We start from the raw sequence: 72,089 nt of genomic DNA on the forward strand, positions 1-72,089 counted from the left end.
GGATGTCTTTTCGGCTCTTAATGTTTAGAGTATTTTTATGTTATCATTTGATCTTCTTTTAGAACTTCTGATAATGTTGAACAAGGTAGTGGGACATAATTTGAGGTGGCAATAGAACAGGTTGTGAATTATAGCCTTGTGTACAGAATAGCATGGGAGCTGATTTAATTGATGTATTGTTCTGACCCATTCAGGGCATTCTGGGAACAAAACCTACCCTTTACCAGTGGCCCCACGAGATTCCACAAAGGAGGTGAAATCAGTATTGAAGTGGCCTTATGAAGATGGGAGCAGGACTACCCTAACTGACTGCTGACTTCTCACCCAAGGGGGATAACCATGTCCTAAGGTGATCTCAGCGGGTAAGCTGAAAGGGTTAAAGCAATGGTCTTCATACATTTTTACTGACATACCACCCAAAATAATTTTTAGGTTCACATGTAAAATTTTTTTGTCCTTAGTTGCAAAAGATGTAATTTCTGGTATAATCTAAATATGAATATTTTAAAGTATAAAAGGGTTATATCACTTAAAAATGCATTTAGTGAAATTAAATCCCATAGAAATTGAATACTCACCATCATCCATATTTACAGAAATTTTACATTACTCTTTATTTCTCTTTGAATTTGTGTTTTTATTCTACTTCCCCACAGAAGTCTTAAAAATATATTTTATGCTCAAATGTATTTTATTGCTTACCCTATCATTCTTTTTGGCAGTCAAAAAATTGTTTATAATTTAAAAAAATTTCTACCACCAAAAGGTTCTAAATGCCAAAAATTTCTTTTGGATTGAGTTATTATTACAATTATTAGTAGTAATACATAATTAATCTTAAGTACATTATAAATTTTTCCAAATAATTGCTAAAGAGAACTAAAATTTTACTGGAAATATGTCTCTTAATGAAATGGATGAAGGTCCTCCTCTCCAGTTAGTTCATGAATGTAATTTTCTGCTAGGACACAATAAGAAAACATGTTGGGGGACTATTAGGTGCAGGGCTTACAAAAGATGAATAAATGATGTTCAATGCATTATTTACAATAGAAAATTATATATCTAAATCTAAGTTTATTACATAAAAGATAGGAATGAATAATGAGGTGAGAAATGGTTAACAAATAATAATAAGCAGAAGTGTTTGGGTAAGAAAACGAATATAGACTTACTATATTCAATAATCTTCAGGTAAAAACTAGTGAAAATATTTTCTCCCATGAGTCTGAATAATTGTTCAAAAAGCACTACAAAACATTAACGTATCTCTGATATATGTTCCTTTTACATGTAACATTGATCTGTTGGAAGGAAATTTGGAATTTTTTTAACATCCTTTTCCTTGAAATCATCTGAAATATGCAGCTGAGACACAGGAGGATGGCACCAAGTTCTCTCTCATTACTGAGCAGATGTGCCTTGTAACTGGTATTTCCCAGAATGTTTTCTACATATCTTCCATTTTTGAATTCTGAGAGAGATATCTGGAGCATGAAACTTTGCTGTGGGTTTGTTACCCACATGAAATAGGGCTCAACCTCCTTCAGTATTTCTTTTTGCTATCTCAACAGTATTGTTTGACACCATCAGGAAATGGAAGAGGAAATGGCGTTAGACAAAAATGATTGTAACTCTTGCCACTTTGCCCTACAATTATCTGAACTCAGAACACCCCCACACAGACCAAAATACCTAATTTCTAGTACCATGCTTTTCTCTTAATAGAAATATATTTAAGATAGGAAAGCCAGGAAATCCTCCTGCTACTTATAATACATTGATTAAATTAAATATTGCCGTCAATATTTAGAATTGTTCCTTTGTATGGTGCCTTAGAGGCTTTTTGCACATGGGAGCAAATTGTCATAGTAATATCTGGGATGGGTGAGAGGATGCCTGTCTCAGAAAAGACTGATTTTAAAATAGAATTGGAAAAATTGAATTGTTGTGAAATCTCAACCTCAGTCATATTTTAGACAGCTCAATTTTAGGAAAGAGCAGGTGAAAGTTGAATAAATGGAATTGATTTCCTTAAAATTATCTGTGCTTGTATTCCTCTTGGAAAGTAGAATCCCAGGGTAGGTTTATTCCAGTTTGGAGATTACTAGGTTAAGAGAATAAAATTATGTGGGGAATGTGGTGTAAGTTGCAGGGGGTTTTATTAACATTCCTGGTGTCTTGGGCCAGCCTTTCCTCTTCCCCATTGAGTAAGATACTACATAGTGAGAAGCTGCGTGAGAAAGCTCAGCCCTTTGGCCAGTCTTGGGGCCCTTGGGGCCAGGCTGCCATCTGGAATCATGAATCCTAGTCTGTTCCTTTATGCTGCAAAATTTACAGGGACAAGTCTTTGGAGTAGGTGGAGGGGAGAGTTTCTATCATCCCATTCTGCCAGTCAGCAACCCAGTGGTAAGTCTGCCTTGTCCTAGGGTTCAGTGTTGGGAGGCCCACTGGCGCCATCTCGCCTCCAGCGTCAGCTTTATCAGGAAGAGCGACAGTTCTCAGCTGTCTACTTTTTTTTCCTGTTTTTCAGTTGGCTCACAACTTGGTAGGAAGAGGGATGTGGTTTACTGAGTCCCCTAAACGTTCTCAGTCCTTAACAGTGCTGTGCATATTAACACAACAAATACTACTGTGAATTTTGCTATGTTTTTTTAGCCATGAAATTACATTCAATCCTACCTGGTTTTTTTCTAATAATATTTTGTGTATATTTCATAGATTTGTACATAGTAATGAGTGTAATTTGTTTTCAAAATGTTATTTTCTAAAGGACTGTTACTGGGCAATATATGAAACATCAGAAGAGTTAAGTTCAGGAGAAAGAGAATTGCTCTATAGCCTTAAACAGCTAGTTCTTCAAGACACATTGTTGCCAGAGTTTCATAGAAGGTGAATGAATACATTAAGGGGTTGATTCTAAGGAGATCAGGCTTGCCATTCTGTTTCTTCCTGTACTGTAAGTTACTTGGCCTGCTAAGCCTTTTAACATTCATAAAACAATGATATAAAATATGGCCCTTATATGAGACAATAAGATTATAAAGCAAAATAAAGATGTGATAACTGTGATAGAAGCTCTGAGCTTATAGATCTCTAATATTTCAAGGAAATGGCACTTTTTAAAGGGACACAAATCTTTGTTTTGTAAGCAACTTGGGTCTTTAGAAAATGAGCTGCTTTTTAGATTGCAAAAAAAAAAAAAATCAGGAGCTTAAAGCTTCAGTTTAATGAAGAATAAACTGTTCTTGAATCCTCTGTCATAAATTGGCATGCATAATTCAAATATTGTCATACACTAGCAGAAATTTTGACTGGCTTTGACTTTGTTATGGTTACTGCAAGGAGGTTCTCCAGGAGAACACAGATTTTTATTGGCAAGCAGGTGCAGGAATTTCTGATGAGAAGAACCAAAAGATCACAACTTTGATTCTTCTTTTTTCTCTTGCCTGCAACATCCAATCGAAGATCAAGTCCTGTTGATCCTACCTCCAAAATATTATCCCAAATTTGACGGACCAATTCTCACTATGTCTACTGCTACCATCCTGGTACAAGCCATCAGCAGCTCTCATTTAGACCATGACAATAGCCTCTTGTCTGGCTCCTGGGTTTCCACTCTTGCCTTCCTAGAATTCATTCTCAATCATTAGCCATTTAACAATATAAATCAGACTATCACTTCCCTGCCTATACTTCCCTAATGTCTTTCCCTTGCAATTAGAATAAAATCCAAGCTCCTCATCATGGCCTTTATGATCTGTTGTACGTCTACCCTCTGATTGCTCTTAACTCACATTCCTTGTTCATTATGCTTTAGCCAAATTGGTTTTCTATCTTTCTTTGAATGCACCAAGCTCATTCCTACCTTTGAGATTTTGCATTTGCTCTTTTTCCAGCCTGGAATTCTCTGCTCCCAGATTTTCTCATGGCTGATTCATTCTCATTACTTAGGTCGCAGCTCAAATGTCCATCCCTCAGAGAAGCCTTTTAACCTGACCACACATCTAAAGAGCTGTCACCCCTTCTCCCCAACTTTAATCATTTCCTATCCTGATTAATTGTTTTCACAGTATTTAGTACTGCCTGAAACTCTCTTATTTTTCACATGTTTATTATTTGTGCCTCTGCTAACCCCCACTAGAATGTGACTCCATGGTGGGTAGGGCTCGTCTGTCTTGTTCCCTGCTATATCCTCAGTGCTTGGAATGAAGGTTGCCATTTAGTGGGGGTTTATTACATGTTTGCTGAATGAGTGAATGACTCAAGGTCCAGATGTAGCCAGAGAAGGCCTCCCAAGAGGACTTTACCTTAGTAATTTACCATAGTTCAGAGTTGTGGCCCTTTTGTTTTAAATGCTCAGATGTCAGCTTTTGCCAGCACGTGGAGGTTTTTTCCTCCAGGGCAGAACTTACGTTAACGAAAGTATAAGATTGTAAAATCCCTATACCATTTTATTAGTTTTCAGTGAGCAATATAACTGTCACATGGACCCAGACTTGTAGTAATGTGATCTGCTGTGGATTTTCTGCCTATGGGCTAGCACACATAGGATAGGGCATTAAGTGAGAAACTTTTTGGGAAAACATGGAATACAAAAAAGGAGAAAGAGTTAGATGGCTTGTATGTTTCAATACATTTGTTTATTTAACAAATATTTATAGATTTCTGACTTTGTTCTGTGTTCTGTGCCAGGTACTGAAGAATCAACAAGGAATACTATTAAGCACCAGCAGTTTAGTTGGAGAGGCAGACAGTAAACTAACAATTACAGATCAATGTCAAAAGTTCTCTCTTTAGGTTCATGCCAGGGTGATGTAGGAGGACCTAGAAGGGAAACTGAGCCTTGGGGGATCAAGGTGAGCTTCCCAGGAGATAGGATTATTTGAGCTGAACTCTGAAGAGTTAGCCAGGCAGAGCAAGGAAAGGTATGGGGGTACTGCTGGCAGAAGCTGCAGCCTGAGCAAAGGTCTGGAAGCTGGAGAGAGCAGAACCTTCTAAGAACTGCAAGTAGTTCAGTAAGGTTGGGGCAAGGTGGAATGAGAAGCCTGGCTGTCAGACTCACAGACCTAAGTAGGTCTGGACTTTATCCCTATAAAAGGGAGCTACTGAAAGTTTTTGTTTTGGTGAAGGGGCAGAGTACATCTTTCAGACTGCCCTAGTACAGCCAATACTTTGTATTCCTTTCTTCCAAAGAACTGGAATATCTGGAGAAAGTCCACGCTCCTCCTCCAAGAACACGCAGTCCTTCCTTTACCACCCCCAGCCTTATACCTGCTGCCTCCACAGCGCACTCTGTGCTGCAGACCCACCAAACTTCCCAGCTTCCAGACTCACTTCCCGATCTTTAATTATGCTTTCATAGTCCCCACTCCTGCTAGCACTCTCACCAGGCCACTTTCAAAAAGTGTTACTGGATTAGTCTTCCAACCTATAAAGGCAATACATGTTCCTTGCAACACAGAGACATGCAAAGGAAGAGTTAAAACCATCTCCTTTCCTCTCACCACCACACACACATACATAGTATGCTTTAAAACATATATACACCTTTAACTAAAATATATCTATGCTATACAATTTGTACAGTTCTTCCCCACTCCCCCAACAGAATATCCAGTATTTGCTGGATGCCAGGCGCTATGCTTTATCTCATTTACCCCACAACTACCATACAAGGTAGGTACTGTGATCCCCAGTGGATAGACAGGCAACTGAGATGTGACTAATTTGCCCAAGGTTGCACAGTTAATGGGAGCAGCAATTTGAATTTGGGCAATATGGCTCTCAAGTCCACTGCCTTTTGCTATCTTCCAAATAATGCTATTTTTGTTCTTTTCAATAACTACAATATTTATATGGAGGTCCAGAATTTATTCAATTATTCCTCTGTTGATGCATGTTGAGGTTGTTTTTTGCCACTTAAAATGCCTCAATATGTAATTCTCCAAAGCAGGATTTGAGGTCAGAGGTCATACTTATTTTTAAATCAGTACGTGGCCAAATAATGTTCCAAGGATTGTGTAGCATTTTCATATCCTCAAGAATCATGGGACAGTATCTGTTTCCCTATACCCTCACTAGTTCTAATGATACTGACATTTTTAGGTTTTGGGGGTTTTTTTGGCACTTTGGTCAGTAGAAACAGTGCACCTTTGTTTTGATTTGCATGTTTCCTGACTACAGGTGCAGTTGAGAATTTTTCTGTGTGTTTTTGAGATATTTGCATTTCCTGTTCCATGATTTGTCTATTCATTTCCTCTCTTGTTCATTTTTTCTGTTGGATTGTTTGTCCTTGATCATTTTTTGGGGGGAGGGAGCATGTTTATAGTAGTAGTAATATTAACCCTTTTTCTGACATGTGTTCAAATATTTCCTCATCTTCTGTGTTCATTCACCTTTTGACTTTTTAAAGGCATCCTTTAATTTAATTTGTATGTGCTCAGATCTATTGGTCTTTCCCGTCATGGCTTTTGGGCTTCTTGAAATTGACAGGTTTTGGGCATCTTTCTTTATTAAGGATTGGACCAGCCAGCCAGGACTGTCCTTGGAGGCTGCTTGATGGGCTTTGATGACTTTTCTCAGACTCTTATACCTTTGCTGCTACCTCGCAATCTCCTTCTGAGGGATCTGTTTTCTTGAGATTTGTTATTACGTTCAAGCAAAGCCTTTCTGGCCTGGGAGTCATTTGTCACTTATAAAAATGCGTTTGCATATCTTTGCTCTGATTCACTGTGTGCTCATTTTGTTTCTCTCTTCTAGTTTTAAGAAGCAATTACCATGGGGTCTTCTATTTTATGTTTTGAGTTTTGGGCCATCTTTAGCCTCTGAGTTCTTAAGCTTTTTAGAGGCAGATTAGAGGGAAGATGTGCCCTTGGTATAAGACTTATGGATGGTGAAGGTAAATTGGTAATGGGGAAGTTGTGGGCTTGAGAGTGAGTTCGATTCTGTCTTTGATTACAGCTGTATAATTCTGGGGAGGTTGTTATAAGCCTCAGGGCCCTTTTTCATAAAATGGACGTGATAATAATACTGCTTTGAGGCCACTTTTTGACATAGGATAGGCCTCCAACAGTTTATTTAGATGTTTCTTCCTTTTTGGTCACATTTCAAGAATATTTTAATGAGGTCAGGTCTTCACAAATTACCTTGGTATCCCTTTTGGCGAAACAAACTGTTTTCATTTGCTGTCAGCTTGTAAAAGAAGGATAAAATTTCTTGGCCTTAAAGACTGGCACTCTTTACAGCTCTCTAGAATGAACTGCCCATATTTCATTATTGAAGAGAGAAACATTTAAACTCTTAGTGAAAATTAAATTTGAGGCCATTTTACACAAACCATGGCTTAGGGCCAAGGCTACAAGACAGAGCATATGTGGGTTGGGGGTAGACACTAGGGAGGAGTCTGGCCTGCATTTTGATGGATTTCAAAATGTGTACCAGAATTTGTTCCAAGTCGTCATCAATGGGCTCATAGAAAAGAAAGTTAGAGGGAATCTAGATTTATCACCCAGGCCTCTTCCCCTGCCCTCAAGCTGATGATCATGAAACCACTTAGCGAAGGAAGTTGGTTGAATCACTCAACTGATAGTATTCCTGAATGATAACTAATTTTAGAGGATTTGGGGCTGAGTACTGATTCTGAGAAGCTAAAAAAGGAGAAGTGGGTCTCAGGAGAACTTATGCTTCATCCTGTGTAATGATCTTTGTTCTTTGTCTCCCACCTCCACATTTGAGGCAGCATTGACCTGCTCTTTCATCAGGATCCAATAGACAAAGGGAAGGAGGCCTAAACAAGTTCCTAGCTTAAAAGTCTTGCTGTCCTTCAAGCTCAGGCCTTGAAGGATTCAGACTTTATGCAGGTACTCAAATCAACTAACACAGTTGAGCGCTATGTGTAAGACACTGTGTAGGATGGTGAGTGTGTATGTTTGAGAGAGGCAAAGAGACAGGGGTTGGAGAGGGAGAAGGAGGTGTATAAGGCAGGTTTCTTGCCCTCAAGTAGCAGAGGTTGCTAGTAACTCAAATGCTTAAGAGGTCAGGCATATTAAGTTAGTTAAGTGACTTTGCATGTGTAAGAGAAACAAGAGAGTAAGCATGATAGTTGACAACAGATACTTGTGTCACTGACCATAGGATGTGGTGTGGGCTATGTTAAGCTGGAGTGTGCATCCCTATTGAACAGGGACAGCCCGTGCAAGGATCTAGCACAGTGGTTCTCAAAGTATGGTTTCCGGACCAGCAGCATCAAAATCACCTGAAACTTGTTAGAAATGCTGTTTTTTCGGTCCTATCCCAGACCTAAGGAATCAGAAACTCTGAGGATGGGGTCTTGCAGCCTATGTTTTAATGATCTCTTCCTGTGATTCTTGTGCTCCGTAAAGTTTGTGTTGCCTCGTGGGAATTTGGACCCAGTGTTGCTAGATCTTTTGGTTTTTCAAGAGAAGCTAGAAACCTAAATTTTTTATGGGAATTTTGTGATTTTTAAATATAAAAACTAGAGCATATATCTCATTTTTGTGGGGGAGGGAGCAGATGTACCCTCTGTAGGCGAAACAGCAGGCCAAGGAAAGCACATCTTTGGGCCGGTCTCCACGCCTCCAGTTTCAACTACAGTAGAGTCGTCAAATATTTTGTTGACAATAGAGTAATTGAAAATACTGTTGGACTAGAGGAATGACTCTCAGTGTGTGTTTGTCGGGGTGGGGGTGCAGCAGGACACTGGAGTCTGGCAGGAGGAGGCTTTTAAGAGCTGCACAGATTCTGATGCTTTCCCAGCCCAGGTGCTTCCCCACTTCCTATCACGGTGAAAGTCCTAACACTGTCAGCCACTGTTCCTCTTGCAAGTCCAGAGCATCCCTTGGATATGCGGCAAAGGAGGAAAGAAGCTGTGTCACAGGTCTAGAGCACCGTGGTTTATAAACTGCTTTCACATCTGTCCTTTCATCAGATCCTTGCAACCTTGTGTAATAGGTGTGATGGTTATTGTCTTTAAAGCTGCTAACCTAGGCTGAGAGAGGTCAAGTGATTTGTTGAAGGTCACGTAATTTGTAAGGGGAAAACATGAGACTAGATACCTAATCTTATAATTTCTAAACTAGAGTTTTCTCCCATATATAGTTTTATGTGTTTATCCATACCGTCACTATTTTTTTCTTTTTTCTTTTTTTTTTGGCTGCACTGAGGCATGAGGGATCTTAGTTCCCTGAACAGGGATCGAACCCGCGCCCGCTGCAGTGGAAGCAGAGTCTTAACCACTGGACCACCAGGGAAGTCCCTAGCATCACTAATTCTTGAAAGGATCTGATGTGGCTCACTTCACTATGACTGGTGACTAGTTTTTTGCCATTCCCATGACCAAGCCTCAGATGGTCCCCTCCCTGGCTTGGTGTGCTGCCTGGGACCCTAGATCTTCTTCTGTGGGCTGGGAAAGTATCAGCTTTTAAAAGTCCCCTCCTGTCAGACTCTAATGCCCTGCTCTTCCCCCGACCCCTGCAGACACATACACAGTCATTCCTCTAGTCCAACAGTGCTTTCAATTACTCTGTTGTAACAAGATATTGAATTGCCCAGACCAGTCGTCCCTCTTGGGACCCTTCTCCATCACCAGCTTTCCTCCTGGGCTCTGTCTATTTGTGGGGTTCTGGGTCTCCTTGTTCTGGCCTATCTTGTCACCTACTAAGCCTCAGGGGGACACTCTGAGTCCAGAGCTGTCCCCAGTACGGGTGATATGTGACCTGGACATCAGTTGTCTGGAACTGGACTAAGCACCGGGACTCATTTTACATAGGCTGCTGAATAGCAGCCAAAGCAATGGCTTTCTGACATAGGGCAAATTTGGATGATAGACAAAGGACATTATTAGGGGAGCTAGAATTTAGGATTCTTCAAGTATTCTCCCCAGTCTAGCTTAAAATGCAACAGTCATATGCATCTGGGTAGCACTACCAGAAGAATTTTAGTAGTTGGAAATTTCCGGGGTTCGTTAAATGCTACAGTTGACCCTTCAACAATGGCGGGAGGGGGCTGGTGGAATTGGGGGACCCTCCTGGTGGAATCAAAAGTCTATGTATGGCTGCCTCTCCCGCCCGCTCCTCGGCGCAGCCTCCGCGCCCCGCGCTGCGGCAGCGGCGCCCCGCGCTGCGGCAGCGGCACCCAGCTCTCCCCGACCCGGACGGCGGCGCGGCGGGAAGGCCGGGTCCGGGCACTGGGCTGCGAGCCGAGGCGGCCCGGAAGCGCCCGCCAGAACACCCAGTCATGGATAAAAATGAGCGGTGCAGAAGGCCAAACTGGCCGAGCAGGCTGAGCGAGATGATGACATGGCAGCCCGCATGAAGTCTGTAACTGAGCAAGGAGCTGAAGTATCCAATGAGGAGAGGAATCTTCTCTCAGTTGCTTATAAAAATGTTGTAGGAGCCCGAAGGTCATCTTGGAGGGTCGTCTCAAGTACTGAGAAAAAGACGAAAGGTGCTGAGAAAAAACAGCAGATGGCTGGAGAAGACAGAGAAAATTGAGACCGAGCTAAGAGATATCTGCAATGATGTACTGTCTCTTTTGGAAAAGTTCTTGATCCCCAGTGCCTCACAAGCAGAGAGCAAAGTCTTCTATTTGAAAATGAAAGGAGACTACTACCGTTATTTGGCTGAGGTTGCTGCAGGTGATTAGAACGGGACTGTGGATCAGTCACAGCAAGCATACCAAGATGCTTTTGAAATCAGCAAAAAGGAGATGCAACCAACACATCCTATCAGACTGGGTCTGGCCCTTAACTCCTCTGTGTTCTATTATGAGATTCTGAACTCCCCTGAGAAAACCTGCTCTCTTGCAAAGACAGCATTTGATGAAGCCATTGCTGAACTTGATACATTAAGTGAAGAGTCATACAAAGACAGCACACTAATAATGCAGTTACTGAGAGACACCTTGACATTGTGGACATCGGATACGCAAGGAGATGAAGCTGAAGCAGGAGAAGGAGAGGAAAATTAACCGGCCTTCCAACTTTCGTCTGCCTCATTCTAAAATTGACACAGTAGACCATTTGTCATCCATGCTGTCCCACAAATAGTTTTTTGTTTACGATTTATGACAGGTTTGTGTTACTTCTATTTGAATTTCTATATTTCCCATGTGGTTTTTATGTTTAATATTAGGGGAGTAGAGCCAGTTAACATTTAGGGAGTTATCTGTTTTCATCGTGAGGTGGCCAATATGGGGATGTGGAAGTTTTATGCAAGTTATAAATGTTTGGCATAGTACTTTCGGTACATTGTGGCTTCACAAGGGCCAGTGTTAAAACTGCTTCCATGTCTAAGCAAAGAAAACTGCCTACGTATTTGTTTGTCCTGGTGGGGAATAAAAGGGATAATTGGTTCCAGTCACAGGTGTAGCTGTGGGTACTTTAAGGTTTGGAGCACTTACAAGGCTATAGTAGAAAGAGATATCCCATGGATATTACATGTTAAACCATGTGTTACCTGTGGAATACTCAGTCTCAATGTGCACACCACTAACTACAGCTACAGAAGTGTTCCTTTAGTTGTGACCCAATTTACTCTGGATAAGGGCAGAAACGGTTCACATTCCATTATTTGTAAAGTTACCTGCTGTTTGCTTTCATTATTTTTGCTACACTCATTTTATTTGTATTTAAATGTTTTAGGCAACCTAAGAACAAATGTACAACTAAAGATGCAGTAAAAATGAATTGCTTGATATTCATTACTTCATGTATATCAAGCGCAGCAGTAAAACAAAAAACCCATGTATTTAACATTTTTTAGGTTTTTGTTTTTTTTTGTTTGTTTGTTTTTGATACTTGCCTAACATGCATGTGCTGTAAAAATAGTTAACAGGGAAATAACTTGAGATGATGGCTAGCTTTGTTTAATGTCTTATGAGATTTTCATGAACAATCCAAGCATAATTGTTAAGAACACGTGTATTAAGTTCATGTAAGTGGAATAAAAGTTTTATGAATGGACTTTTCAAAAAAGAAAAAGTCTATGTATGACTTAAAGTCGGTGCTCCTTATATGTGTCCACTTCCTCTGTATCAGCGGTTCTGGATCTGTGGTTTGAACCAACTATGGATCGTGTTATACTGCAGTATTTACTATTTTAAAAAATCCGTATATAAGTGGGCCCATGCATTTCAAACCTGTGTTGTTCAAGGGTCAACTGTACTCTGAAGAATTCTGGAATGTGCAGGATTGGGTGGACGTTGTAGCTTCCTCCCTCCCTCCCTTCCTTCCTTCCTTCCTTCCTCCCTCCCACCTTCCCTCCCTCCCTTCCTCCCTCTCTCCCTCCCTCCCTCCCTCCCTTTCTTTTTGTGGCTGTCTTCGACATAATCTTTTGAAGGGGTTGTTTCCTTCATGTCTGGAAACTGGCCAGGGAGGGATGGTGGGGAGAACTGGTTACTGCTGGGTATCTAGGTACTTACAGCAGGACTCTGCATGTCAACTGTATGAAAAGCTGTTCAGTCTTCTCTTTCTTATCTTCACTCCAAACCATCACTGTGACTGACTCTGTGTGTGTTTGAGAGGGAGAGAGACAGAGACAGAGAGACACAGAGAGTGAGAGACAGAGACAGAGAGACAAATGGGGAGAGAAAGAGAGAGAGAGAGAGAGAAATACTTAGTGACCAAGAAAGCACTACAGTGCAGAAATGTCTTGGTACAACCCTGCTGTGAATATTTGTAGAAAGACATGGAGCATTTTGCCGGGACCTTGCTTTGCCCAGGATTGGCTTCAATTACAGTTTTTTATCGGGGGTGGCAGATCACCAGTGGGAAGGGTGTGTTTCAGCCTTATCTTGGATGCTTCCTTACTTTACTTGAATTAATTCAGAAACTAGAGAACAATTTAGTGTGTAGCTTGTACCATTTCCTTTGCATAAAATGAAAGTTTTATTTAAAGTCCTCATAATCATTTCCACTGTTTTTCAGCAGTAAGAATAATCAAGTGAGAATTGTAAACACTTTTGAGACCATTTTTACTTGACAAAACAGTTCTCCTAAGCTAGATCTTTCCCTTTCACTGTCTCTGAAACACTTAGGGGCAGGAGAATCAGACTTTTATAGGAAGACTATGAATTCTTGTGCATTGTCACATACTGCTCAAGGCTTTTTCAGTTTAATAATAAATATTTTAAAACCAGAAAGGGACTTATCGATATGCTGGTCTCCAACTTCTTCCAAAGGACATATACAGTGCAAAGTATTTCTCAGATTATATGAAAAATATAACAAGATATTTTAAATTTCCCTCAGTGACCACATAGAGTGTCATTTATCTGTCTACTTCAACACAGAGGTGTTGGGTAGCAAGTGAAGGCTGAAGCTAATTTATACAGTTATGTGCCAGACCTGTTCATGTATGTTTGTGTATAAATTCATACACACACACACACACACACACACACACACGTATATTCACTTAATCCTCGCAATAACGTATGGGTCAGGTACTATTATCATCACTACTTTACACATGAGCAAACTGAGCTACAGTGAGGTTAAGCAACTGTCCCAAGTCACACAGCTAAAAACTGATCACTTGCATCCAGGCGGTCTGTACTACGTGGACCCCCCTGACACGTTATTGCAGGGCTCAGCTGAGGATCAAGACTCCCCAGTGCTGGCACCTGTGCCAAAGTTGGCCCACAGGCCAGTTCTCTTGTGGGACATGGCTATCACTCAGCCATCCCCATAGGCTGCAACAGCTGACACTTAACTGCGTCCTTACCACGTGCCAGCTAACGTGGGAAGTGCTTTACCTACATTGTCTCACCAGTTCTCCCAACAGCCTTATGAAGTAGGAGCAGTTTCACCTCCATTTTACGTAGGAGGAAACTGAGACCTAGAAAAGTTAAGTCACTTGTTCAAGATCAACAGCCAGTAGGGCCAAGGTTTATCATTGTGCTATCCTACTCTCCTGCTCAGGAGCCAGGCTCCTAACTTCTTTGTGTTCCTAGTGAGTCTCCACCAGCACACGTTTTCTATATGTTATGACTGTTTTGCTAGGAACTTCCTGAAATTAAGGGTTCAGAGTACTTTCAGAAAGAGAAAGCCCAGTGTAACAGGGAATGTGGAAGAGAGGAGGTGACAGGGACTCTTCCCTTCAGGGGGATGTGTGCAAGCACATTATAGTGTGTTCCTGTTGGGGAAGGGGAGCACTGACCATTAAAATGGGAGCTCTCAAAATATTCACTGTGGGCGGTAACATCTTGGCCTTCATCCTTAGTCAACAATTAGCATTTGGTTCCACTTTATTTAATATACAATGTATCCTTCTCTTTTATTCTTTCATTTGGACACTGTTGATGCCTTAAATATTACAGCTGCCTACCTCAGCTGTAAAGCTCTAGCAGAATTACTTGAAAATAGAATCAGCTCATCAACAGGCATACCTCAGAGATATTTCAGGTTCAGTTCCAGACCACCACAATAAAGTAAATATCTCAGTAAAGCTAGTTACACGAATTGTTTGCTTTGGCAGTATATATATAGAAGTTATGTTTACGCTATAGTCTATTAAGTGTGCAATAGTATTATGTCTAAAAAAACAATGTACACACCTTACTTAAAAAATACTTTGCTGCTGGGACTTCCCTGGTAGCGCTGTGGTTAAGAATCCACCTGCCAAAGCAGGGGACATGGGTTCAATCCCTGGTCCGGGAAGATCCCACATGCCGCGGAGCAACTAAGCCCGTGCGCCACAACTACCGAGCCTGCGCTCTATAGCCCATGAGCCACAACTACTGAAGCCCGTGTGCTACAACTACGGAAGCCCAAGCGTTCTAGAGCCTGCATACCGCAATTACTGAGCCCACGTGCCACAACTGCTGAAGCCCGTGTGCTGCAACTACTGAAGCCCGCGCACCTGGAGCCTGTGCACCGCAACGAAGAGTAGCCCCTGCTCGCTGCAACTAGAGAAAGCCTGCGCAAAGCAATGAAGACCCAATGTAGCCAAAAAAAGAGAAAAACTTTATTGCTAAAAAATGCAAACCATTATCCGACAATGCAGGGTTGCCACAAATCTTCAGTTTGTGAAAAATGTGGTATTTGCAAAGTAGAATAAAATGAAGCACAATAAAATGAGGTATACCTGTGTATAAACTATCAATATTATATTATAAAAAAGAATAATTGTAGTAATGCCAATTATTGTAAAATGAAAGTATAAATATTAGATTTTACCTGAGAATAATAAATGTTTAATTCTGGCATCTTCCCTAGATACTTCTTAGTTCAACATCCTGTAAGCCCTTACTCTCTCTCAGCCTCCCTGGTAGGTGCTGGGGCTATAAAGATAATAAGCCATGGACCTTGTCTTCAAGGAATGTTCAGTCCCTATTGGGACACAACTGATAAAGGGTTTTGAAAACACAAAGGGCGGGATACAATTCAGAGCAGAGGAGTTGGGGCAAAGATGCTGGCTCGGAAGCGTCCTGGAAGAGACAATTCTGGAGTGTCTAGTGTTCCACACTGATGGGGCAGGGTTGGTTGCTGAGCAAGTAGGCTCTGGTGTCAAGGAGATTCAAATCCTGACTCTGCCACTTACTAGCTCTGTGGCCTTGGGCCTTGATCTGGTCTCTCTAGGCCTTTGTTTCCTTAAGTGTAAGATGGGGTGACACTATGAAGTTTACAGGTGGTTATGGGAATCGGGGGATTAAGCACTTAGAATACTTACAGAGTTAGGCTTAGCACAACGTAAGCATTCAGTATATGAGAGCTGTTGGTTTATAATGTGTAACAACATGAAAGCATTCTACATCTTCAAGTTTATGGACTTAGATTCTGCTTATCTCCTCAAATATTAACCACTTATCTAGATTTTCTAGTTTCTAGAATTCTTCTACAATGCCTCCATTTCTAAAACTACTGCCTACCATACTAAGGCAACTCTAGGGAAATACAGCCAAGGGAGGTGATATTTGGGCTAAGGTGTTGTGACATCAGGGACAGCCTTACCCCAAGATGTCAAGAGTCTCTCATTTAAGACTTGAAGGATGTATTCTGGTCGAGGGTTTGGACAAATCTGACTGACTCTTGGGTAAGGGTAGATTCTAGAATTAAAATAGATCTTGTTCTTTTCTTTTCATTAGGTGTAAAGGTAAAACCCAATAATTATCCTCAAAGTAAGGAGAACATCAAACCTCAAACCAAAGTATAACAAGAAATTCCTAACTGTTTCCAACTTAATTCTTTTAGTGAAAATATTAATGAGAAAAGTTGTCATTAGGATCCCTGCCATTCCTTGGAAACTTAAGTTAAAAAAAAAAGTCATCTTGGATTTCAGTACAGATTTCAAATGTCATATTTTTAAACTTTGAAAGAGATGTGTAAGTTCAGTTTTTCCCACTGGCCTGGACTCGAGCACCTGTCTTTCTTTCGCGCAGTTATATCACCATTAACAAATGCTCTGGAAGCTAAGATCCTTTGATAGTCAGCTGTGGTCATACAAGAAAATCCTCATGAGACATGCCAGACAGGATAGCATGAGCTCAGCCAGGCTGAGAACAGCCTCACTGAGAACCCTCAGGCAGCAGCATCTGTCTCTCTGTCTGCAGAGCAGCAAGGCTGCAAGTCCTCACAGTTTTCCTTTGGGGTCTATATCTTTTCCTTTCCCTGCCATTTCCCTCTCTTGGCCATGATTCTCCCCACCGACACAGGGCTGGTCTCTAGCCCCTCCCTCTGATATCAGTTGTTTCCACCCATTCTCAGCCCCCAGACTATTTTTTCAGAAGCCTGGGATCCTCTTTGTGATAATTCTCCCTGCCCCACCTTTAGTCACTCTTTCCTTCTCTCTCTATCAAAATGTGAAAGGATCATGAGGCCCAGATCGGGGGGGGGGGGGGGGGGGGGGGGCGGGGGGGGGAGTGGTGGTGGGGGAGAGTTCCATCTGTACATTCTGCCACAGAGCTCTGCTGTCCTTGGGAGAAGGTGCCTGGGACTAACCACAGTGCACTTTCTGGAGGCCCAGGCCCCCCAGGCTGAGGTAGTGAAGATGGCAGCAAAGACCCTGGCCACTGGCACCAGTAAATTCCCACATAGCAGGTCCTGCCCACTCCTCTCTCTTGCATCTTCACCCGCTCAGATTTAACCTCTCCCTTCCCTCTGCCTCAGAGACTTCTGTTGCATATTTTATGTTTTTCAGAATGCCTAGTGCTATTTTAATAAACATTTAATTCTGTTTTCATACTATATTAAATACTTTGCCTGAAATTGGGATGTGACTCTCAATGCCTCATGTTATTTCTATGTCTGCAAATGAAGTTTTTGACAAAGAAATATGTTGGTAAAGTATAATATCTCCATCAATAGAAGCAGTTAATACTGACTCAATTGTCATTAAGGAATATTTAAATTTGCTTTTTGACAAAATAGTGATTTATTAATAGTGATTAGAGAACATAAATAGTAATGCATCAACAATTGTTAATTTCTTATTTTATCACATCTACATTAAAATAACAATGAGGGAAATAAATATAGAAAGATTTCACTTATAATTCTCCCACTCCATATAATTACTATTTTTATCCTCTTGTGTTCTCTTCTAGGCCTAGGCCATGTGTTTGTGAAGCTGCCAAATGGGGTTCCTATTGCAGTTCTGTGGTAGAGGAATTCTTGTGAAAAACTGTGTTCCATTTAAGGGTTGTACTTCAAACTAGCTCTAGTAGTACCCACATTCTAACTTGCTGTATTAGCCAGCTGTAGTCTGTTATATAGAACTCTGGCTGCACCATTATGGTATTGAGATGTATCTTTTTTTTTTTTTTGGTGGTGGCAGTGGAGCTATGACTTTACCACCAGTACGTGGAAGGATAGTTGCATGACACTAGGTTTTCATTGTATGTTTCATTGTATATATTGAGTTTGTGGGTATTAATAGGCCTTTTACACATAAGAGTTGAATTCCCTCTTTATCTTGGATTCCTGTGTACTGTTTACATCATGAAAAGTTCTCAGCTCAAGATAGGCAGTGGATAGGGCCTAACGTAATAATCTACCTTATCCTCCAAAAGGGACAGCAGCATGTATTCCCAAGCTCAGTGGAGAAACAACTCCCTCTGGCCTCTCCCTTTTCCTAGTTTTCTTTCTGAAATTGTGGATTTCTTATCTTAGTATTTATAAAACTTCCCTAATTATAAAAATCATCTGAAGTGCTGGTGAAAAACACAATTTTCTGGATCCTTTCCAGACCTATTGAATCGGAATTCTGAGGAACTGCTTGGTTTAAACAAGCACCCTGGATAATTTTTACAATCCAGGCAGATTTGAGAAACAATAGTTTATTTGAAGCAAATTCATAGCTGCTGGCTCACACATTTGCTTAGCCCAAGTTTGAAGAGAGATGGACAGTAATTCCATCCTCAGGGGAATAGCAGCTGGGCAGGTCCTGTCCTTATTCTATTGCAAATATGGATGTGGTCATGGCTGTATGAGTTGTAGCACAGGAGGTCAGACCAATGTGGGAAGATCATCTTCCCCACCTACCGTCATCATACAGAAGACTGCCACAGCCTTCACTTTGCCTCAGTGAAGAGGGAGAAGTATATAGATGAGGTTATTTTCTCTGTGTCACTTGCAACTTCAGAATTCCATTTCTCAGTGAAATTATAGTTATGTACATGATGGGATGTGTGTACATTTAGAATTTTTACTTATGCTTTCTTCATGTGGTTATTGGGTCATTTAAAATTCAGTTCATGCACAGAAAAATTGCTCCCTCATTAAGCCCAGTGGAACTAATTTGAAAGATAAGCAGAGTTTATGCAATTCTAGGTCATTGCCCAGATCTGAAGTAGTATTCCCTGAAGTGGGCTGGTCCCAAAGTTGGGAAATATTGGGGCTTTTTGAGTTTGAACTCACTTGCTGGGTTCCTCTCCTCACCCTGGGGCATCAGGGCTCTCCTGCTGTCCTCCAGCTGCCCCTTCCTTCTATGGCTGTGTCCCATGCTCCAAAATCACCCTTCCCTCCCTTTTAAGTTCTTTTCCTGAGTCAAAAGATAAAATAGAACGTGAACAATAAAGTGTAACCCAATAACTCTCATCCTCTAGATTTGGTGATTTCAGCCAGCTGGTAGAAAGAAAGGAGTGGGTGAAATGAACACATGCCATAGTAGGAATGACTGATTGATGACTTAATGCATTAACAAACTGTCCCACATTGAGAATAAACTGGTGGTTGCCAAGGGGGAGGCACATGGGAGAGGGTTGTATTAGGAGTTTGGGATTAGCAGATACAAACTGGTATATATAGAATGCATAAACAGCAAGGTTCTACTGTATAGCACAGGGAACTATATTCAATACCCTGTGATAAGCCATAATGGAAAAGAATATGAAAAAGAATGTATATTTATGTGAAACTGAGTCACTTTGCTGTGCAGCAGTTATTAACACAACATTGTAATTCAACTATACTTCAATAAAAAATAAATTAAAAAAAAAAAACTGTCCCAAGGACATTGGCAGTCTAAGACAACGTGTGTTAAACTAAAGGAATAAGTCTCAAATACAGGCTATCAGGCAGTTTCAAAGGAGAGTGAGAGGAAATTTGGGGCAGAGGGATCTTTAAATCACACCACGAGGGCCATAGTTCACTCTGCTACTTGAGGTCAGCCGTTGTTTTTGGAAACATGGTGATATGGTGTTCAGCCAGGAAGGCCAGGGAAACATGCTTGGGTCTGGTTAAAGGGCAAGTCCAGACCTTTCTCCCCACCTTCTTGATCTCTCTCATCTCTAGCAGGGCATTGCATGGGTGCACTCTCTGCAGGGTGGGTTGTTACAGGGAGCAGATAGTTCCACAGAGCCCGGAACTATGCAAATCCACACTCAGGTCCTCACATTTTTGATATTTAAGGCTGTTGACTTGTGGACTAAATGATTGTCATTTAGAGCCCTTTCACGTAGATAGAATCATGAACCTTTGGCACAGGCTCTTATCACTGTGTGTAAAGGTGAAAAATGGATTGGAAGAAAACTTGGTACTTTATTCTACCTCGTGTCAGTTGAAAGTTTAGTCTCCATGTCTTTCAGTGTCACTGAAATAATAAATTCAAATCCAACCAGGCAGACTTTTTTTCTTCACTAAAGGATTCTGCATTAGGAAATGAAAACATTTGACAGAGTAAATGCAGTGTGAATAATAGAGTAAGCACATTGTATCCCCCTCCCCTAAGCCTAGATACAAAGCTCATTCATCAGGCTGTGTGTTGCAGCATTTTATGCTATCCTTGGGTCCTTAGGTATCATGACTGCTTGGTGATTTTCAGTGATGGGGCAGACCTACAGAGACAAGACTGGATGTGGCTCTATTGAGTTTCATTTTTCACCCCACCCTCACCCATTTAATGCTTTTCATATTAAATAAAAATCTGAAATGTTGGTAACAACACTTTGATGGGCCTGGTTTCCATCTACAAGGTGTACTGAATGATACTGAAGAAATTTTTTGGCTCAAGACCAATGATTAATATTCCAAGAGACCTATTTCCCTGAGTGCCTTTGTATTTAATGTAGTGTTTTGAGTGACTTTGAGTTACAATAAGTGTTTCAATTACTTATTCTTCAACTGCATTGAAAGAAGCAAGCGTAGATATTTTATTATGAAAGAGTGAAGAGTTTATCAGTAATAAGTGACAACTCCTGGGTGCCAGGCTCTGTTCTAAGGGTTTTATGTGTATCATGTGTTATTCTCACAACAACCTCATGAATGGTTGCCATTTTTGCCGCTCTTTTTGGGTGGGGAAACTGAAGCACAGGGATTTTGGATGACTTCAACAAGGTCTACCCTGGCTAGTGGTGCTGCTGGGCTGTGGACCTGGCAGCACGGGTCCGTAGTCTTCATGCTTAGCCAGAGAGCCATATTGCCTCTGCAGCAACAGCAGTGAAAAAACCTAGAACACACTGAAACCTGGCAGGACAAGTCCCCTCTTTGATTATGAGAAAAGGGCCATAACTTCTGTTTATGTTGATAATGTATTCATGTGTTAATGTACTTGAAACTTGTAAAGTTAAAATTGTCAAAGTCCTAAGTCAGATTATTAATTTCCATAAGTTTGTTGCAACTTTAAAAATTGTCAATTAGGCTCTTAAATCTTTTAAAGAATTTAGGGATTGTGTTAAAGAGATGGTTAAACACAATCCCCTTGTTTTTCAGATGAGGAGGCTGAGGTTATATGACTTGCTTAAGCACATTGAACTGGTTAGTGACAGAGCGGGTCTGCTGATTTGGTGTGCTTTCTATTGCATTTTTAAAAATTTATTTATTTATTTATTTATTTTTGACTGCGTTGGGCCTTCGTTGCTGCGCGCGGGCTTCCTCTAGTTGAGGTGAGCAGGGGCTATTCTTTGCTGCAGTGCGTGGGCTCCTCATTGCGGTGGCTTCTCTTGTTGTGGAGCACGGGCTCTAGGTGCGCAGGCTTCAGTAGTTGTGGTATGCGGGCTCAGTAGTTGTGGCTCGTGGGCTCTAGAGTGCAGCCTCAGTAGTTGTGGCTCACGGGCTTTGTTGCTCCGCGGCATGTGGGATCTTCCCAGACTGGGGCTCGAATCCATGTCCCCTGCATTGGCAGGCAGATTCTTAACCACTGCGCCACCAGGGAAGTCCCTCTATTGCATTTTTGAGACATATCTTACATGGAGTAATTTACAGGTCTTAAGTTAATCGTCTGAGAATTTCATCAAATGCATGTACCCATGTAACCAATTTCAAAGCCATATAGATCATTTAGATCCTGTGATATAGATCATTTCCATCACTCCTGAACATTCCCTTGTGCTAGGCAACTCTTTGAAAACTTTACCCTTGTTCATTAGTGTGTATTAGTAAGAATCAAGTACTTACATTTTATACGTAGCCATACATTTTACATTTCTCAGCAAAGATACACCTTAGTGTGTATGTGTGTGCATACTTCCTTAAAGACAGAAATAGGGTTTTCACAAAGTCCCATGCTCTTCTTATCCTTTTACAGACCAGATCCTAACTGATGAAATTGCTAATTGGTGTTCTTGTTTACAATCATCGCTGAAGTTGGTCTTTAGCATGACATAATAATTATCATTACATACAAGATTATTCTTCAGTTGTTTGATGCTCAAGCTCCCCAGACACATTTAGAGTCAAAGTACGTCTTTTTTTTTTTTTTTTAACTAAGCAGTTTCTATATTAAAATCTTGGAAGTTTTGTAAGAATAAGACATATTGACTAAAACCAGTGCATCTGAGCATGGGCAAGTTTGGTCTGCTGTGCTTTGTGTTAACTAGAAAAGCTTTCCAGCTGAGTTGGTGGTAAATCAACACAGCGATAGTCTGTCAACTCGGCTCCTTGAGCATCCTTTTCTTTCTCTTTTTGTTTGCTCTTCAGGCTTGGTGAATGGTGTATGTGTGAGAGAGAGCTGTTGTCTGGCAATGGTACCAGTGTGTTGATGAGTAATTTTCAGAACTGCCTCCATATTCAAAAGTATGGAAAATGTCCTCTGGTATGAGTGGATCTCAATCCATATAAGTTTGACATCTAAAATGGTATAGTCTTCTTTTTAGATCTTGTTCTACAGAATTATTCTAAAATCCCTAGGAAATGTTCCCAAAGGAAATAATTTTTATAGCTATGTTCATAGCAGTGATACTGTAATTGAGAAAATTGGAGATAACAGAAATGTTCAATAGAAGAATGATTATATCATAGTGAATATATAGTTACTAAAAATGATTGACGTGTAACCAAGTTGATACATGGAAATGTTTAAATAAGACAATATTAAGAGAAATAGAAGATCCTAAAGTTTCAAGTACTATAAATAGTAATTTATACTTTTGTAAAAAGCTTATATCTTAAAGGAAATTGGTTATGAAACTTTTATGCATGAAAATAATTTTGACTTTAATGTTTTATAGGGTTTTAAAAATAGTTTTTATTTTGAAATAATTTCAAACTACAGAAAAGTCACAAGAATGATGCCAAGAACTCCCCTGACCCTATATCCTTTACTTGTAGTCACGGATTTTTAACATTTTGCTACATTTGTTTTATTACTGGCTTTCTCTCTTTCTGTATATATGTATATATTTTTTTCTGAATCATTTGAGGGTAGGTGGCATACATCATCCCCATTTACTCCCTTAATCTTCAGTGCATTTTTGCTAAAAACATGGATGTTCTCTTACGTTCCTACAGTAGAGTTATTAAATTCAGGAAATTTAACATGGATATAATACTTTAAACAATGTACAGTATGTAGTTCCGTTGTCCATTGTCCCAGCATTGTCCTTTTCTAGCATTTCCCCCCTCCAGTTCAGGATCCAGTCCAAGATCATGTATTGTGTTTAGTCATGTTGTCTCTTTAGTTTCCTTTAACCTGGAAGAATTCCTCACCTTTCTTTGTCTTTTATGACATTGACATATTTGAAGAACATGGGCCAGTTATTTTATATTATATTCCTCAGTTTGGATTTGTATGATGTTTCTTCAAGATTAGATTCAGATTTCTTCAGGAGGAAATTAGATGTCTGGCTAGAAAACTACAAAAGATTATGTTGTGTGTTCTCGGCGTATGGCATCTGGAGTCACGTGATGTCTATCTGCTCCTCTTTGGGCATGTTAATATTGATCATTTGATTAAAATGTTTTGTGATTTCTCCACAGTATAGTTGTGATTTTCCCCCTTACAGCTGATAAGCATTCTGAGGGGAGATTTGTTAAGAGCACATAAATATGCTCCTTGTCCTACTCTTCCCTCTAGACTTAGCATCTATCTTGGTTCCTTTATAAAGCCACATTTCCCAAGACTCACATATACCATAGGTAAAGAGGAAAGCTTGAGTGATTTTTCTGAGGTTGTATATTTGCCTGTAATACTCCCATTCAAACCTGTCTAGTTTGTACCACAATTTAAGCCTATCTCAAAGTGCTATCTACTTCCCTATTTGTAACTAGATTTAATGTCTTCCCCTTTGACCTCCAGGAGCACTTTGTACTTTTCTTGGGGGACATATTAACTTCTACTTTGTGCTTGTAACTCATGGTGTACTTCCTTTATCCCAGTTACCAGACAGCAAGTGCCTTGAGGGCATGGACTGTGTCCTAATCGTTTCTGCAAACTTTGCTGGGCTCAGAAGAGGCAATCAATGGGAAACATGTGACCAGTGTTTATTCATGAAATGTGTATTTACTCCTACTACTCACTGCTTCTTATGTGCTAGTTGAATACCCAATTGCATATTTCAAAAGCTCGATTTCATCTGTTTAACATCTCTACACCTCCTGTTTAACATGTTGCTATTTTGCCCCTGTAGGTAGAATGGAAACCCTTCAGTGTCAGTCATTTCTGTATTCTTAGCTCAGGTGTTAAGAAAAGTGTTGTTGAGTGAATGAGTTTCTTCCGTACTGTGAGGATTTGTGTTTCATATTTCCATCTAAATCTCTTACTAGGGCACTGGGCCAGCTTCTCATGGCTTTGACAAGAAGGTATGATGAGGTCTGCTCTTCCTCTAGGGTATTCTTCTAACACTCGTTAAGAATAACTCTGTAAGAGAGTGGCATGGACATATATACACTACCAAATGTAAAATAGGTAGCTAGTGGGAAGCAGCCACATAGCACAGGGACATCAGCTCGGTGCTTTGTGACCACCTAGAGGGGTGGGATAGGGAGGGTGGGAGGGAGACGCAAGAGGGAGGAGATATGGGGATATATATATATATATATATATATATATATATATATATATATATATATATATAGCTGATTCACTTTGTTATAAAGCAGAAACTAACACACTGTTGTAAAGCAATTATACTCCAATAAAGATGTTAAAAAAAAAAAAAAAACTCCATATGCGTATAGGTAGGAGAGCAGATCCCTACCTCAGGACTCCTCTGTGTATAGGCTTTAGAAACTGAAAGTATAACCTGCCAAAATCACAGGAGTTAGGAGCCAAGGTTATTAATTTGTTCAGATAGTATTAATTTGTTCTGCCAAGACATGTAAGAACAAGCATTAATTTAGTTTGTAAGTTTAATGAATGATTAGAAGAACCAAAATTTGAAGTAGGTCAATCAAATCTTATGATACTGATGCTGAGCAGGGTCCTGTGGGGTTCCCAGGCACGGAGGCTTTTTTAATCTCCCATTTCTTGTAGGCAAGAGTCCAGCCTCCATGACCTTCCCTGAGTTCCAAAGGGCAGATTCAAGAACAGTTGCTAATCAAGGGAGGAGCATCCAGGAAACCACCTGGGGCGAGATTAAAGGGACCAGAGAAGCTCCACCCGAGACCCTGCACACACTGTAATCTTGTCAGCAGCCCCACCATTTCGAAACTCTGCAGAAGAAAGAAGAATGCCAGACTGTTACTGCCTTGATCCTTATTGCATACCCCTGACCACTATAAGACCTCTCCCTATTCCCCAGGGAGTGGGCACAGTTCTTGAGGTACTAGCCTGCTGTGTTCCCCTCTTTGCCTGGCAAAGATTAAAGCCACCCTTTCTTTCTTCTCCAAAACTCTGTCTCCGTATCTCATTTTGGCATCGGGGTACAGGGAGCCAATATTTTGGCAGCAGTACAACTAACTTGCAATTATACTGGGAAAAGTTGTCCAGACAGATGACACTAGACTGCTTGTTACTTTATATAGAAAATGTATAAAATACGTAAAATCCATCTTTTCTAAAGTGTATTTTTTTATGTTAAGTTTTTGAAATGGATGAAGCCATGTCTTTCTTCATAGTGGGGCTTTCCTTTAGAATATGAACTGGTCTATTATTTTAAAGATAATTTAAAATTTTTTAATAGTTTTAGATTTCCAGAAGAGTTGCACAGATAGTACAGAAACTCCCATATACACTTCACCCAGTATTGATGCTGAAAGCTCAACTTCTCTGTACACCGGTGCTGCATCACATCTCGGAGATGGAGTTTTGGGTGAAGTAGAAAATGATAGCTTTTTTACTTTGCCAGGCAAATGGGGACACAGCAGCCTTCTGCCTCGAAAAACTATGTGTCCCCACTTGGAGAAGATAGTGAGAAGTTTTATAGTAATTGTTCAAAGAGGGCATGATCAGCTCATGGACATTCTTCTGATGGGTTGGTGGTGAGGTAAGTAGGAGTCAACAGCATCAACCTTCAGGTCCAACTGGTCGGGGGTCTACATGCTTGTGTGCAGCATACCATCGTTAATCGTTAACTTCTCCCACCTGGAGGGGGTTTCAGTATCTGCGAAATTGCTCAAAGATATTGTTGTGTGTATCCGTTGATGGGGAAACAGGACCTTGCCCCAAGGCTGTTCTTGACTGATTCTTTCTCCCTAGTCTCGAATCCCCTCCCTTCCCTAATTAACAACTGCTTGGATCTGCCCATTGGAATTCAGGGAAAGTCATGGGGGCTGAATGAAGGCTGTTTCCTGTAATCAAAGAAATGGGGGACACAGAAAGGCTTTGTGCCCAGGAGCCCCACAGGGCCCTGCTTGGTATCAGTATCCTCTACTGTTAACATCTCATTTCACTATGTACATTTGTCACAAGTTAGAAATAAACATTGGTACGTTATTATTAACTAAGCTTAATACTTCATTTAAATTTCACCAATTTTTTTCTCTAATGTCCTTTTCTTTGTTCTGGGATCCCACCTAGGATATCACATTATGTTTAGTTAATATGTCTCCCTAGCCTCCTCTGGTCTGTGACAGTTTCTCAGACTTTTCTTGTCTTTGATGGCCTTGACAGTTTTAGAAGTGCTAGTCAGGTTTTTTTGTAGAATGTCCCTCAATTTGGATTTCTTCAATATTTTTCTCCTGGTTAGACAAGGGTTTTGGGGAAGAAGACCACGGAGGTGTAGTGCCGTTCTTATTACATCATATCAGGGTTACATACTGTCAGCATGACTCATCATGTTGTTGTTAACGTTGACAAGGTGGTCGGGTTTCTCTACTGCAAAGTTACTTTTTCCTCCTTTTCCATACTCTACTTTTTGGAAGCCAGTCACTATGGCCAACCTACTCTCAAGGGAGTAATGAGGTGGAAAATTAAGTTTCACCTCTTGGAGGGGGGAGTATCATCATGAATTCTTCTGTAAAGGAGATTTGTCTCTTCTTCTTTTTTTCTTCTTTTTTTCTTTTGGCTGCACCGCCCAGCATGTGGGATCTTAGTTCCCCAACCAGGGATCGAACCCACACCCCCTGTCTCTTCTTATTTATTCATTCAATCATTTATTTATATCAGTATGAACCCATTAATATTTATTTTATACTTTGGGTTATAATAAAATACTTTGTTATTTATTTTGTTGCTTAAACTGTTCCAGATTTGGCCATTGGGAACTCTTTCAGTTGATTCCTGTGTCTCTTTGATATGTGCCCATCATTTTTGTTTGTTGAGCACTTCCTTGCTTTCTAGTACTACAAGACGCTCCAGGCTATCTTGTATATTGTCTGCTCCAGCCTTAGAATCAGCCATTTCTCCAAGGAGCCATGGTTCATTTTGTAGGAGAATGGTATTAGAAATCAAGATCTGGTCCATTTTTTGATAATATAATAGTGAATTTTGGAAAGGAAAGAAATGTGAAGAGGTAGAGAGCATAGGCTTTGATAACAACTTTGAATGATTTTGAATCATAACTCTGCGATGAATAGGTTGATCAACCACCCCAGTTTGCCTGAAACTGAGAGGTTTCCAGGGATGTGGGACTTCCAGTGAGAAAACAAAGATGAGTTGGCCACCCTAGTCATGGAATTGGTTATGTCTATTGGTTGCAAGGGACAAAAACCCAAATAAAGCTACCTCAGTTAAAAAAGGGAATTTAATGACTCATTTAACTGGGAAATCTAAGGATGAATGGATTTCAGGAAGAGCTGAATCTAGGGATCAAAATTATGTAATTAGGGCTCCCTCTGACTTCATGTTTCAGCTCCACTTCTCTCTGTGTGTCGGTTCTTTCTTAGACTTTCTGCATGTGGTGGGAAAAGTGTGAGCTCTCTTTAATGGAGAAGAACAGCTGTCCTCATCCCCTAGGACAGGGATCAAAACTGAAATGCCTAGAGGGGTGAGGCATCTAGTGTAAATGAGTGGAGCAGGCTGGGTGGAGAACAATAGGGAGAAGCTCTGGTTATAGAAACTGTGCAGGAATGTAAGTTCACTATTGCCAAATACTTCAGTTTTTCAAAAGAAGCCAGAAATGAGAAAACCTGATTTTTAAATGTTGGCAACTAATTCAATTAAATAACAACAACAACAGCACTATTTATATCAAGAAAATATACTTGTGGGGCAAATACTTGTAGGCTACCAGTTTATAACCTCTGCCTTCAGGAGTTCAGGGCCACTTCCTGGCTGCCTGAGGACACACTTGGGCATATACCTGTGGAAGGTGGTTCACTTCATGTTCTCAGGATACATTTACTACTTTTGAAAATAGACCCCATTTAACTTAATAGTCACTAAATTCATCAAACACTTGCCATGTGCCAGACATTGTGCTAAGCAATTTACACATCTCTTTTAATCCTTAAAATAACCTATGAAATAGTTACTATTATTTTTTTTTTAAAGATTTATTTATTGATTGATTGATTACTATGTTGGGTCTTCGTCTCTGTGCTAGGGCTTCCTGTAGTTGTGTCAAGCGGGGGCTACTCTTCATCGCGGTGCGTGGGCCTCTCACTATTGTGGCCCCTCTTGTTGCGGAGCACAGGCTCCAGACGTGCAGGCTCAGTAGTTGTGGCTCACGGGCCTAGTTGCTCCGCGGCATGTGGGATCCTCCCAGGCCAGGGCTCGAACCCGTGTCCCCTGCATTAGCAGGCAGACTCCCAACCACTGCGCCACCAAGGAAGCCCAAAATAGTTACTATTATTTTTATTATTATTATTTGGCTGTGCCGCACAGCTTGTGGGATCTTAGTTCCCTGACCAGAGATGGAACCTGTGCCCTCAGCAGTGAAAGCACGGAGTCCTAACCACTGGACCACCGGGGAATTCCCCAATAGTTACTATTATTACCATCATAGCCTTCCTACAGATGATGAAACTGGGAACAGAGAGGTTGTGTATTTTCCTTGATGTTCACAGAAGGAGGTGCCAAGGCAGGATTTAGATCCCTGCTAGATGTGACCCTAGTGCTCAGATTCTTTGCTCCTTTGCTGTATTGTTTCAGATGGCTGCAGAGAAGAGGCATCTTATCCCTCAGGGGCAGAGAAGGTCTGGGATGGAAAGAACCTTGGAGATTACCCAGTGTGTTAACCTCCTTATTTTATAGATGGGGAAATTGAGGCCAAAAACAAGCAGTGACTTTGACAAGGTCTCATAGCCTATCAGTGGCTGAGCTGGGATAAGTCTAAAGTCCTTCTGATGCATCATGTAGCTTCTGGGATTTGCTAACCGCAAGGACTAAGTCCATGGTGGGTTTTACAAAGCATTCTGAAGCCTTGATGAATTATCCCTGCCATTGCTGTTTCTGAATTGCCACATTCTTCATCTCTCCATACATTAGGCTCTTCAGAGGGGGGAATATTTTCTTGTCTTTTTAACCAGGAAAGAAGATTAAAACAATTATTTTTCTCTAAGTTGATAATTTAATCTATAAGCTCAGCCATCACTATAATTTGAGTGCAAGGCCAGAGTGAGATGGGGAAGAAATCTCACAGCTATGATAAATATCTGTCTTTTAAGGCCTTTCTGTCAATTCCTAAGAGATATGTCACCAAGAAGCCATGAAAGCTACATTTTGTCTACACAGAAATGATCATAATATTCAGTTTCAAAAATACTAAATTCCAATGTGTGATTTCTTAAAGACATATACATGTGAATTTAATAGATATTTAAAGACAGCCATTTCTTTTTTTTTAAATTGGAATATAGTTGATTTACAATGTTGTGTTAGTTTCAGGTGTAAAGCACAGTGATTCAGATGTATGTGTATATATATATATATATATATATATATATATATATATATATATATATATATATATATATATATATATAGATTCTTTTCCCTTATAGCTTATTACAAAATATTGAATATAGTTCCCTGTGCTGTACAGAAGGTCCTTGTTGGTTATCCGTTTTCTATATTGGAGTGTATCATACGTGTTAATCCCAAACTCCCTCCCCCACCCCCTTTCCCCTTTGGTCACCATAAGTTTCCCATGTCTGTGGGTCTATTTCTGTCTTGTATATAAGTTTGTTTGTATCTTTTTTTTTTAGATTCCACATATAAGTGATATCATATGATATTTGTCTTTCTCTGTCTGACTTACTTCACTTAGTATGATAATCACCAGGTTCATCCATGTTGCTGCATATGGCATTATTTCATTCTTTTTTATGGCTAAGCTAGAATTTTGCTAGTTTTTTGGGGGATACAAAAATAAGGCATGATCCCTGTCTTCAAGGAGCTTATTACATAGTAGAAAAGGAAGATATATAAGCCCTTAATTACAATAGAATAAAGTAAGAGTCACAAAAATAAAACCATTGAGGAAGTACTGGAAAAAGAACCATCAAATCCAACTCAAAAGATCAGGGAAGACTTCCCAAAAGATCTGAGCCGCATTTTGAAGGCTGGTCAGATTTCAGCAGCTATAGTCGGGGATGAAAGCCCTATAGGCAAAAGGAAGCACATGAGTAAAGACATAAAAGTGAGAAACATAGGGTGCATTAAGAAAATATTTAGTAACAAGTTTGATCATATGTGCAAGGCTCTGTTTGCCAGGCTTATGAGTATGCTTCACTTCGTAAGCATGAGGGATCTATTATAGACTTTTGAACAGGGAAATGGGATGATCAGGGACTTTTATAGGAAAGTGGACTTTGTGGGATTGAAGTGGGAAGAATGAAGGTGAATAGACTACTAAAGAAGCTATTGTGGAGCTTTCAACAAGAGCCAGTACCGGTCTCGTGAGAGGCTTGGCAGTGGGAATAGAAAGAACATTGAAGGACATTGTGGAAATAGTTTTTGGACTTGGTAGTAGGATGTGGGAAGTGGGTAAAAGAATGAAAGATGATTTCTGTGGTTTGAAGCCTCAATAACTGGGAGATTGGTAGCATTATTATAGAAATAGGGAAGAGAGGGAGAGGAACTGTTTTGGAACAGAAGATGGGGTAGTTTCAAATTGTTGAGATCGACGGGCCATCTGGCTATCAAGGGAGATATGTACATTTGCATCTGGAGTTCTGGTGTGAGTATAGTTTACAGATTTAGGTCTGGGAGTCATTTACATGGGAAATAGAGAACACGTTAGCTGTTTATATTATACTATATGCCTGTTATTTTCTTTTTAAATTTTTCTTTTTTTTTTTAATTGAAGTTACTCAATTTACAACATTCTGTTAGTTTCAGGTATACAGCAAAGTGATTCAGTTATACATATACATATTTTTTCCCAGATTATTTTCCATTACAGGTTATTACAGGATATTGAATATTGTTCCTTGTGTTATACAGTAAATCTTCTTTCTTATTATTTTGTGTATAGTAGTTTGTATCTGTTAATCCCATACTCCTAATTTATCCTTCCCCATGCCCCTTTGGTAACCATAAAGTTGTTTTCTATGTCTGTAAGTCTGTTTCTATTTTGTATATGATTCATTTGTATTATTTTTTAGATTCCACATATAAGTGATATCATATAATATTTATCTTTCTCTGTATGACTTACTTCACTTAGTATGATATTCTCTAGGTCTATCCTTGTTGCTGCAGATGGCAATATTTCATTCTTTTTTATGGCTGAATAATATTCCATTGCATATACATACCACATCTTCTTAAACCAGTCATCTGTTGATGGGCATTTGGGTTGCTTCCGTGTCTTGGCTATTGTAAATAGTGCTGCTGTGAACATTGGAGTGCAAGTAACTTTTCAAATTAGAGTTTTCGTCTTTTCCAGATATATGACCAGGAGTGGGATTGCTGGATCATATGGTAGCTCTGTCTTTAGTTTTTTAAGGAACCTCCATATTGTTTTCCATAATGGCTGCACCAATTTACATTCCCACCCACAGTGTAGGAGGGTTCCCTTTTCTCCTCACCCTCTCCAGCATTTATTACTTATGGCAGTTAGGTTTTGAGCCACTTTTGGGTACACAGAGAGCTGTAATCTAGCCAGCATTCCAATTAGGTGTGTGGGCTTCTCATTGTGCAGGCTTCTCTTTGTTTTGGAGCATGGGCTCTAGGTGCATGGGCTTAGGTAGTTGTGGCGCACGGGCTCAGTAGTTGTGACTCTCGGGCTCTAGAGCACAGGCTCAGTAGTTGTGGCGCATGGGCTTAGTTGCTCTGCAGCATGTGGGATCTTCCCAGATCAGGGATAGAACCCATGTCCCCTGCATTGGCAGGGGGATTCTTAACCACTGTGGCACCAGGGAAACCCCTCATTGTGGTTTTGATTTACATTTCTCTAATAATTAGCAATGTTGAACATATTTTCACGTGCCTGTTGGCCATCTGTATGTCTTCTTTGGAGAAATGTCTATTTAGGTCTTCTGCCCATTTTTTGATTGGGTTGTTTGTTTTTTGGATATTGAGTTGTATGAGCTGTATGTATATTTTGGAAATTAAGCCATCGCTGGTTGGAAATATTTTCTCCCCTTCTGTAGGCTGTCCTTTCATTTTGCTGATGGTTTCCTTTGCTGTGCAAAAGCTTTTAAGTTTGATTAGGTATCTTTTGTTTATTTTTGCTTTCTTTTTTTTTTTTTTTGCCTTGGGAGAAGAAAATATTGCTGCGATTTATGCCTGAAAATGTTTTGCCTGTGTTCTCTCTAGGAGTTTTATGGTGTCATGTCCTATATTTATGTCTTTAAACCATTTAGAGTTTATCTTTGTATATGGTATGAGGGAGTGTTCTAATTTCATTTGATTTACATGAGGCTGTCCTTCACAACAGCACTTGCTGAAGAGACTGTCTTTTCTCCATTGTATATTCCTGCCTCCTTTGTTGTAGGTTAATTGAGTGTAGGTGTATGGGTTTATTTCTGGGCTCTCTATTCTGTTCCATTGATCTATATGTCTGTTTTTGTGCCAATACCACGCTGTTTTGATTACTGTAGCTTTGTAGTATTGTCTGAAGTCTGGTTGGGTTATGCTTCCAGCTTTGTTCTTTTTCCTCAAGATTACTTTCGCAATTCTGGGTCTTTTCTGTTTCCATATAAATTTTCAGATTATTTGTTCCAGTTCTGTGAAAAATGTCATGAATATTTTCATAGGGATTGCATTAAATCTGTAGATTGCTTTGGGTAGTATGGCCATTTTAACAATATTAATTCTTCTAATTCAAGAGCATGGGACATCTTTTCATTTCTTTGAATCATCTTCAATTTCCTTTATCAATATTTTATAGTTTTCAGTGTATGGGTCTTTCACCTCCTTGGTTAGGTTTATTCCTAGGTTTTTGGTTTTTTTTTTAATGTGATTTGAAGCAGAATTTTTTTTACTTCCTCTTTCTGATGTTTCATTGTTAGTGTAAATAAATGCAACAGAATTCTGTATATTAATCTTATGTCCTTATGCCTGTTATTTTCTAGCCCCTAGATAAGTTTTTTTGTATATTGTAACATTCAGTTCACATAACAACACCATGAAACTGAGATCCAGAGAGATTGATTGGTTTGCTCGTGTTCTCACATTTCATTCATCTCATCACTATTGAAGACCTACTATGTGCCAGAACCTGTTCTAGAAAGAGGCAAAACTTGACGTCTTACTGCATGAGGAAATGAAGGATAGATTAGATCCATATATGAAGAAATAGGGGGAAAATAACATGAAGATACAGCTAGAGAAACACCAAGCTTTGCAGAGTTAGGGGAAGAGGAGAAGGGCCCAGAAGAAGACATATAAGGTGTAGGTAGAAGGAGGAAGGGAAGCAGGATAGCATCATGTCTCAGAAGAGGAGAGAGAGCTAGAACTAGAAGGAAGAGATATTTACCCAGCCAACAATGTCAAATGCTGTAGAATGAGCAAGGATATGAAAAATGAGCAAAAGTCTCTCAATTTGGTGATGAGTTGGTTAGATGAACTCCAGAAAAATGTGAAGAAAGTAGCACCAGCATAACAATGTGTATTGAAGCCAGATTTTATAGAATTAAGGAGTAAGTAGGTGAAGAAATGGAAGCAATAGACAGAGATAGTTTGGTAAACAAGGGGAAAGAAAGATAGTGATTGACAAAGTGGGAAGGGTAGGAGACCAAAGGGCAGAGATTCTAGGGAGGTAGTGAATTATCTGACTGTTGGACAAGGCTGGATAGGAAAGCAAATCAAGCTGAACTGAAATAGATTATGGGATTTGGGGCCATTATGAAGATCAAAGGGCAGTGGGATGAAAGAATAGGAAAGTTGGGGAGATGGCAGGTGATGGTCTTAAAGGGTGAATTAAATTTCAGTTTAAGAGCTTAGAAATGGGGTAGTATGAATGATTAAGAAAGCTAAGGTTTGGGACTTCCCTGCTGGTACAGTGGTTAAGAATTCTCCTGCCAAAGCAGGGGACATGGGTTCAATCCCTGGTCCGGGAAGATCCCACATGCCGTGGAGAAACTAAGCTCGTGCACCACAACTACTGAGCCTGCGCTCTAGAGCCTGCGAGCCACAACTACTGAAGCCCACATGCCCTAGAGTCCACGTGCTGCAACTACTGAGCCCACACACCGCAACTACTGAAGCCCACATGCTTTAGGGCCTGCGTGCCGCAACTACTGAGCCTGCATGCTGCAACTACTGAAGCCCATGTGCCTAGAGCCCGTGCTCCACAACTAGAGAAGCCACCGCAATGAGATGCCCGTGCACCACAATGAAGAGTAGCCTCCACTTGCCACAACTAGAGAAAGCCCACGCAGAGCAGTGCAGACCCAATGCAGCCAAAAATAAATAAATAATTAATTTAAAAAATAAAAGAAAGCTAAGATTTGACTATATTGAAAGGAGGCTGAGATGGAGTGAAGACAGAACTTGCTGGGATTATGGAGGAGGGAGGCCAGTGTCCTGACAGGGTCATCAATAGGTATGGATCTTCCCGAGTGCAGAGGAAGAGCCAAGGATGTTGATGGAGGACTGGGTATGAAAGAAGACATGGATCCTGATTCTAAAGCAGTTGGGGAGGATCCTTTAGGTCTACAGTCAACCATGAAGAGGGATGGCAGATAGTGGGGAAATCAGATGACCTTCACCTGAGGTTAGGAGAGATTATTAAATAAAGATTTTGGAAAACAGGACAGTCAGTGTGAGAGGTGTGTGAAGAAAGCATAAAGAATGCTTATTCACTTTGGAAGAGAGATCTATAGAAGGCACATTAAAGAAGTAGATTAAGTGAAATAAGGTGGTTGATAGCTAGAGTACAATTGGATGGGGATGAAAATGCTGGCGGCTGGTAGAAAGGAGAGGAAAAGGGATGACAGAAACATTTGAGAGGAGGCTGGAGGGGATGGAGGGTTCTGAAAAAGCCTAATTGGAGTGCTGGCTAGATTACAGTTCTCTGTGTACCCAAAAGTGGTTCGAAACCTAACTGCCATATAGCTCAAGTGTGTCATACTATATAAATATTTTGGAATACAGAATGGAGCTGTTGTACAACAATGCCTGGAATGTTTACTTTGGATTGACTAATCAAGGAACAATCAACCTGAAAATGTCAGGAGAGTTCTCTCTCTCTCTCTTTTTAATGGAACAAATGGCACCATACATCAGCATTGTTTTAAAACTTGTGGTAGCTACATAAATAATTCTGTGCTTGGGAGGAATAATTCTCACACTTTTTGGGGGGCAATTTTAGTTTCTTTGAAATACTGTAGAATTTTAAACAAGTTCCCATTTTTAAAAAAAAATTTTTTTTGGCTGCACCGTGTGCTTGAGGGATCTTAGTTCCCCAACCAGGGATTGAACTCAGGACCCCGGCAGTGAAAGCACCGAGTCCTAACCACTGGACCACCAGGGAATTCTCGTGTTCCCATTTTGTTTGGATAACTGCCATGCCAGCTTTAAAAAGTGCAAAATAGTTGTGTGTGTGTGCGCGTGCGCGTGCTACGTGTTTAATAAGAAAGCAACTTAGATTTGTGGGAAGAAGTCCACCCAACTTTAAAAATAACCCCTTTTCTTCTGAATTTCAGGACCCACACTGTGGTTATAAGTGAACAGGGTGTGTTCACGGAGTTGATACAAACAACACAGGATCTGGCATCGGACATCCTGCACACAAAACCTGCCTTACCATATATTAATGGAGTGACTTGGCGAAGCTACTTAACTTCCTTCAGCTTCAGTTTCTTCATTTGTAAAATAGGAATGAAAACATCTTCCCCAGAGATTGCACATGAAGATGAAGTGAGGTAAGGTTGAAATCATCAACCTTAAGGGTTGGGTGCTAGGAGCTTACAGTTATGATGTTTCTCCTCACTGGGGAATTCAGATGTACATCAAAGTGAGAGAACTTACGGTCCAGGATATGTCTACTTTCTCATCTGAGTCTCTGGAATGTCCTATAGGTTCTATAACCAAGAATAAAACCACAGTGCTTATTTAAAGGGAGAATAGGGGAAGTCTTTTGGGCCACTGAGGGGATCAAATCACTACAGGAATTTTAAGTGGCCTTAGGTGTGGCCCTTGAAACTGCTCCTGATTCCCTTCTTGAGCTGCCATAAGCCACTGACTGATCCTTCTTGAGAGACGATGACAGTGTCTCATCATAATAGTGAGATTAACCCTGATTTAAGAATCTTGTTTCCCTGGCAAGATCAGGGTTCATGTTCTATTTAAAGCAGATCTTTGGACTAAAGCTCCCTGGCTTTGCCTCTGAACTGATTCTTTTACCGCAGGGTTTTTAAGAACAGTTCTGATTCGGAGGTTAGGAAGACAATACCAGAGTGGCCTTCTAACTCTTCCTTTAGGCCTTTCCTACTTCAAATCTACATTAGTCTGGAAGTTGTACTAATTTCTTGGATGTAGAAGTTGAGGAATTTGGAAATTAGCTTTCATTTTGCTAATTAGATTTCTAAATAAGATTATCCTTTTCACAAGATTGTAAGACTGGATTAGTCCAAAGAATACCTAGACATTTTTTTAGCCCTCAGAGGGTTACCCAAATCTTAACTTATCTCTTCTCCTCCCACCTCGCCTCTCCCCTCCTCTCCCTTCCTTTCCTCTCCTCTTCTCTTTTCAGTTCTCTTCCTTTCCTTTCTCTTTCCTTCTCTTTTCTCGTTCATCTATTAGCTCTCATCCATCTGTTTATCCATCTGTTAGTCTGCCTATCCTTCCTATCTATCTATCTATCTATCTATCTATCTATCTATCTATCTATCTATCTATCTATCTATCTATCATCTATCTGTCATGTGTCTTTGTCTACCTATATTTTGTTTTGTTTTGATGGGAATGGGAACAAAGGTGATAAGGGAACAGTTGTTATCTGAAGTTTCAAATATCATGGAGTTTTTTTGAAATGTTGCATGAAGACAGTTAAATTATACCTATCTTGTATCATTTGTTAAAATAATGGTTAGGGAAGAAGAGAACTTTTCTGGAGTCCAAAGAGACAAAATTTGGGGTAATGGGACAAAATGGAGCAAAGGCAACTTGTTGGTTAAAGGCTAGAATTCCTGGTGACAAGAAAACAGTTATAATCTCCTGTACCTCTTCAGAAGAAGAGTAACTAGTGGCTCTAGCTCCTCACCTGACCTAATTTCCCAATTGCCATAAAACTTTCTGCCCTGAGATAGACTATGACCCTTCTGTTTGCACCTCCCATCTGGGGAAGCAACCAACAGCCCACTGGTGCTCAGGTTGTGACAGCAGTGCAATGAAGGGAGATACCAGGGTTTGGAGGTCTCAACAGCAACTAGTACTCCCAGTGAAATAGCTCCTTCCCTAGCCAGCTCTGCTCATTGAACAGCCTACTGACTAAAATGACCTGTTCCCAAGGAGACCCTCTTCAATTCTCCAGCCCCAAACACCCCTGATGAGATAGTAAACAATGACCCCACACCTCCCAGGTAAATACTCTGGATGACTCTGGTTACTCACCTTCCTCCAGCTTGTTGGGACTACTCCCAACACACCCCGTATTCCAGTTACCAGCAACTTCCCAGGTCATCACCACATGTTACATATCTTGACACTGCTTTCTACCTCCCTAATCTGGCTCCATTTCCTATGCTTCCCCATAATTTTCAAATTTCTCCACTGTACTTTCTGGGATTTCTGGTTTGCCATCAGCAAACTCTCCTGTGTTCCAGACTCTTCTCTGAACATTTGCTTTGCCTTCTTCTTCTAACTGAAACCTGGCTGTCCCTCTCAAATGGAAGATGTCTTTTCTTTCACCTCTTATTTGTCTCAGGACTTGTAGGTAGAATAGTTGTCTTCTGCTTTCCTATTCATCCTGCCAAACCATCTATCCTTCTTTGGACTTTGAAAACCCCAAGTCCATTGAGCTCATGTCTTCAGACTTTACCACTGAATATCTCTCCTAAATCATCTTCCAGAATCTCTTTGCCATGTCCCATCATTCTTTGGTGATTTTATCATGCGGTTTACTGTCTTTGTTTATTCCTACAATCAACTTAACTATGTAGATGATCCACTCAGCACCTTGGTCTCTTAATTTTTTGAATTTCTCAACTCCAGTAATCTCCTCCACCCCACTGCAGCTGGTCATTGCCATTTTCACACCATGGATATTATTGGTAGTCATTACCAACAGCCTCTCCTCCTTCAAAATCTCTGGACAGCAAATTTTGTCCCACTGTCTGATCACCACATTTGGAGCATCAATCTCACTCCTACTAGTTCCCTTGGAACTATTCTTTGACATCATAGGGACATTCAATCCACTGACCCTATGCTTTTTATTTTAAAAAATTTTCTTCTCTTTCATATTATCATTTACCTTCTTGTTCAGCTAGTTTTTGTGATCTGGCATTTTAGTCACAACTTTGCAGAAAAGCTGAACTTCATTGTCCCTCTCTCTCTCCGTAGCATTCATTTGAAAAAACCCAACCTTGTGAAACCCAATTATCCTATGCTGTGACTACATCTGAGCAAGTAATGTTTGTAGAGAAAGTTTATACAACCATGCTGACTGGGCTTGTCTAAAGTTATCCACCCTAAATCCCAAATAGTATCCAATGCTGCCAGACAAGCTATTATATTGTAGTTTCCTGTAACGTTCACTCTACTACACTCTAGGACAACCTATCTTCTCAAACCTCTATACTTTCATCCCATTTATAATCTTAACCAGTTAAATGCAGTTAACTAAGTACTACCCCATCTTCCTGTCACTAAAACTTCCTATCAGTGTTAGGGGAAACACTGACTGAAACCACCCTCCCTGCCCAGGCCACATAGTAACCACTTGCATGAGTTACCTTACACAGGAGGTCCTGGTAAGGAATGTGGAACCAACAAGCTACTACCAACCAGAAGAATTCAGGAAAGGTCAAAAGGAGAGAGGAGAATCCAGTCCATATGTCCTGCCAACCTCCCAGAATCCTTCTCGCTGGACTCCATCTTGGCTGAGTGATGTGCGTGCCACTACAAAGGGCCCTGAGTGAGAATGATTGGCCAGAGACAACCCGGAAACTAACCCCATTCCCATAATACCCGAGACTGTGAGCCACATGGCAGAGCAGTCCTCTGGGGTTCCCTAACTCTCCTGCTCTCCACTCGGGTGCCCCTTCCCAATAAAGTCTCTTGCTTTGTCAGCAAGTGTGTCTCAGACAGTTCATTTCTGAGTGTTAGACAAGAGCCCACTCTCAGTCCCTGGAAGGGGTCCCCTTCCTGCAACAAATGGCTACTCTGGTGAGGCCTCTTCTTTGCTGTGACTGACATCCTGACCACTTGGGGTACTCAGAGACCAGCTTGCCTGCCGACGGATCAGACCCAGCGGCTGCAACTGGGACCTTTTTGTCCCTGGTCTCCTCCTGACGTGGACGACTGGCCAGAATGCCCCGACTGGGTAAGGAACAAGAGACTTTATTGACCTCTTTTCCCTTCCCTCTTTTCAACGCCTCCTATCTTACCCTTTTTATTTCTGTCCTGGTCCTGGACACAAGAGTCTGGTTGAAGGGCCTCAGCCTGATCCAAGGGTTGGAGTCTGATCACTTCCGGTAAGCAGAGAACTCGAATTCTGGTTCTGGTCTGGTATCTGGTATCTAGTTTCTGGTAGGGCCGAGTTCCCGTCCTCCCTTCCCGGAAGCCCAGGGAAAAGTCCCGTAAAGCCTGGGCATCTGCAGGTGGCAGGAGATGTCCGTAAGGCCACCCCCTTTTCCCCCCACTCCCCTCATCTTTCAATCTGGCCTCCTTTCCTCCCTTTGAAATCTTTGAAGACCTAAGGTATTTCTGTTTACTCTGTTAGTACTTGGATCTGAAGTTCTGTGTCTCTGTAGGAGGTTTTCTGAGAGACCGCAATCTTGTATTTAAGGGAGTGTCTGATTAGGACAGCCAGGCCTGTGTGTGTTTTATACTTTGTATTCTGTGTTGTGATTTGTGATGGCCATTCTGCCTTGTGAAATGGGAAATTCTGGTTCTGTTAAGCTATGAGATCTCTGGTTGTGTTTGTCTATATGTCTGTGTGCATTATATATATTATATATGCCCGTCCTTTTGGATGGTATTATCAAAATTTGTCAATGAGCTCTACTTAATTGGCTTAGAGGAAGTTAAGTGCTTATATAAATTCCGGAAAATATAGAATATAACTGGCCAGAATTAATTTTAGTTTCATGTGAATTGGGAAATATTCAGTATTAAATTAACATCTGGTATTAAACATAGTTTAAGTTTGTTAATCTAATTAATACAGGCATGTCTTTAGAGTCATCAACATTAAGTATAACACCTTTATTGTACCTAGGTTTAATAGAAATTAGAGACATCAGTTACTAAACAGAGAAACTACAGGTATTTAAGACTATTAGTGAATATGTTTGGTGCCACCCTGAGATGTTCTCTATAAGAAAACAAATGATTTTAGAAATCATCACTGGTATTTATGTTTACCAATCTACAGAGTGCTAATGTAAAAGACAGTTCATAATTGCTTACTTCTTAGTTTTCACTAGAAATTAAGATTTGAGGACTCATTTAAACATGTAATTAGGGCTAATAAAAATAATAAAGGAAGTATTTCAGTATGCAGTAGGAAAGTAGGATATGTGTTTTCAGTGAAGAAGGTATGAGGAATGGAATTACATTTTAATAAGGGAAAAGTAAGTGAGTCTGTCATAGAGCTGGTTCTGGATGGAGAAGAAAATGGGGGATAGACTAATAAGGTTAAAGAAAGTGATGGAGGAGGGTTTGTAGATGTCAGGATTGACTAAGTTTAAAATAAATTTAATTGGGTAAATGAACTTTAAAAGTAAGCTGAAGTAAAACTTGAATTTGGCTTTTCTCTCTGTTAAGAGACAAGTTTTCTTAAAATGTTGAGCTGCCTTTGATAACAGATTTTAAGTTTCTTTACCTTTTAAGTGATCTGTTCTGTATTTGTCTTTGAAATCTTCTGTCACTTTCGCTAAGTGAGTAACGATTGTTTCACAGTGACTATGATCCTATCTGACTGAGTGTTCTAAACCCTTTTTGATATTTTTTTGATAAAACTTCCCAAATCAAATTGTAATGAAGTTTCATTGACCTCTAGCTAACTTTGCAATGCTTCAAAGGGCTCCTGAAACATCCCAAAGAGAGATATTAAACTAATTAAGTTCATTTTGTATGTTAAATTACATGAGAAGTATTGTCAAATGAATAACAAATATTCTTAGGTTATATTGTATGGTAAATGTTACTAATATAGATATTCTAGGAATTATATGGAGTTCCTAAAATTCTGTCATGTCCTGGTAAAATGTTGTCAGTCATAATTCTAGTTATTATCTGAAAGTGTTGTATGTCACAGCAGTAACCAAGTTACTTTGTCAATTGCATTGTAATCAGATTTTAAACATGCCTTCTTAAGTCTTTTGTCATTATAGACAGTTACGGTTTTATTCTGATGCCTTTGCAAAAGAAAAAAATGATTCCTCTTCAAGAAGATTTATAGAAAAGACTTTTGGATAAATACAAGTTTCGGACTTTCAGACCATAATGCTGAACTGGGTAAGAAATTGAAGAATTCTAATGAAAAACCTGATGGCTTCATAAAAACTTAACAAAAGGACTGAGTGAACTGCTGAATATGGTTATAATTTTTATGGTTTCTATCTGAAAATTCCTGGTTTGAATCTGCGTTTTCCAGGTGTAAGAAAAACCTTCCCCTCAAACTAATTATGACATACAGTAATTTAGTAAATTATACATTTGTAAGCAGAATTGAAACATTTATCTTTTCTCTCTATCTGCTCCCTCCAGAGGTTGGCAACTCTTAGGTTCTCAACAGCTTTATCAGGTAAATCAGGAAGGCTACCTCACTAACAGGTATAGGAATCTCAAGGTATTTTGGGGACCTTGAAAAGGTAGGAATTCACCTAGATCTATTAGGCAAAATGTGTGAAAAGCCCTTGGCATGACTTTCCTAGCCCTGAGAGATTTTTTAAAAGTTCAGTCTGAGACTCCTTATAAACGTTTCACACACACATACAAAAAGTCTATATCATCAATTATAGTTATATAAATCATCAGGCCAAGTTTATTGAGACCAGACTTATTTTGCAAACAAACTACTCTTAATTTGGTTATATTTGGTAAAATTGAGGGTAATTTTAGAGAGAAAAAGATTATGTTTCAGTGAATATTAAATTCCGGTTTTGTTAATGTGGGGTCTGTATTTATTAAGACTTACCTCCCAGGTAGTTCCTTGCTGTCATGTTATATAAATGTAAAGTTTAATTGAAGGACACTCTAAGTTTGTTTCTGAAGTTTATCTCAGTAATCTATCTTTGAATGAACATCAGACGCCCCAGGACCTACAACCAGGAGATTATGAATGCTGGAACAGACATAATTTAAAGACTCCAACCTGGACAGAAGGACCCTTATCGGGTACTCTTAACTAGCTCATGCACAGTGAAACTGAAGGGAATTGACTCCTGGATTAATTTCCACTCACAAAGGGCCCCTGCACTGGACCGGCCTATGGAGAGGGTGGCTGACCTCAAAATCACCTTAAAACAATGCTCAAACAAAAGAGAAACTACACTCATACCAGGATGAGAAGAAGACGACATCAGAAGTAGACAGCTTGCCCAAGATCCTGGACCTGACTAGTATGATCATTTATAATGTTTTCTTGACTTCTTGGACCCTTGCATATGAATCAAATGTTTTCCTATCACGGTCACGATCCTATGCTAGTTTTAAAAATCAATCCAGTTGTTGGGTTTGTGGCCAATTACCTGTGTCTAGTACTTCTGGGTTACCTTGGTGGATTTCTCTACTCCAAGGCTCTTACTGGTTGGCTCTTAGGAAATTTATTCTAGAAGAGAGAAATTATAGTCCTATTTAGGCCACTATTAATATTACTAGGTGGGATCCCCTCACCTAGCCAATTAATGATCCTACTCTGACTCCGGCCATAAATTTTTCTTTATTACTCAGGCTCAATCATAGCAACAAGCAAAATTTCAGCCAAGGAGTAAGACCTCCCACAATTATGGGATGGATTTATGTAGTTAACACCAGGCCATGGTAATTTAAGTTTAAAGGCTCCTCTATGTTGGGAACAATTAAATCATACTAAGGATAATCAGTCTAGTAACACTAGGAAACTGGGCTGGGTGCCTTATGGACAGTGCCAATATATAATTTACCTTAAAGATGAGGATTGGTACAGAACAGCCTAAGTCAGACAACCTGGGATATACTGGGCCACACCTAATGGAAGCTCGCTTAATTCTTACTTATGACTTCACTAATACTGCTAGCTATGTTATTTGTATTTCACCTGTTTTACAAAATTGTTGTTTCTTACATTACCAAATGTGTGACTGAGCCTCTGATAAAATTATGATACATGGTTCCATGTAAGATCAATGATGGTAATAGTGTAACTCTAGATATGGGAAGAAGCAACAAGAGGGAATATTTTCCTGGACCGTAAGAGACTAGCAAGACAGGTGGTCCAGAGACTTTTTGGCTACTCCTAAGGCCTAGTCCAGTAATAGCACATTGAGTAGCCTATCAGAAAACTCTTTGCCAGGCCTGGGAATGAGCATTCCTAGCACCATGGAATGAAATGGTCATGAAATGCCCCCCAAACCATGGTCAAATTTATGGCCATGAAGGGGCCCTTTTGACTGGAAATTGGCACTTGCCATTGGCACTTGCTGTCTGCCTCTACAAAGATTAAATCAAGATTAAATCATGCAGCTGCTGACCTTCAGCACCCCCTGAAAGGAGTTCAGAGTGGAGATCAGGAATGAGGCAGTCTGTGCTCTGGGAAAAACTGGCAGAACAGGCCTTCAGATAGTTAGATATTTTCAGGAGAAGGTTTTTTGAGCCCAAATTCTTGCATCTTCTCATACCTAGAGAAACACTAACATCATTAATGGTGACATCTGCTTTGGCTATTAAGGAGAATATTACAATTAAAAGTCAAAATGGAGTAGCTGTGGTTTAGACATCCAAAGAAATAACTAGATGACACTGTGGGTGTGATTTCAGACAAGTCCTTGTATTGCTAAGAACTTGAGTTTTCTGAGCTGTGTCAGACTTGGATGCCACCAGCCATTCTCAAAATAATGTCTGCTGGCAGCTGGTAACTGCAACCTTACTTTTTAAAGGTCTCCTCTTGTAACTATTACATTTTTAGACAACGGAATTCCTTTAGATCATACATTAACAAAAAGAAAGACATGTATGATGACCAATAGCACCTGTTATCTATGTGTTAATACCACATTAAAAGTTAAAACCTACCTCAATAAAACGAGATAACTGGCTACCTGGCTACAAGTCTCCCCAAAGCACCAGGTCCAGTCTGTGTTTCAGGCTTATTCTCCTGAAAAGAAATGAGGTTTATTTTGCCTATTAAAATCCTGTTGTCACTCCTCCAACTACTTCTAATTGGGTCTGTTACACCAAAATGGCAGACCAAGGGATTGAGATTTTAATCGTGCAAGACTCAGATCCAGGACTTGGAAATCAGAAATATTTCCAATTCAGTGTCTATTCTCCAAATTGAGGCAGGACTATGCCCTGTTGTAGCAGGAAGTGGCCAGCACTGTTGTTGCCCAGTTCCCTGAACTGAAACTGAGCAGGGCTCTGGGGGGCTCCAGAGTACAAATCCTTTCTGTGTCTCCTGTTTCGTGTTTGTAGGATATAGGCTTCACTCAGCCTCTTTGACCTTCCCTGAGTTCCAAAGGGCATATTCACACAGTTGCTAATCAGGGAAGGGAGGGGATGCAAAAACAGGGGAGGAGCCATCAAGTGGTGGTACAGCCTTGGGGCAGCGTCCTGGTTCCACCTCAAGGAGTATGCATAACAATATCTCTGAGGTCTTCTGCAGGAACTAAGGCCTCCACCCAGGTGGAGGATGGTAACTTCAGGCTAAGCACAAGATTCCTGGAGCACTGCCCTGTTACCTCACTACCAATTGATCAGAAGAAAGTCACACACCCTGCAGCCCTCACCCCAAATTTTGCCTTCCTTTTCTGGGCCCGGTGATGACCATCCTGTTAGGCCTCCTGTTTGGCACTTGTCTGTTTCAGCTGCTTACAAGGTTCATCCCCGACAGGGTCCAACAGTTTCAGCTAAATTGTTGTTACTACAGGGGTGAATGCCAGTTTCGGGCACAGAATACCTCGATTTAGATCAGGTAGAGAGAGACTTCTACTGTACTAGGCAGGACTACGCCCACTCTCAGCAGGAAGTAGTTACAGAAGAAAGAGACCTCCGCCCCAATTCCCAAGAAGTATCTTGAGTATGAAGTCTCTCAGGGGGGATTTGTTAGGGGAAACACTGACTGAAACTGCCTGCCCTGGCCAGGCAACACTGTAACCACTTGCATGAGTTATCTTAAACAGGAGGTCCTGGTAAGGAATGCAGAACTAACAAGCTACTACCAACAGGAAGAATTCAGGGAAGGGCAAAAGGAGAGAGGAGACTCCATTCCATATGTCCTGCCAACCTCCCAGAATCCCTCTCACTGGAATCCATCTTGGCTGAGCAATGCGTGTGCCATCAGGAAGGAACCTGAGTCAGAATGATTGGCCAGAGACAACCCAGAAACTAACCCCATTCCCATAAAACCAGAGACTGTGAGCCACATGGCAGAGCAGTCCTCCTGGGTTCCCTTACCTTCCTGCTCTTCACCCGGGTGCCCCTTCCCAATGAAGTCTCTTGCTTTGTCAGCACATGTGTCTCCTCAGACAATTCATTCCTGAGTGTTAGACAAAAGCCCACTCTCGGGCCCTGGAAGGGGTCCCCCTTCCTGAAACATACATGCATCTATACACTCCATATATTTTACTTTTCCTTCTGTTACACTGAGAGTAGTGTTTCGCTCCTAACATCCAACACCTCCTTTGGTATCTTGTATCACATCCTGCTTGTTTCCTTAAGGACTTCAATACTGGAGTTATATTCTGTCTCTTTCATTTTTGTTTTTCCTTTCATCATTTAATTATTCCTAACACAATACAAAGATGTATTATTATGGATCACCTTTAAAAATAAACCTCCCTTGGCCCTGCATACCCCTCCTATGTTCCATTTCTCTCCCTTTCTTTACACAATCCTCAAACTATTTGTTTATACTGTCTCCACTTTCTCACTTCCCATTTTTCTTTTCATAAGCCCATTGCATGGGCACTTTTTATACCCACCACTCTTCTGAAATTGGTCCTTTTAGTACCATCTAGTCTACCAGCTATCAATCTAATGGTCAGTTTTCTATCATAATTTCATTCAACCTCTCACTAACATCTAACATAGTTGACCTCTCTTTCTTCCTCCTCCTCCTTCATCTTCTTTTCACATTTAATAATGTTTATTGTTTGCTTCACAAATGAAACATGGTAGTGAATAATTCTGAAGTGATGACTGTAAATAGGTAATGAAATCCTAGTGACAACTCATTTTGACTCCTTCATAGATGCAGCTTTACCATTTTGAAATTTCTCAGAGATCCCTTGATAATTGAATATATGACATATTTTGAAGACTAACTGCTGATTCTTGCTTGATTAGATAAATATCTTTCTTCTCTAAGCTACCACATTTTTCTCTTTCTTCCTACCCCAGGGGTTGACCTTTTTGGACTGTTGCTGGTACTTGTTCTTTACTCAACCTCTATGTTGGAATACCCCAGAATTGGGAGCAGAGACTCTGGAATCAAATTGCTTGGGTTCAAATTCTGATTCTGTCGCTTCCTATCTGTATGCAGGAATTTACTGCATCATTTCCCTCTTTGAAAAATGAGGGAAAATCATAGCACCTACTATTGTAAAGATTGAATGAGTTAATATATGTAGAATATCTTGAAAGGTGTCTGTTATATTAGTGCTATATATTACTGTGCTGTATTAATGGTAGCTGTTATTATTCCCCTCACTCTTTTATTTGGTGCTGAGGTGACAGGGGACTTGCCTTTTGGGTCATGGAGCTGGAAATTGCCAATTAATAACTGTTGGTGGCTCTTTTCTCTGCCATGTGGAGAAAGTCAACATGAGAAGAATGAGGCCAACACATAAAAGTAGCCAAGAAGAAGTGAGTGGTATAATAGTCAGCATTCTTGGTTGTGAACATCAGAATCAATTACAGATAGTCCAGCTAAATTAAACAAAAATGAATTTATTAAAAAATATTAGGTAGCTTGAGGAATTTCCAGGATTACTGGAAAACAGGCTTGATATTTCATTGCCATGTTCTTTGCAACCAGGAACAGTATAGCTGAGAACAATGCCTAACTTCATTGAAAAATTATTCTAGCAGAAGCAACATTCCTACTACCTACTGCTACTTAACATGCCCCCAACCCTGAAACTGATGCCAAAATCTGTTCCATTGATGCCCCAGGAGAATAAGACAACTTGACCACTGATATTGTCAGAAAATCAATCATTTTCCCAGTGCAAGGCCAGCACTGCAAGTCTTGTATGGTTGTATCTGGCAAAGTCTAGATCATATGATTTTGCTCTAGCTGCAAAGGAGTCTGGTAAATGTAATTTTTTATATTCTACTTTTAGAAGGCAGGATTCACAATGTGGAAAAATATAAAAATATAAGAATGGTTTTGGGCAGCAAGAAGTGATATATTTCCAACATAGGTTTGTGTCATGGAGAGGGGGACCTGTTGACTTCATGTGAATCCCTGGATCCAGCTGCACCTAAGCCTACTCCTTGGACCTTCCTGTTTTATGAGAAGATGAGTTTTCCTCCTTTAGTTAAGATAGTTAGAGCTTTTTGGTCAATTCTATTTAGTGTTCTTATAAGTAGGACTTCTTCTTCCTCTGATTCAAGCTCCATTATTACAATATCTTCTCAATTGGTGTTTTACTCTAGGCCTGCCCTCCCTCCCTTCTGTTCATTTTCTTCTCTGGAGTTGGATAATCTTTTATCAGTGTAAGTCTATTTGTATCACTCTTCTGGTTAGAACTCTTACTGGCTTTCCATTACTTTGGGATAACAACCATAGTCCTAGCACATTGTACAGCTCTCTATAATCTGGGCCCTGCCTACTTTAGTTTACCTTTTTGCTGCTTTCTCTGGTCAAGTCTTGGTAGACTTCATTTCACTCTCTAAACATATCACCTTTCCTTTTCACTTTTATCTGTGCCTTCAGACAGACTGTTTCTTGTCCTCCTTACTGAGGACTTAAGCCCGGGATGCAGCCTCTCAGATAGCCCTGAGGGACTGTTCCAAAGAGGTAAGAAAGGAACCAGGATATATAGGAGTTTTTGCAGAGCAAACAAACAAACGAAAAACCAGGCAGTTGAACATCAAAAGATTACTGCTAATTAAAGAAAAACCAGATATCTCTAGTTAATGAATTTAGTGCTTTTCTATGTATGGGAAGATGCAAGAGTCTGGGCTTATTGAAACTATTCCTTTGAAATGCACCTTAACTATCTCAGGCCAGTATCCTGTTTATCTCAGTCCTGAGTTCCCCTCAGGGTGCACCCTTGGGGGTGGCTGCAGTGGCTGAAGCCTTGATGGCTGCAACATCCTTTGTTTACTGCAATGGCAGGCAACATTCTTTGTCCACAAGTCCTTGACCTGCTTCTCACTGGGGTTCTTGAGAGGATCAAATGATATGCTCTGTAGGGGGTCTTCTAGTGCAAAGGATCATTCAGCTACCTTTTGCATGTGTCACAGTGCTGGGCTCTTCCCTGAGGTGATGTCTTTGCTGCCCAAGGCAGGAGTGACTTAAACTCACCTCCCTCATCATGCCTCTCCTCCATTGTCAGATCTATCCCAGCTGATGTATCTCAGCTGCTGCCATTCTTTCTCCTTCCCTGGAGGCACTGGAGCTACATTGTGCTTTAAAAGGATGGACCATAAAGCCTTTGTTAAGTTGCCCATATATCCTTTATGTCTGTACTTATATCAGACTGTAAGCCCCTAGAGGAGCAGAGCCAAGTTGTTAACTCACATTCACGGTTCTAAATTCAGTGCAGTGAGCAGATCGGGTTTATCCTCATGATGATGATGAAGAGAAGCTGGAAGATTTTTCTTCCATTATATCGAATGCAATACGGAATTTTATAGGCTCCCTCTTAGAATTTTCTGGATGGTCTCCTCTTTTTCACTTGAATACCTTATTCCCCTGAAGTGAAATGCAGGATAAAGAGGTAAATGGTCTGAAAACAAATGTACTGTAATACATTCACTTTGGCTACAAAAATAAAGCAACCCAAACCTAGTTTTTCTTGCAGTCTTTAAATCCAGATGGTAGTAAAATTTGACATTTCAATTCTGTTTGTGAAATTCATTTTGTTTTTAAATTGGGAAGAACCATAGAGCTAAAAATTGTCTGAAGTACTAGGAAGGCCTGGTGAGACCTCTTTAAGAGTGTTATTAATAAGGACTTGGTATTTTAAATTGAATTTAGAGGCACTGTAGATAGAGACTGCAAATAACCGTAATGGATATGAATAAGGACCTTGATATTGAGAAGTAATGTGCTACCCCATACCTAATATGAAAAAAGTAGAGGACTGGCTTGGACAATGAAAGGAAAAGAGAAATCTGGACAAAAATAGAGACTGTTTTGGTAGCCAAATGTAGTTAATATTTTTAGAGTTCTAATGGTCTCATTCCAAAAGGTAAGTTATCATTCTCAACAAGTCTGTCCTTATAAAGTTCTGAAATTTAGATCATGTAAGGTCTTTTTATAAATAAATATCTATACTGTAAGAATACAGTTTAATCAATTAAACTCAAGATTTAGGGACCCAGAGTTCAGAGAATCCAAAACTAGGGGAAAAAAAGGCTCCCTTACAGAATACTCTATTGGCAAGGCTTATTTCTGACTGGGTCTGATCTAAATGTATTCCTGGAAGAAATCATAGAAACCATTTAGCATCTGTATGTAATAAGCAGTGTGTCAGTTAAGTTTCTTTTGGTTGAAAGTGAAGAAAGCTTAACCTAAAAGATTTTAATCAAAAAGGGAATTTATTGGTTTTTATAATTGGCAAGTACAGTGGGGTGACTGGATTAACTAACTGTTGCTTGACACAGATGCTCCAGAAGTATCTCCAGGGCTGCGTCTTACCTCAGCTTCTCTCTCTTCCACATATAGGCCTCATTCTTAGACAGAATCATCTACTGGAGAGGAGAAGACCTATCATTCTCAACAGATGATCAAAGGCCCTGGGTCTGGTTCTCAATGCCTGAAGTAGGTCATGTGCTCATCCTTGAATCATTCACTTTGCGTGAGAGAATTAAATCTGCTGATTAACTTAGTTCAGTCATGCCTTTAGATTTAAGAGTGGGGACAAGTCATTCAAACTACATGGCCTGAAACTGGTGGGAAGGCAGTTCTTTTAAGGAGATTCATGATGCATATAGGGGCCAACACAACAGATACCAGCTATAAGTAATATTTAATTAAAGTACTTGAAGTTTTAATGGAATATTTCCCAATATTGACTGTTTACTGTGTGCTGGGACATGCAAAGATAAATAAGAAAGGTCTTCTGCTTCAGATTTCTTATGGGGAAACCTGATAAAGCATCTAATTCTTAAAGCTGAGGCTGCTATGAGAGCTTTATGTTTCCTGGATCTCATATATTTAGTTACAAGAGTCTGGGTACCTAGCTGCTTTTATTATTGTAGAAAGATATATTAATGAGCTACTTTCTCCTCACTTTTCTCCAGGGAAACACACATTCTCTGGAGATGGAGAGAACAAATTTTTTCATATTCTCTCTTCTCCGTTTTACTAACCACATTCTATGTATAGACTACAAGGAGAAAGAGTTATTTCTGGCATTGGGCTGAAGGAAATTCCTCTGTGTGTGTGTTGCTGCTGTATACATAAACTGCATATTTTTGTGTGCAATGACAGTTATAGTTTCCTCCACTGGCTCTGGTTCAAGTTCTTTTCTCTCTGATGATTTCTTCTCTGTTTTCTTCCATGTCTCTTCTCCTCCTCCATAAATGCATAATGCATATGCGTGTGTGTTCATGTGTGTATACGCAGTTGATATTGAAAATATTTAACAAATGATATGGCATATTCATCTACTAGTTAGAGTGGATGCCACCTATAAACAACCAGTACAATTGTAGTGGGACATAAAGGCTGTAAAGAGGCAGAAACCATGTCTTAGATGAGGAAGCAGAGATTCAGAGGTACAAAGAATAGGGTGAGGGAGCCAATCAAGATTGAGAGAAGAGCAGAACTAGGTTGTTAGTGAGACTGAGATGGAAGTGAAGAGAGTACTCGGTATCAGAGCTGTCTCTAAGTTCTGGGGCTTTCCTTCCCCCTGAGGGCTGTCTATACCATGATTTCTCTGAGATTCCTGTTTCCCTTATTGCTCCATTGATTCTTCCACTAAACCACCCTCCTCCCTTTAAGATCTACCTTGAGGGACTCTGTTAGTATTATAGAAACTAAGGCTAGCTAACTAAAATGAATGAGATCATACTATATATAGTATTTTGTAAGTTGCTATAACAACTTTGTTTTTCTCTTATCAATAACAGACATCTTTCATGTCAGTAGATAATAGAACAATGCCATTGCTTTTGTGGCATGTGGTATTTGTGTTAGACACCTCCAGCTTTCATATCTCACATCCTCTCAGCCCCAGTTTTACTTCAGCCATTGCACAGGTGTTACCTTACACATACCTCCTTTACCCACACCATGTGTTTCTGTTTCTGCCCTGAGCTTCTCATACCCCATGTGGGAAATCTGCAGGGACCCATTTAGCACTTGAGCATGGGCAGACTTGAAGTGTGAGGATGTTAATCCTCATGGGAAAAGCTTCACCAATGGGGGATGAGAGCTGGTGGATAAATGTTCCCTGATTCTATCTCGTGGAAAGGCACAATCTATGTGATACCTTAGAGGCCTCCAGTCAGATCACGCTCCAGTTTCCTATATTTTCTGGTTTGATAATACATCTTTATTGGGTTTTCCTTCTTCCTTGTTCAATTCCTCCTGGTCCCTCACAACCTTTCTTTGGGTTCACTTCTCAAAATAAACTACCTGAATGCAAATCCTTTTGGCCTCTGCTTCTGGCCAGAATCCAGTCTGAGACAGTTTTGCTTTGCCTAGATTCATCCTTATTTATTAATTATTTCCTTAATAATGGACATTTAGATTATTTCCTTTTCTTCATTGTTATAAACAGTGTTGTGAGGAACATTCTTATCAATACATCTTTGCATACTTGATGCTTATTTTCTTAGGAAAAAAATACTATAAGTGAAATTGCTGAGTCTATTACTGATCAACAGGCACATATATTTTAAAGGCTTTTGATACACACTGGAGCAAAAACATTTGTATTTAACAGTTTCATATGTTTGTCCAAAAAAATTAGCCACTAACCTGAGGATATAATCTATCTACAAAAATTCACCTAAATGACTGATTAGATGTTGAAGGCTGGCTGCCTTCCGTAACTATAAGCTAGCAGCTCAGCTGTGACTAAGGTGGGGAGCCTTGCTTCACTTGGTCCAAATAAAATTTACTGCCAAGTTCTCTGGGCTTAGCTTTGCCCATCACATTTTGGGTCTTTTTAACACTCTGAAGTAAGAAGTGACAAGAGATTAAAAAGATTAAAATTTAATCAAGAGGCTCACTTTTAGTTATTATAAGATGATTATGCTAGTGATATTGCCGCTCAAGAAAGTTTTCAAAGACACAAAGACATTTAATCTCTAATGCTTAAGCTTTTAAGTTTACTACAAGAAAATTTTTCTTGAGAGAGAAAAAAGGGACACCAACAATTTAGATATCTCTGTGTCAGTATCACTGAAAAAAGTCACAAGTAGCCCTAGGTCTCTCTTTCTTGAAGATGCTCTCAGAGTTGACCCAAGGTAAACCTCCTAAATTCTATGTCCTTGGTGAAGGTGTCTCTCACCTTCTGCTTTACAGCAGTGAAAATAAAGTAGAAGTTATCAAGTAAGCAAAGAAAATTGTGTAAGTTTTGATAGCATATCATATTAAATGCATTCTTATGATTGTATTACCTTGATTGCTTACATATACTTTAGAAATCTTTATATTTTACAGTGCACATGGAGGTGACTTATAGTTGACAATAGACAGTGATTGTGGGTTCCACGAAGGGGTGCTCAGTAGGTGCTTGGTTAGAAGTATAGGTGTTTCCATAGAAAAGAAGATCCTACTGATATTGTTTTGATTTACAGCACTTCTTCCACTATCTTGACCTGCAATAAAAATGTTGGGCATTAACTTCTTAGTCAAGAGTTAAAATATTTGTAATGACATTTTTCGATGGGAACATTAGAATCTATTTACTTTATGTTGATTTAAAATAACTATTCCATTAACTTAACCCACATAAATGAAAGAATAGCTTGTCTCACAAATCTTTTCTCTCTTTGTATAAATTTATAGGACATGTGGTAAAATATATTAGTACAGTTTAAAATTGCTTCTGAAAACTACTCCTGTTGATTAAATTTGGACGGAAGAGGTGGAGCCAGAACTTAGAGGCTGACAGTTGGGAGTTTGAGGTAGGCTGTGTGGAGCCATTTGAAGCTTTTGAGAATTGAACTAATCAGAATAAATAAGGATTTTCAAAACTATAATCTAGTCAGGATGTACATTTTAGATTGAAAGAAAATTGGGAGATCAGTTCAAAAACTGGTTTAGATGATGAAAACCTGGGCTCAATGTGCTGGCTCTAGAAACAAACATAAAAGGGATAAAGGAATAAAAGAGACATCTGAAAGGATGCAGCATACTGAATAACAGAGGGGCTGGGGAAAAAATGGTCAGAAGGACCGTGACTTTGTGTTTGAGTGACTAAGGGCAAGGACTTTGGCTTTTCCACCACTATATATTCAGTGTCTAAATCAGTGCTTGGCATAGAGTAGATAAATATTTGCAAGAGAGTGAAGGGCATTTATATCATCAAAAATGAGATGAAATTACCCATATGACCTTCTCAAATTAATTCCTCACTTGATATTTGTGAATCACCCACCTGGGACTCAGGGCAAATATTTACCAACCATATAATGTGGGCTTTTTCTCCCACCAGCAGACCTGATTTGTCAGATTTGTTTTGTAGCATGTACATCATGTTAGCTTTCCATCTTCCTCTAGGAGTGAATTTTAGTCTCTCCAAGGGATGATGCTTGTATGGCTCTTCCTTCATCTTTGGAGCAACAGAATGATTTGCTGGTAGACCTGGGCTGCTTATTTACTTCCTCTATAAAGTCATGAAGAGAAACATGTTGCATTAGTATTTGCTTGCTTTGCACGGTGTATGGGAACTGGAAGGAAAGGATTGACTTGCATGGAGGAAGCCTAAGAGGCCAGAGGTTATGACCACAAAATCCCTCATTAAACAAGGATTATGGAATGGAAGGATGGTCTGGAAAGGTAAAGTCCCTGTCCTCAAGAAACTCAGGTAGAGGAGACCAAAATAGTATGGAGGAAAGAATCTAAACCGTAAATAAAGAAGTCTCAAATGACAAGGGTCTCAAAGACCCTTTCTTGGGTCTTATTTTCTTCATATGTTAAAAAAGAGAGTCTTGGGTTAGGTACTGTAAGATTTTTTCCTGCCCTAAAGTCTACTATTCTTTTTCTGACCTTCGGTGCATTGATGAAAATATCATTTATTTTTCACCAAGGCGTCTGTTCAGCTTCCTTCTGAATACTTACCCGGTGTTCCATGTTCCTTTTAGCACTTGCTTTAAGCCCTTACCAACATTCTGACTGAGTCTCTTAGCTTTTTATCATGGCAGCAACTCCTCCTCATTTTGTTAAGACTTAATTACTTAGCCTACTTAAGTCAAGACAACACAGCTGTTGTGTTTGGAACAGCTAGTTTGATAAGGTTGTAAAAGGTACCCAGAAATTTATTAGGAGCTGCCTCAGACACAAATCAGCTTGTCTGCCCTTAGCTAGTGTTTATAACCCACATATTTACATTCCCACTGCATTTCGCCCTGAGCTACAATATTCCACTTAGGACTTGGTGGCTGTGATTGGCCCTTTCAACTCTAGTCCATCTCTTGGAAGCAACTTTTTTACCTAATGCCACATGGACCCTGTCCTGTCATACGCATTAAAGAGTAAGCAGGTGTCTTGTTAGGCGGCATCTCCTACTTGCTGTAAGAGAAGGTCTGAGCTCTTTCTCATACTCTTGATTAAACAGATTTATTACCAGATCATTGTCTATTCTGTTTTTAAAAGACTACTACATCATATTTCCTCTCTGAGAAAACTCCTAAATAATTATGCATAGTATTGTTGACCTCAGATTTCTACGTATTTATTAAATTTGCAAGGTAGAGCTTAACAAGGATGGCATAGATTTACACTGACAGTGTAGTACAGTCATCCCTCAGTGTCTGTGGGGAATTGATTCCAGGACACCCACAGATACCAAAATCTGTGGATATTCAAGTCCCTTATGTAAAATGGTGTAGTATTTGCATATAACTTAAACATATCCTCCTGTATATTTTAAATAATCTCTGGATTACTTATAACACCTAATACAATGTAAATGCTGTGTAAATAGTTGCTGGTACATGGAAACTCAAGTTTTGCTTTTTAGAACTTTCTGGAATTTTTTGGACTATTTTTGATATGCAGTTCGTTGAGTCCACAGATGCTGAACCAGTGGATATGGAGGGCCAACTGTACCGGTTATATATTATAGGTGAAGATTGAACAGAGATGCAGGGTTTAAGTAGAACTTTCAACATTTGCCTATAAATGCAATGGTGTTGACTCTCTTAAAACAGGCATTTTTTAAAGAAATGAGAATAGCATATAAATGCTTAAAGGTACCAAGTACCCAAAGGGATGTATTGCTCCTTTTACTTTGGTTGTTGTTTTGGATCCTTGGATCACTGTCTGGAATTAGCAGCTATCTCATCTGAGCATTTATAGAGTTTCAGTGGGGACTCTTGCTAATGAACCCTTCATTCACATAAGAGACTAACCAAGACTTTCAATTTCAGAGCTTGTTTCTTAGGGGAACTCATTTACCCCTTGATAAATTTCACATAGGGAAGTGTAAACTTGGACAGTGCTTATGTTCCCACACATGGCATGAGCTTTTTAAATATCTAGACAAAAATAAGTCTTATTAAGACTGAATTAATTAAAGAGTGCCTGCTTGGGTAACTCTTTAGTCTAACAGAGCCCACACAGTCCAATTGTCTGTGATTGGGGTAGATTTCATTACTGTCTAGTCTCATTCAAGTTCACAAGCTGCTGAGGGCTCCCCTTTCATAAACCACTGCTCCTCGGGGTGTCATGCACTTATGAGTTTCCTAGGATGCCCCTTAAGAGGCAGTTCATATGGAATTCAGCATGGGCATGAATGGGTGTCCACCTGTTAGATGCTTCAAGGATGATGTGTAGGCCTTTTTCAATAACATACTTTCACTCTAAAGCTCCTCAGTGTGGCTGATATATGGTTTTCATTAGAATGATATTGGTTAGTTGATGAGTATTGGCTCAACTTCCATGTGGTTCCCTGGTATTAGTTACCATGTGGTTCTTCCAGGTCCATTCCAGTTGTTTACAAAAAAAGTCACCCCCACCACTATTTTCCTCTGAATCCCAGCCCAAGGGATCCTGGAAGAGACAGAGATTAACTTGGGAGAGGCCAAGAGGATCATTTGCCTTTTTCTAGTCTCTTTCCAATTTATTATTATGACAGGAACTCCATGCCCTGCTCCCTTTATTCTTGCTATAACTGTCCTAATTCTCTGTAAGGCAATGTGAGTGCCTGAGGTTGGTGAAGATAGGGTCCAAGGAAGTGCAGAAAAATAAAGCCATAAAGGTTAATATTTTTAAGAAACTACTTCACTACATATCTCAATATAGCATGCCTAGAAGAGTTCCTTACCTTGAGGTTTTGTGAAGATGCTGAAAATAATTAATTGTTGGTGCAACTGAACCTAGATTGCTCAAAGACAATTGTATAGGCTCTCTAGGTGTTCTGACATCCCTGAGAAGCTGGTGAGAACACAAGTTGTGTGGCTTAGAGAAGAGTTTAGGTCAGGATCCTGTTCTTGCTCCATGAGGCCTGGAGAATTCTCTTCTAGACTCTGAGTCTTTTATTACTGATTCCAGTCTGTGCCTTCGCTCAAAGTTCAGTCTTTAGCACTGAACCTTTATCAACTGGTTTCTATGGGATGTTTTGCCTCTCTCTGTAGCGTCCTCTTAGAACTGGCAATGGATGTGCAACACCACAGTCCTCTTTCTAATGGACTTAGTATTGGTGTCTGTGTCTTCCTTAGCAGATGAATTCTTTTTGAGGGATCATATCTTTTTGTCCTATTGTGTTGATGAGAGAAAAGTTTTAGAGCCTGTTTTTGGTAGCAGCCTCTCCTTTCTTATAGTCCCCCGTGTGGGTGGTGCCATAAGACATTTTGAGTAACAACTTAAAAAATCTCCTGGACAACGATGGCTTGGCACATGAGTGTTTTATCACTTCATTCCCAGTCTCTCATTACATTTACTTTGCAAAGTTTGGCCTCAGTTGGGGCTGAGAAGTTAGTTTTCTTGGCTGCTTCTTGATATTTTCACTTTAGATATTATTTCCTAGTATAAAAGATGAGCTTAGCTTTCACTCTTCTCCCCTGCACCTGTGATATATTTGCATATTTCCCATTCCCCCATCCTCCTAATATAGATATTTGGTTGTTTTAGTAGGATCAATATCCAATAGTTATGTGATAATGATTATGTAAAAGTTATTCCCATTTATCCGAGTCATGATAACATTTACTTCTCTATACAACTTTTCGGATTTTTTGGAATTAATAATTTCCATGTTTACAAATTCATTGACTTTTTTCTGTGCTTATATTAGGGGTCAGCAAACTATAGCTCATGGACCAAATCCAACCTACTACCTGTTTTTATAAAAATTTTACTGAAATACAATCATGCCTGTATGTTTACATGTTGTTTATGTCTGCTTTTACCCTACAACAGCAGAATTAATTAGTGTAACAGAGACTGTATGACCTGGAAAGCCTAAAATATTTACTATCTGGCCCTTTATAGGAAAAGTTTGCCTGCATTCAGTTTATATAATTTAGCCTCAAACTCTGCAAATTTTCAGAGTATCTCCTCTAAATATATCCAGAAACATCAGGTATTCTATTAACTTCACTTCTTGGGGCAGTCTATTCTGGAGCTTTCTGATTTGGTTTCTGATCTTTCAACCTGGACTGGTTGCCCCTGGCCTGGTATGCAGATGTTTAGTCTGGTGTTACCCATTATCACCCATCTGGGGATACCCTTTGCTGTCTTCTGTGTCAGATTCTTTGTTAAGAAGGAATCTTAAAAAATGTAAAATGTGACATAAAAAACAAAATATGTGTGTGGGAGTAAGTAAAACTCTAGAGCTTTAGAATTTTAAATTGTTATCAACTTAAACTAGACTGTTATAAATATAAGTTGTTATATGTAAGTCTCATGATAACCACCAAGCAAAACCTACAGTAGATGCACAAAAGATAATGAGAAAGAAATCTAAGCATGTCACTAAAGAAAGTCATCAAACCACAAAGGAAGAGAGGAAGAGAAGAAGAAAAGAACAGAGGAACTACAAACAGCCAGAAAACAATGAACAAAATGGCAATAAGTACATACCTTGCAACAATTACTTTAAATGTAAATGGACTGAATTCTCCAATCAAAAGACACAGAATGGCTGAATGGATAAAAAACAAGACCCATCTATTATATATGCTGCCTACAAGAGACTCACTTCAGATATAAGAACATACACAGACTGAAAGTGAAGAAATGGAAAAAAATATTCCATGCAAATGGAAACCAAAAGAAAGCTGGTGTAGCTATACTTATATCAGAAAAAATAGACTTTAACACAAAGACCGTAATAAGAGACAAAGAAGGGCATTACATATTGATAAAGGGGTCAATGCACCAAGAAGATACAACATTTGTAAATATGTATTCACCCAATGTAGAAGCACCTAAATATATAAAGCAAATGTTAACAGACTTGAAGGGAGAAATAACAATACAATAATAGTAGGGAGCTGTAAAACCCCACTTATATCAATGGATAGATCATCGTGACAGAAAATCAATAAGGAACCATCAGCTTTAAATGACACATTAGACCAGATAGACTTAACAGATATATACAGGACATTCCACCCAAAAGCAACAGAATATACATTCTTCTCAAGTGCACAGGGAATATTCTCTAGGCTAAAGCATATTGGGTTGGCCAAAAAGTACATTTGGGTTTGTCCGTAACATCGGGCAAACCCAAACAAACTTTCTGGCCAACCCAATATATTAGGCCACAAAACAATTCTTTTTTTCTTTTTTTAAAAATTAATTAATTAATTAATTAATTTTTTGCTGCGTTGGGGCTTTGCTCTAGTTTTCTCTTTTTCTCTAGGTAGGGGCTACTCTTCCTTGTGGTGCGCGGGCTTCTCATTGCAGTGCCTTCTCTTGTTGCAGAGCACAGGTCTAGGAGCATGGGCTTCAGTAGTTGCGGCATTCTTCTCTTGTTATGGAGCACACGCTCTAGGTGCATGGGCTTCAGTAGTTGCAGCACGTGGGCTCAATAGTTGTGGCTCGTGGCTCTAGAGCACAGGCTCAGTAGTTGTGGCGTACTGACTTAGTCACTCCGCGGCATGTCAGATCTTCCTGGACCAGGGCTCGAACCCATGTCCCCTGCATTGGCAGGTGGATTCTTAACCACTGCACCACCAGGGAAGCCCCCACAAAACAATTCTTAACAAATTGAAGATTTCAAGCATATCAAGTCTTTTCCAACCACAGTGGTATGAAATTAGAAATCAATTATAAGAATAAATCTGGAAAATTCACAAATATGTGGATATTAAACAACATGATCCTGAACAACCAATGAATCAACAAAGATATCAAAAGCAAAATAAAAAATATTTTGATACAGAGCAGAAGCAGGAAGAACTACAGTCATGCAGCCTGTGGAATGAAAACCACATTCACAGAAAGATAGACAAGATGAAAAGGCAGAGAGCTAGGTACCCGATGAAGGAACAAGATAAAGCCCCAGAAAAACAACTAAATGAAGTGGAGATAGGCAACCTTCCAGAAAAAGAATTCAGAATAATGATAGTGAAGATGATCCAGGACCTCGGGAAAAAAATGGAAAGATCGAGATGATGCAAGAAATGTTTAACAAAGAACTAGAAGAATTAAAGAACAAACAAACAGAAATGAACAATACAACAACTGAAGTGAAAACTACACTAGAAGGAATCAATAGCAGAATAACTCTGGCAGAAGAACGGATAAGTGACCTGAAAGACCCAATGGTGGAATTCACTGCTGTGGAACAGAATAAAGAAAAAAGAATGAAAAGAAATGGAGACAGCCTAAGAGACCTCTGGGACAACATTAAATGCAACAACATTCGCATTATAGGGGTCCCAGAAGGAGAAGAGAGAGAGAGGACCCGAGAAAGTATTTGAAGAGATTATGTAGAAAACTTCCCTAACGTGGGAAAGGAAGTACCCACCCAAGTCCAGGAAGCACAGAGAGTCCCATACAGGATAAACCCAAGGAGAAACATGCCAAGACACATAGTAATCAAATTGGCAAAAATTAAAGACAAAGAAAAATTATTGAAAGCAGCAAGGGAAAAACGACAAATAACATACAAGGGAACTCCCATAAAGTTAACAGCTGATTTCTCAGCAGAAACTCTGCAAGCTAGAAGGGAGTGGCATGATACACTTAAAGTGATGAAAGGGAAGAACTTACAACCAAGATTACTCTACCTGGCAAGGATCTCATTCAGATTTGATGGAGAAATCAAAAACTTTACAGACAAGTAAAAACTAAGAGAATTCAGCACCACCAAACCAGCTCTACAACAAATGCTAAAGGAACTTCTCTAAGTGGGAAACACAAGAGAAGAAAAGGACCTACAAAAACAAACCCAAAACAATTAAGAAAATGGTAATAGTAGCATACATATCAATAACTACCTTAAACGTGAATGGATTAAATGCTCCAACCAAAATACACAGGCTACTGAATGGATACAAAAACAAGACCCATCTATATGCTGTCTACAAGAGACCCACTTCAGACCTAGGGGCTCATACAGACTGAAAGCGAGGGGATGGAAAAAGATATTCCATGCAAATGGAAATCAAAAGAAAGGTGGAGTAGCAATACTCATATCAGATAAAATAGACTTTAAAATAAAGAATGTTACAAGAGACAAGGAAGGACACTACATAATGATCAAGGGATCAATCCAAGAAGAAGATATAACAATTATAAATATACATGCACCCAACATAGGAGCACCTCAATACATAAGGCAACTGATAACAGCTGTAAAAGAAGAAATCCACAGTAATACAATAAGAGTAGGGGACTTTACCACCTCACTTACACCAATGGACAGATCATCCAGAAAGAAAATTAATAAGGAAACACAAGCTTTAAGTGACATAATAGACCAGATAGATTTAATTGATATTTATAGGACATTCCATCTGATAACAGCAGATTACACTTCCTTCTCAAGTGCGCACAGAACATTCTCCAGGATAGATCACATCTTGGGTCACAAATCAAGCCTAGGTAAATTTAAGAAAATTGAAATCATATCAAGCATCTTTTCCGACCACAATGCTATGAGGTTAGAAATAAATTACAGGGGAAAAAAAAAAGTAAAAAACACAAACACATGGAGGCTAAACAATACATTACTAAATAACCAAGAGATCACTGAAAAAATCAAAGAGGAAATCAAAAAATACCTAGAGACAAATGACAATGAAAACATGATGATCCAAAACCTATGGGATACAGCAAAATCAGTTCTAAGAGGGAAGTTTATAGCAATACAATCCTGCCTCAAGAAATAAGAAAAATCTCAAATAAACAATCTAACCTTACACCTAAAGGAACTACAGAAAGAAGAACAAGCAAAACCTGAAGTTAGCAGAAGGAAAGAAATCGTAAAGATCAGAGCAGAAATAAATGAAATAGAAACAAAGAAAACAATAGCAAAGATTGATAAGACTATGATCTGGTTCTTTGAGAAGATAAACAGAATTGATAAACCTTTAGCCAGACTCATTAAGAAAAAGAGGGAGAGGACTCAAATCAGTCAAATTAGAAATGAAAAAGGAGAAGTTAGAACAGACATCGCAGAAATACAAAGCATCCTAAGAGACTATTACAAGTAATACTATGCCAATAAAATGGACAACCTGGAAGGAATGGACAAATTCTTAGAAACGTAATACCTTCCAAGACTGAACCAGGAAGAAATAGAAAATATGAACAGACCAATCACAAGTAATGAAATTGAAACTGTGATTAAAAATCTTCCAACAAAAGTCCAGAACCAGATGGCTTCACAGGTGAATTCTATCAAACATTTAGAGAAGAGCTAACACTCATCCTTCTCAAACTCTTCCAGAAAATTGTGGAGTAAGGAGTACTCCCAAACTCATTCTATGAGTCCACCATCACCCTGATACCAAAACCAGACAAAGATACTACAAAAAAAGAAAATTACAGACCAATATCACTGATGAATATAGATGCAAAAATCCTCAACACGATACTAGCAAACAGAATCCAACAACACATTAAAAGGATCATACACCATGATCAAGTGGGATTTATCCAAGGGATGCAAGGATTCTTCAATATAAACAAATCGATCAGTGTGATACACCATATTAAGAAATTGAAGAATAAAAACCATATGATCATCTCAATAGATGCAGAAAAAGCTTTTGACAAAATTCAACACCCATTTATGATAAAAACTCTCCAGAAAGTGGGCATAGAGGGAACCTACTTCAACATAATAAAGGCCATATGTGACAAACCCACAGCAAACATCATTCTCAATGGTGAAAACCTGAAAGCATTTCCTCTAAGATCAGGAACAAGACAAGGTTGTCCACTCTCACCACTATTATTCAACATAGTTTTGGAAGTCCTGGCCACGGCAATCAGAGAAGAAAAAGAAATAAAAGGAATACAAATTGAAAAAACAAGAAGTAAAACTGTCACTGTTTGCAGATGACATGATACTATACATAGGTAATCCTAAAGATGCCACCAGAAAACTACTAGAGCTAATCAATGAATTTGGTAAAGTTGCAGGATACAAAATTAATGAACAGAAATCTCTTGCATTCCTATATACTAATGATGAAAAATCTGAAAGAGAAATTAAGGAAACACTCCCATTTACCACTGCAACAAAAAGAGATAAACCTACCTAGGGAGACAAAAGACCTGTATGCAGAAAACTATAAGACACTGATGAAAGTAATTAAAGATGATACCAACAGATGGAGAGATAAACCATGTTCTTGGTTTGGAAGAATTAATATTGTGAAAATGACTATACTACCCAATGCAATCTACAGATTCAATGCAATCCCTATCAAATTACCAATGGCAGTTTTTACAGATCTAGAACAAAATATTTTAAAATTTGTATGGAGACACAAAAGACCCCGAATAGCCAAAGCAGTCTTTAGGGAAAAACGTGGAGCTGGAGGAATCAGACTCTCTGACTTCAGACTATGCTACAAAACTACAGTAATCAAGACAATATGGTACTGGCACAAAAACAGAAATATAGATCAATGGAACAAGATAGAAAGCTCAGAGATAAACTCACACACCTATGGTCAACTAATCTATGACAAAGGAGGCAAGGACATACAATGGAGAAAAGACAGTCTCTTCAATAAATGGTGCTGGGAAAGCTGAACAGCTATATTTAAAAGAATGAAATTAGAACACTCCCTAACACCATACACAAAAATAAACTCAAAATGGATTAGAGACCTATATGTAAGATCGGACACTATAAAACTCCTAGAGGAAAACATAGGAAGAACACTCTTTGACATAAATCACAGCAAGATCTTTTTTGATCCACCTCCTAGAGTAATGGAAATAAAAACAAAAATAAATAAATGGGTCGTAATGAAACTTCAAAGTGTTTGCACAACAAAGGAAACTATAAACAAGATGAAAAGACAACCCTCAGAATGGGAGAAAACATGTGCAAATGAATCAATGGACAAAAGATTAATTTCCAAAGTATATAAACAGCACATGCAGCTCAATATTAAAAAAACAAACAACCCAATCAAAAAATGGACAGAAGACCTAAATAGACATTTCTCCAAAGAAGACATACAGATGACCAAGAAGCACATGAAAAGCTGCTCAACATCACTAATTATTAGAGAAATGCCAATCAAAACTACAATGAGGATCACCTCACACCAGTTAGAAAGGGCATCATCAGAAACTCTATAAACAACAAATGCTGGAGAGGGTGTGGAGAAAAGGGAACCCTCTTGCACTGTTGGTGGGAATGTAAATTGATACAACCACTATGGAGAACAGTATGGAGGTTCCTTAAAAAACTAAAAATCAAATTATCATATGATCCAGCAATCCCACTTCTTCGCATATGCCCAGAGAAAACCACACTTGAAAAAGACACATGCACCCCAATGTTCACTGCAGCACTATTTACAATAGCCAGGTCATGGAAGCAACCTAAATGCCCATCGACAGACAAATGGATAAAGAAGATGTACATATATACAATGGACTATTACTCAGCCATAAAAAGGAACGAAATTGGGTCATTTGTAGAGACGTGGATGGATCTAGAGACTGTCATACAGAGTGAAGTAAGTCAGAAAGAGAAAAACAAATATTGTATATTAGTGAATATATGTGGAACCTAGAAAAATGGTATAGATGAACCGGTTTGTAGGGCATAAATTGAGACACAGATGTAGAGAACAAACATATGGACACCAAGTGGGGAAAGTGGCAGGGGGTGGGGGTGGGGGTGTGATGAATTGGGTGATTGGGATTGACATGTATACACTGTTGTGTATAAAATTGATGACTAATAAGAACCTGCTGTATAAAAAAATAAATAAAATAAAAAAATATTTTGATACAAACAAAAATGGAAGTACAATGTACTAAAACTTATGGGATGCAGCAAAAGCAGTTCTAACAGGGAAGTTCATAGTGATAAATGCCTACCTCAAGAAACAAGAAAAATCTCAAATAGACAACATAACTTTATGCCTCAAGAATCTAGGAAAAGAAGAACAAATGAAGCCCCAAATTAGTAGAAGCAAGGAAATAACAAAGATCAGAGCAGAAATAAATGAAATAGAGGCTAAAAAGACAATAGGAAAGATCATTGAAACCAAGAACTGGTTCTATGAAAAGTTAAACAAAATTAACAAACATTTAGCTAGACTCATCAAGAAAAAAAGAGAGAGGAGTCAAATAAATAAAATCAGAAATGAAAGAGAAGTTACAACTGGTACCACAGAAATAAAATGATCATAAAAGATTACTGTGAACAATTATATGCCAATAAATTGGACAACCTAGAAGAAATGGATAGGTTCCTAGAAACATACAACCTTCCAAGAGTGAATCATGAAGAAATAGAAAATCTGAACAGACCAGTTACTAGTAAGGAGGTTGAATCTGTAATTTTAAAACTCCCTACAAACAAAAGTCTAGGACCAGATGACTTCACTAGTGAAACTTATCAAACATTCAAAGAAGAATTAATGCCAATCCTTCTCAAATGCTTTCAAAAAATAGAAGAGGAGGGCACACTTCCAAACACATTTTACAAAGCCAGCATTACCCTGATACCAAGACCAGACAAGGATACCACAAGAAAATAAAATTACAGGCCATTATCCCTGATGAACATAGAAGCAAAAATCTTCAACAAAATATTAGCAAACCAAATTCAACAGTATATTAAAAGGATCATACACCATGATCAAGTGGGAGTTATTCCAGGTATACAAGGATGGTTCAACACCAGCAAATCAATGAATGGATAACCACATTAAGAAAACAAATGATAAAAATCACATGATCATCTCAGATGCAGAAAAGGCATTTGACAAAATTCAACATCCATTCATGACACAAACAAAACAAAACAAAACAACTCTCAACATAATGGATATAGAGGGAACATACCTCAACATAATAAAGACCATATTTGACAAATCCATAGCTTACATCATGTTCAATGGTGAAAAGCTGTAAGCTTTTCCTCTAAGATTAGGAACAAGACAAGAATGCCCACTTCTGCCGCTTTTATTCAACATAGTATCAGAAGTCTTAGCCAGAGCAATTAGGCAAGAAAAAGAAATAAAAGGCATCCAAATTGGAAAGAAGAAGTAAACCTGTCACTATTTGTATATGACAAGACACTATATATAGAAAACCCTAAAGACGCCACCAAAAAACTGTTAGAACTAAGAAATGAATTCAATAAAGTTGCAGGACACAAAATTAATATATACAAATCTATTGCATTTCTATACACTAACAATGAACTATCAGAAAGAGAAATTAAGGAAACAATCCCATTTACCATTGCATCAAAAACAATAAAATACCTAGGAATAAACTTACCAAAGGAGGTAAAGACCTGTATTTGGAAAACTGTAAGGCAGTGATAAAAGAAATTAAAGATGACACAAACAGATGGAAAGATATACCATGTTCATGGATTGGAAGAATTAGTATTATTAAAATGACCATTCTACCCAAGGCAAGCTACAGATTCAATACAATCCATATCAAAATACCAATGGCATTTTTCACAGAACTAGAACAAATAATTTAAAAATTTGTATGGAAACAAAAAGACCCCAAATAGTCAAAACAATCTTGAGAAAGAAGAACAGAGTTGGAGGAATCATGATTCCTGGCTTCAGACTATATTACAAAGCTATAGTCATCAAAACAGTATAGAACTGGCATGAAAACAAACACATAGATCAATGGAACAGAATAGAGAGCTCAGAAATAAACCCATACACTTATGTTCAATTAATCTATGACAAAGGAGGGAAGAAAATACAGTGGAGAAAAGACAGTCTTTTCAATAAGTGGTGCTGGAAAAACTGGACAGCTACATGTAAAAGAATGAAATTAGAACACTTTCTCACACCATGTATGAAAATAAACTCAAAATGAATCAAAGACCTAAATGTAAGACTGGAAACCATAAAAGTCCTAGAAGAAAACATAGGCAGAACATTCTTTGACATAAACTGTAGCAATATATCATTTGGATCTCTTTTGGCAAAGGAAACAAAAGCAAAAAATAATAAATGAGACCTAATTAAATTTAAAAGCTTTTCATCAACAAAATGAAAAGACAGCCTACTGAATGGGAGAAAGTATTTGCAAATGATATGACCCATAAGGGGTTAACATCCAAAATATATAAACAGCTCATACAACGCAACATCAAAAAAGCAACTCGATTAAAAAATGGGCAGGAGACCTGAATAGACAATTTTCCAAAGAAGACATACAGATGGCCAACAGGCACATGAAAAGATGTTCAATATCGCTAATTATCAGAGAAAAACAAATCAAAACCACAATGAGATATCACCTCACACCTGTCAGAATGGCTATCATCAAAAAGATGGCAAATACGCATAGCACAGGGAGATCAGCTCAGTGCTTTGTGACCACCTAGAGGGGTGGGATGGGGAGGGTGGGAGGGAGGGAGATGCAAGAGGGAAGAGATATGGGAACATATGTATATGTATAACTGATTCACTTTATTATAAAGCAGAAACTAACACACCATTGTAAAGCAATTATACTTCAATAAAGATGTTTAAAAAAAAAAAAAGATGGCAAATAGCAATTGTTGTTGAGGATGTGGAGAAAAGGGAATGCCTGTACACTGCTGGAGGGAATGTAAATTGGTGCAGCCACTATGGAAAACAGTACAGAGGTTCCTCAAAAAGTAAAATAGAACTATTATATGACCCAGCAATTGCATTCCTGGGTACATATCTGAAGAAAACGAAAACACTAGTTTGAAAATGCACCCCATGTTCATCGTATCACTCTTTACAATAGGCAAGATATGGAAACAACCGAAGTGTTCATTGTCAGATAAATGGATAAAGAAAATGTGATGTGATGTGTGTGTGTGTGTGTATATATATATATATATATATATATATATATATATATATATATATACACATATCACATTTTTATATATATATAAAAACACAGACATATACACACAATGGAATATTATTCAGCCATAAAAAGAATGAAATCTTGCCATTTGTGACAACATGGATGGACCTTGAGGGCATTATGTTAAGTGAGATAAATCAGACAGAGAAAGACAAATACTGTATGATCTTACTTATATGTGGAATGTAAACAAACCAACAAGCAAGCAAAAACAGCAAGCTCAGAGAACAGATTGGTGGTTGCCAGGGGCTGGAAGCGGGGGCTGGGCAAAATGGTGAAGGGAGTCAAAAGTTACAAACTTTCAGTTATAAAATAAATGTGTCATGGGGATGTAGTGTATAGCACGGTAACTATAGTCAATAATACTGTATTTTGTATTTGAAAGTTGCTAAGACAATAAATCTTAAAAGTGCTCCTCACAAGAAAAAAAATTCTGTAACTATATATGGTGATGGGATTTAACTAGATTTATTGTGGTGATCATTTAGCAATGTATAAAATATTGAATCACTATGTTGTACACCTGAAACTAATATAATGAATGTCAATTATACTTCAATAAAAAAATTTAAAAAGAAAGGATCTCATGTCTTATTTTTTCTAAAAATATTCTTCATTCTTTCACTTTAGTGGAATACAATCTCCTGCTTTCTGAAAAAGGGTGTGTGGGATAATTTTTTGAGCCCTTGCATGCCGGAAGATGCTTTTTATATTATCTTCATTTGTGATTAATTGTTTGGCTGGGTGTAAAATTCTAGATTGGGGACAGTTTTCTTTTGATTTTGAAGCCATCATTCCTTTATCTTCTAATTTCCAGTATCGTTGAGATGTCTAAAGCCACTCTGATTCCATATTCTTTTTATGTGATTTAAGAGAAAAAATCTCTTCAAAGTTCATTTTCTCAGTGTTCTGACATTTCATAATGATGTGCCTTGATATGGATCTATTTTCATCAATTAGGCCAGGCAATTGTTTAGCCCTTTTAATCAGTAAATTCATGTTCTTCAGTGTGTGAAATGTTTTTGAATTATGTAGTTGATGTTTTACTCTGGCAACATACCTGAAGGTAGAGCTTCTTAATCAGATGAGTGTATACAATTACGTGGTAGAATTTTAGAGATATACATGCCCAGGCTCCAGCCCTAGAGTTTCTGGCCGATATATCTGGGTTATGGCTCTATATCTGGGGTATGACTCTCAGTATGTATATTTTGCAAAAGCTCTTGGGGTAATTCTGAGAAGCACCTCTGAAAAAGAGCCATTACTTTAGGGCAACAACTCTTAGAGTATGGTCTCAGGAGTGTGGCATCATGGAGTAAAATAGTATGGAAAAAATAGTCTTTGAAATCAAACTTGAGTTCAGTTACTCCTTCCCAACCATCACATTTGGTTGCTGTGTGATCTTGGGCAAGTATTAAATGGGAATGATGATGATGATGAACTAGCTTGGGTTTTTGTGAGGTTAAATATAAAAATGCCCACCAAAGTGCCTGGCAACACAGTAAGTCCTAGATTTCCTCTCCCCAGCTGCTGCATGTGATATGAAGAAAATAGGTCAGGGTTAGGATTGTTTTTTGACTTCAAGGGAGCATGTAAACCATAGCCCGTGCTGTATCAGAAGGACAGTGGGTATCAGGTAAATGCTCTGGTTTGAGTCTTTCATACTTCACATTCTCACAGCACTCGGAAGCTTGGTTTATACTATATTGACTCGTGTGTTTAGATCTTATGTCACTCTATAATTGCTCTTTACATAGTTCTGATGGGCATTTTGCCTAGCCAGTCAGATGGCAAATTACACAAAGGTGATTACACTCTGAGTAATCCATAGTGCCTGGTACAGGGTTCTGTGTATCAAAAATTTCTTTCTTGAAATGAGATAGCAGCCTAACACTTACCCACTTTTCTTATTGACCGAGGACACAGAACATGAATAAAACAGAGCTTAGGAGTTTAGGAGAACATGATTATCAACTCAAATATCCGGCATGGTGTTTCTCAGCAGTTATCTGGATGACAACATAATGATGCTGATTTATTGGTGCTTTGCTTTAAAAACCACTTAGGAAGATAATAGCAATAAATTTTTTATCTGTACTTACTGTTGACTGGTTGGCTATTCATCCCTCTACTGTTCTGGGTGATGTTATTGGCATATGTAAAATTGCAATATGTAAAACATGCATGGTTTTCGCTTTATTCATAAGATCCTTTAGGGCAAGAACCTTGCCTTAATAAATTTCATATTTCCAATGCCTAGAATAGTGTGTGATACATAATAAGCACTCAGCATAAATTCTGTTGATGAATCTTCATATATATACATAATGCTGAGTAAAGATGTAGGCCAGTAATTCTTTGGGATGCTGAGCATTTATTCATTTTCAAAATAGAACGTTAGTTTTTCTCAGACTTCTGAGAATTTGTGGTCTTCTAGGCATTCAATCATAGATATCTGTAATCATCTTACATTATCAAAATTGTTATGAATTTGGGGTTTATGTTATTTGACTTTAGAGCATTTCTACTTTTTAATATACCAAATATTCACCAAATATCATCTGTTTTCAAGATTCTTTGAAATTCTACTGTAATGGTATATTTATTTAGATTTAAGGCCGACATTTGATAATTCAAGCAATTTACAAATACTTGTATTGATAAATATACTTTAAAGTATTATTACTATGGACTACCAGAACTATATTACATCTTTAAAAATTATTTAGTTGCCAGATGATTTTTTTTGTAGTAAAATTCATGTAATATAAAAGTCACATTTTAACCATTTTTAAGTGTACAATTCAGTGACACTTAGGACACTCACAGTGTCATGCAACTATCACCCCTATGTAGCTCCAGACATTTTCATCATTCTAAAAGGAAATGGGAGATATTAAGCAGTCACTCCCATTCTACCCTCTCCACAGCCCCTAGCAACTAATCTGTTTTCTGCCTCCTCTAGATATTTCATATAAATGGAATCATACAATATGTGGCCTTTAGTGACTGGCTTCTCTTATTAGCATAATTATTTTCTAGGTTTATCAATGTTGTAACATGTATCAGTACTTCATTCCTTTTTAAGGCTGAATAATATTCCATTGTGTATATATACTACATTTTGTTTATCCATTCATCTGTTGATGGACATCGTGTTTTTCCCACCCTTTGGTGTGAATAGTGCTGCTATGAACATTCGTGTATGTGTCTGTTTGAGTCCTTATTTTCGATACTTTTGGGTATATACCTAGGAGTGAAGTTGCTGGATCATATGGTAATTCTATGTCTGACTTATTGAGGAACTGCCAAAAGTATCACCATTTTACATTCCCACCAGCAATGTATGAAAGTTCCAATTTCTCCATATCCTAATCAACACTTGTTTTTTTTGTTTTTTTTAAAATATAGCCACCTTACAAGTGATTTTAAACTTTATTATA

The 72,089-nt window shown here is 39.1% G+C and overlaps 1 long non-coding RNA gene and 1 pseudogene across 1 annotated transcript; both read left to right on the top strand.

Annotated features, from left to right (window-relative positions):
- The first annotated feature begins 200 nt into the window (after positions 1–200).
- On the top strand, positions 201–50,721 carry LOC137763886 (uncharacterized). The gene is made up of 3 exons (XR_011073858.1): positions 201–362; positions 36,092–36,310; positions 50,653–50,721. It is a non-coding gene; the product is annotated as an uncharacterized lncRNA (long non-coding RNA).
- Positions 10,243–11,983, top strand: LOC137763884 (14-3-3 protein zeta/delta pseudogene; annotated as a pseudogene).
- Positions 50,722–72,089: the final 21,368 nt, after the last annotated feature.

This window comes from Eschrichtius robustus, chromosome 4 (assembly GCF_028021215.1).
Source record: "Eschrichtius robustus isolate mEscRob2 chromosome 4, mEscRob2.pri, whole genome shotgun sequence".
In the NCBI taxonomy this organism is placed as follows: Eukaryota; Metazoa; Chordata; class Mammalia; order Artiodactyla; family Eschrichtiidae; genus Eschrichtius; species Eschrichtius robustus.